This window comes from Cornus florida, unplaced genomic scaffold (assembly GCF_030987335.1).
Source record: "Cornus florida cultivar Cherokee Brave unplaced genomic scaffold, ASM3098733v1 CherokeeBrave_3.0.0_Hap2_Chr10, whole genome shotgun sequence".
NCBI lineage: Eukaryota > Viridiplantae > Streptophyta > Magnoliopsida > Cornales > Cornaceae > Cornus > Cornus florida.
Genome location: NW_026775580.1, coordinates 12,809,539 through 12,881,627, shown reverse-complemented (window position 1 = coordinate 12,881,627; position 72,089 = coordinate 12,809,539). Strand labels below are relative to the sequence as shown.

The window sequence follows — 72,089 nt, the reverse complement described above, 5'->3', positions numbered from 1 at the left end:
CTCTAGATTTTCAAACTCATCCAGATGCTCTCAAATTAAAGTATGTTAAAGAACATACCATGACTTAATTTAATAGCATATCACAAGTTAATTCCATGCAAGGTACGACCATGAGAATTAAACTTTCACAAAGGATATTATTAAATAAAAGTTACAATTCTTATTCAAATAATCCCAATTTAATATATGTTAACAAACATACCAAAGCCTAATTTACTAGCATGGCACAATTTAATTCTAAGTTGAATACCATCATGAGAATAAAATCCTAAACATAGAAAATAATTAAATTAAATTATAGAATTTGAACTAAAGCATGCATACAAGTTGTAAGTACTGATAGCATTAACATCATCCACACTTTTCAACAAGCCCTAGTGGCATGTATTTCTGCCAGTATGACTTAGTAAAGTGGAACAAGCAAAGAGGACAAATGCTCTCTTAAATTGATCACTTGCCTTTAAGTTTAAAACCATGTCAAACAACAACTCATCATAAATTCCGCCTGTGTCAAAATAACCAGCTACATCTATCTACTTTGCATCATAAATGTGATGGCCCAAGTTTTTCAACCCGGTGCGTCAGTGATGACCCGAAAGTTGAACCAGAAACGGGTCTTAAATGCGGAAGCGAAAGAAAAGAAAGCACTGAGCGCTCGTTCGGCACTTATCAAGGCTGAGCATTGGTTCGGCACTCATCAAGGCTAAGCACCGGTTTGGCACTCATCAAGGCCGAACACCTGTTCGGCACTCATTAAGGCCGAGCATCAGTTTGGCACCTATCAAGGTTGATCGTTCTGACCTACATGGTCAGGCGTTCAGACTTGCATGGTCAGGCGTTCTGATGGAAGGGTCAAGCGTTCTGACTTATGGCCAAGCGTTCGAACTTGCATGGTCAGGCACTCTGACCTACATGGTCAGGCGTTCTGACTGCCAAACGACGAAACAAAAGGCAAAACAAAAATAACCGAACGACAACACAGAATGCAAAAAATCAGCCGAATGACAAAACAGAATGCAAGTCTAAGGCAACCTTAATGCTATGTATGCATTCCCAATGATCCCAATAAGTTTAAAACATACTTGTGAACTTTAAAAATTAATGGCCCTTGGCCTCATGTTATATATACACATTTTACAAGATTGTCACATTAAAGTGAAACAATTCAAAAGGTTATGCCACCTAACGTCTATGTCAAATGTGAGACTTAGGGAGCATCCTAAGCTACCTTAGAACATTTCTAGCATAAAACAAATCATTCATGCTATTTCAACAATATAGGAGCATGCTATACAAGCAACAAGATATATATTCTCAGGGCCATCAACTTGAAATCTAAAATACGAAAATGACAAAAGTGGGTCATGCCACCTAACGTCTATATTCCAAATGAATCTATAGGATCATTCCTAAGCTACATTTGAACATTTAAAGCATAAATGTACTTAACAACATCAAGGTCTGCGATGATTCCTTTCAAATCATAATGCATAAATGTGCTTAACAACATTAAAAATATGCGATGATTCCTTATAAATCATAATGCATAAATGTACTTAACAATATAAAAAGCATGCGATGATTCCTTACAAATCATAATGCATAAATGTACTTAACAACATTAAAAACATGTGATGATTCCTTGTAAATCATCATGCATAAATATATTTAACAACATTAAATTGCCAATAACCAAAACCACAAGTCACAATTAAACATTTGTTGTCAACTTGGAATTGAATGCGAAAACAAATAGTGGAAGACTTGGACATGAAATCTCAGAGTAAACCAAGACCTAAACGGTTATTTCGAGTACTAACCCGCTGGGAATACCACCCCGTGTGTAATGACCAGGTCATTTCCTATCCTTTTCATTCTCTCAAATTTTCACGCATATTTTTTTCCCGTTGATCTTTTCCTTTCTGAGTTCGGTTTCTCATCACTTAGTGTCGTCTCGAGTGCTCTGGAATGGTTTTTGAGACTCTTTTCCTTGGATTGACAACTTCCTTTGAGAACCGCGTCAATTCCACGTTTTTATTTTTTCGACACTATTCACTTTTTGTCTTTTTCCCATGTATCATTTTTCCTTGCATAACCTCACTTTTTGTGCTCGGATTTCATTTCGGTTTTGCATGCATCCATAGTATTTGATTTCCATAACATTTGTATTTTTACTTTTATAGAAAATACCATCTAGTTGCTTACTTTTCTGTAAAGGGCATGGATGCACACTTTTTTGTAAATATCCTTAACTTGTGGGGTTTTAGTGTAATTACATAAAGTAATTATTTTTCGTCTTAGGGACCTTTTTACAATTTAATTCGTAAGATATTTTGAAAAAGGACCTTTTACAATTTTTGAAAAATATGACAAGTATCACATTCTCATGGTGCCACTTGTTGGCAATGGGGTGGAGTGACTTGGATGTATGATCTCTTGACATTTGGAGGGTGGAGATTTACCCACTTGTTGGCCTAGGATTGGTGCACTTGTTGGCTTAGATGGTTGACAAGTGTAGGCTTAGGATTAAGCCTAGGAAGGAGCCTTGGATATATGGCAAGTGTAGGATCACAATTAAGTCTTGCATTGAGTGTGTGAGAGAGGTAGTGTAAGAACACATAGTGAGTAGAGGATTTTTACACCTTCCACTCACCATTTTCACTTAGCCCCTTTCATTTTCACTTGTTCTCTAAGAACCCTAACCTAGCCACCATTGGAGAAAATCTTGGTTCATAGCTTTGACTTCATTTTTAGCCTCATTCCATTCACCCTAGACTTAAAACCTTGGAACAAAAAGTTTCCCATCGCTCTCCTCTTCATTAACCCTAAACTTGTTTTCCATTTTGAGCTTGGTTGCTTGGATTATAGAGATTCAATTCTCTATTGAGGTAGGGGTGGTAGTATGTTTATATTTTAAGTGTTTTAAAATCCTTTGGGGTTTAATATATATTGTATATATGCTTTTAGAATTGTAGTATTGCATACTATAGGAAATCCTTATGATTGACTTAGGATTTTATTGATTAAGCATGTATATTGTGTATGTATCTTGAGTAGGATTATTGATGTCATATAGAACTCTCATTGATTTGAATTACTATACTATTGTGATGTTAATCCTACATATTACTATTAGTAATTGTGATTATTTTAGAAGCTTATTGCAAAAATGTTAAGATTTAGTATATGAAGCTTGTTGTTGAGGCATGATTGAAGTTGATAAGTTAATGGTATTATTTTGCACATTATATCATGTTAAAGACTTGTCATTTATTATGCCATTCTTGACTTGGAACCCTAAGACATGGTTTGTGTGGTTTCAAAATGCTTGTGCATGGAAGGTGGTATATATGCCTTAATATTATGTATAAGTTTTGAACTTTATGTATTTTGGATTCTCTTGGGACATGGTTACAAGTGACATGGTTAGAGTTTGGCTCTAGTGAGGGAGGTATGAGTTCTCCCCAATTGAGATAATGCATACTAGGGTGGTCTTCCCAGCGGGTTAATGCCCGGAACAACCATTGAGGTCTTGGCGGAATTCCAAGCTTAGATGTCCAAGGATTCCACTTTTTGATTTCGCATTCAATTCCACATTCAATTCCAAGTTGACAATCAATGTTTAAGTTGTAACTTGTAATTTTAGTTTCATGCGAGTTGATGTTGTTAAGTACATCCATTTTGATATTGTGTTGCTAGATTTATTTAAGTTAGCTTAAGATGATCCCTTGGAACACCTTGAACATAGACGTTAAGTGTAATGAACCCTTGTATTCGTCTATATTGATCTTGCAATGATATTAAAACTTTAGGGTATACGCATATACTTCTTCCTACGAGTAACTTGATTACTCATCCTAATGGTTTGGGTTGTTTTCCAGGTAAAGAGACTATGTTCTTAGATGCTCATCATCCTTAGAGGCTTATGAGTCATTTAAAGTATTTTTATATATTGACATGCAAGTGTTTAGCATGCTTAACTTTGATGTCATATTTTGTATACCATGGGTGTATGGTATTTTAGAAGCTTATGTAGCTTTCTTGATGTGTAATGATACTTAAGTTTTTACTTTTAACATTATAAACATGTATGTAAAAAGGCCAAGGGCCAAGTATGTTTACTTTTGCATCTATACTCTTTTGGTATCAAACTTTTCTTCAAAAATGTATTTTAACCATCTTAGAGGTTTGCCACATGAAATTCTTGTAATTGACATGTTCATATGTTCAATATTACTTAAAATGAATCAATTTTTGATCTATGCATATGGGTAAAATGAATCCCATAGGTTCCATTGCAATTTCACATGTTTGGAGGAGCTTTCAGTAGCATTTTGAGGAGTTTCGGTCGACCGAAACACCATCTCGGTCGACCGATCCCTTTTTGAGACAAATGAACAGTAAAGCCATGTTTTTAGAAAGCATTCTATGAGTTCATTCGACTGAAAATCTAATTTGGTTGACCGAAATAGCCCCTGTGCACTAGCACTTCCAGATTTCAATTCAGCATTGATGGTCCAACTTCGAAAGGCCATAACTTCTTCATTCCTTATCCAAATGGGGTGATTCTTAAGCCTAAACTCAAGGATTTTGAGTCAGTTTTCCAATGATACCTATGCAATTCTCAGATTCCAAACATAGTCGAAGTTATTTATGTTTTAGTGAAGTAGTGTCAGTTTTCACTTCAACCAGGAAAGGGCAATTTGTGGGATTCTTGGCCAATGTTTTTAAAATCTCTTGGAATATCTTGAAATGATTAGATTAGGTTATATTCACCTTGTTTGACTTGTTTAGATTCAAGTTTCTCTCTTTAATTGTGAATTGACCATTTTGCCCCTTTGATAACAAATTTTGTCCTTTTTGACCTTTATTTCCGCTTTTGCTCTCTTTAAGTCCCGTGATCTCATGAAAGGTCAAATTAGTGTCTTAGGAGTGATTCCTATCTCTTAAGACCTTGGTTTATCATTTGCTTCCACATTTCAGATTCATTATCGGATTAACTTTCGGTTCATCATTGACACACCGGGTTGAAAAACTTGGGCCGTCACACCGTGCACACTAATGACTTAGAGGACTCTTATCCCCATACTAGAGCCAAACCCTAGCCATCTCAACGTAACAATGTCCCAAGTGACTCCAAAACAAATAATTTAACAACTTATACACGAATTTGAATAACGCATGAAACTTGTAATGGCCTGGTCATTTTCCTTCCTTTCATTTTTCTTAAATTTTACAGATAAATTTTTTTTTCATTTAATTTTCTTTTCTGTTTCTCATCGCTTAGTGTTGTCTCGAGTGCTCAGGATTGGTTTCCGAGACTCTTTCATTTGGATTGACAACTTCTTTTAAGGATCGAGTCATTTCCACATTTTCACTTTTCAGACACTATTCACTTTTTGTCCTTTTCCCTATTTTGTCTTTTCCCCGTTTGTCACTTTTTAGCACAACCTCACTTTTCATGCTCAGGGTTGGTTTTTGACTTCACGTATCTTCATTCTAAGTGGTTTCCATGAAATACGTATCTTTACTTTTGTAGTAAAATACTCTAGTTGCTCCCGGTGTCCATAGGGGTATGGATGCATAGCTTTTCAGAATCTTTTTCTTTTCTTGGGATGTTTTTCATAAACATCTTTTGAAGATATTTTATTTCAAGGGTTTTTAAGAAAATATTTTTGAAAGATATTTTCATTCTACCCAAATGTATAGTTTTCACTTTTTGGAGGGGCCATTGTGCAATTAAGAAAAGTTATTGTAAAATGTCTCATTTTGAGCATGGATCCTCATATGGGATTCATTTTCACTTTTCATTGAGTCATGTACTCTTAGAATTTCCTTCTGGTCATTTTTCTCCAGTTTCAAGATTTCTGGCCATAGTTGTCGCCGAACTTGTTCGGGGCATATCTCTCTGCTTGGGACTTATTTTTTGATGCCGTTTCTTCCGTTGTTCATATTTTCTCATCTTGGTTCTTTTTTTTTCATGAAGTTTTGCCGTTTGAGTGCGTTTGCTCAAATTCCACTTTTCCGGACCCGGGGGGGCCTTTCGAGGCACTTTTAGGGTTTTTCTATGAATAGGGCAACTTAAGAAGAAAAATCAGATTTTTCTCTTCTTCTTCCTCTCTTTAGCCTGCAGCCATGGGAGCTCCTTGGGCTGCCACCTTTTCTTCTTCTCCTCCACTTGATTTTATTGGTAGAAAGTCTTCGGCCTTAACATTTATCGTAGGCCTCGTGGTGCTTTACTTTTTCCCCTTATTAGAATCCGTTTTTGGCCAAATTTTGAGTTCGGGTTTGAAGTCAAGTTGTGATTTTGATGAGGCTTCCTTGGGATTCTTGTTTATCGTGTTATTCCCGACAAAACCTTGAAGTTTCGTCGAATTTGGAGCACTTTTCTTTCGGTGGGGATCTCAAATTGAGGTAGGGGGTATCTTAGGTTTATATTAATGTTGTATTGATGATTTTAGAAGTTTATACAACTTGTATGCATGCTTTGGTTTAAGTTCTAGAATTTAATTTAATTAATTTCTATGGTTAAGATTTAATTCTCATGATGATGTATAACTTAGAATTAAATTGTGGCATACTAGAAAATTAAGCATTGGTATGGTTGTTCACATATATTAAATTAGGATTATTTGAATGAGAATTACAACTTTTAATTAATATTTTTCTTTGGTTAAAGTTTAATTTACATAGATGTAACTTGCATGAAATAAGCTTGTAATGTGATATTACAATACGCCTTGGCATGTTCCCTAACATATGTTAATTTGAGAGCATTTAGATGAGTTTAAAAATCTTGAGATTTTAATTAAAAGAATTGATTAAAATCTATTTAATGGCTCCATTGGCCTAATTAAGTTTTTAACTTGATATTTGTCATGACTAGGACTTGTATAGTAGCATATATTAATTTGGGACCATTTGATGTTGTTTTAGAATTTAGGGAATTGACTATTAAGATTTAATTAAATTCCATTTTTTTTGTTCCAATGGCCTAATTCAGTTTTTGAATCGATATATGTAATAACCAAGTTATATTGTATAACATGTATTAATTAGGGACCATTTGGTTAAGAATTGAAACCTAGGGAAATTAATTAATTTATTTAATTAATTTCGGTTTCTAATGCATTAAGGATTTAATCATGTATTTGTCATTGGTTATATGTTTAAAATCATGATTTTGAATTTGTCTTAAATGCATGAGTTTATGTTTTCAATATTGAATGATATTGTCATAGCGTGTAACAAATCGCACACTAAAGATTTGACATTTGTCATGTCTTAGTAGTTATGGACTTAGAGCATGTATTGTATGTGTTTTCAAATTCGGTTATGCATGGTAGATAGTTGATTATCTTGTATATACATGTTGATATATACATTATTGCATGACTTGTTGATTTTGGAAACTTGGGGATGTCGTTGTTTGACTACAGCTAGGAAATGGTTCTAGTACGGGGGATTATCCCTCTACAGTCTAGTGCGCATATAGGGAGGTTTACCATGGGCTGTAACCCTAAAGTAACTATGGTGTCGGTCTAATCTAACGTGACGTCGAAGTATCTACTTTGGTTGATTTCGCATTTCATTTCAAGTTGATAACTAGATGATATCGTAACTTATTGTTTCTTAGTTGATTTCCCATTTTAAGTTTCAAGGTGTTAACCTTGAGAAATCATGCTTATGCATTGTATTGGAAGTTCTAATGTTGATTGAATTGCATCGATATCATAACTTGTGCTTTGATGTTCAAATGTAACTTAGGAACGATCCTATAAATCCATTAGAACATAGACGTTAGGTGGCATGACCCACTTTAGTTGTTTTCGTATCTTAAGTTGCAAGTTGATACTTTTGAGAATCTAAATCTTGATATTTTGTATAATAGGTTTCTATATTGTTTAAAATGCATGAATGATGTGATTTATACTAGAAATGATCTAAGGTAGCTTAGAATGATCCTTGAGTCTCACTTTGACATAGACGTTAGGTGGCATGAGCCCCTCTAACATATTTCACCTTAAGGTGATATAATTATAAAATGCTAGGTTGATGTATGCTCATCTCCTACGAGTAGCTTTATGTTATTCACCCACATAGTGGGGACATTTTTCAGGTACAGGGACCTTGATTTGGGATACACACTAAGCTACGGAAGTTACGTAGACTTGGAGTATCATTTTCATAAAAATGCCGGCATGAAATCCTATTTGTAGCTTTGTATGTCAAAACTTGTATCTTCGATTCCATATATGTAATGTGTACATTACACTCTTTTCAATGTATTTGACATGTATAAATTGAGGCTATAGGCCAATGGCATCAAGTTTGTATCATATGCACTTTTGTTTTCAAAGTTTATTATGAAAATAATCAAAAATGTTAAGTCTTTGTTTCACCATGTTTGCATCGGGTATGGGAATTTCATTCTTTTTCTTACATAGGGTCTCTATGATCATGTATGTGGTGTGGCTAAGGGCCAAACACCATTTCATTCTTGGTTTTGCATTTTGGTTTCATTTATAGCATCTTAAGACATTTTTGGCCGTTGAGAGGTCATATTTTGCATTGGGGTTATTTTGAAGCCGCGGACCATTGAGACGAGTCTTAAATGTCTTTTTACGTTTGCGTGCATGTCCACATTTCACAAAACTCTTAAGTTTAAACTTTGGAACTATTTTTGGGCAATTTTATGAATTTTTATGAAAATTCATGCATTGGGACACCATTTTAAGTTTCTTCTTGCTTTGGCATGTTTTTTATGCTTGCACGAGGCTAGGAAATGTTTTCAAATGTGTTCGGATCATGTAGAATGCATGTAGAGCCTTAGAAATGGACCAAACATCTCACACACACATTGCAACAGCTTTTCATAGTAGCAGCAGATGTGTTGGCCAGCTGATGGAGCTCCATCGGTCGACCGACGAGTCTTGAGACTCCATTCCAGTAGGCTTTTTGTTGAAAACATCATTTCAGCCGACTGATCATTGGGATTCGGTTAGCTAATGTTAGAGTTTTGACTGGCTAACCCTTGCCATCGGTCGACTGATCCCCCCTGTTGTTTCTCCACTCCAGTTTTCTTGGACTACTTGTTTGCTTCAACTTCAGAAGATCATATCTCATTCGTTTTAGATCCAAAGTGGGTCGTTCTTGATTCTAAACTCAAGAGCTTGAAGTTAGCTTTCCAATGGTACCAACCATTCATGAAAAATCCATCTGTAGTATGAGTTATTCTAGTTTTAGTGTGATAGGTACGAGGTATCTCCTAAACGAAGAATGCCTCCTTGTTTTAATTTCATATCTTTTTCGTCCAGACTCAGAATCAAGCGATTCTTGAGTCAACTTTGTTTATTTTTCGTTTTCTTCACAATGGTGTACACGGTGGCACCCATTTTAGCATGAAATGACCATTTTGCCCTTGATTAATTTCTTTTCAGGTTTGGCATTCTTGCTTCATTTGCTTGTCTCATTTGAGTTTTGTGGCTTCATGGGGAGTTATCTTGGTGCCTTAGGGGTGACGTACATCTCTTGAGGCTATTTTACTTCTTTTACTTCTGCATTTTGGATCCATTATCGGGTTATCTTTCGGTTCATCACAGGACACACTGGGTTGAAAAATCTAGTGTCGTTATAAGTGGTATCAAAGCTCCTAGGTTTGAATACCTCGGGACGAGGGGTTTTGGGTGCATATCATATTTTTGTTGCTTTGTTATACGTGTGTATATGCTATTTGTTAACATGTTTCGGTATTATAACATGTTTATGTGTTTCTTGATTACACGTTTGGTATTATGACATGTCTCTATACTTATATGCACATGTGTTTAAAAGCATCCTTGTTTGACTTGTACGCTTATTTACTTAAGTGCTTAACTGTTTAAAAAGGCTTTCTTTAATTACTTAAGCATTACCGTATGTTGTATACATTGACGTGCTATTTATTTAATACATTCATAGTGTGAGTTGCATTCGATCATAATAACTCGTGTTATTATTGATCTCATTTCCTTTCCACGCATATAGCATCACAATCTTGACTCACGGAGAGTCTTCTTGTTAGGGCTCAGGTGAGCATAAGGTTATAGTATCCGTCTGGCGAGATGAGACGTAGGCCACAGAGGCACCATTTCGTCTCATTTTATTTCGTCTTTTTGTGATGTGGTCATGGTGGCATTAGAGGTGTTGGTGTCATCTCTTAGGACTTCATAGTGGTCTTGACGTCATGATGTCATTGAGGTCTTTGTTTCTAGCGTTATGGGACGATGAGTCAAGACTGACTCGAATCCTTCCTTAGAGAGTTGGGAAGTTGCCTTGTGAGCCTCAGGGCGAGGTTCTCGTGTCTTGCCTTCTTAGGGCGATGGTTTTGGGATTTGGATAGGTGTGTTGACCTAGGATTTTTCTTGTGTTACCTTGGGCAGCTCTTGCAAATTACGGTTGGGATGTGAACGGTTTCATGTAATTAATTGCATTGGTGCAATTAATTACTCTCCATTGTCATTAGAGACTTCGGGGCGTTGTGTTAGGGTTTTGGTAGAATCCTGTAGAGTTCCTATCAAGCTCGTTGGCATCTTGGTTTGGGGGTTTTCTCGTTGATGTCTTGTAACGATTAGCCTTGGGGCTGTCCATTTCGTTGTTGCCTTGTTTTGTGTAGTGTTGGGATTCCATCAGGGTATAAGCTGGTCTTGGGAAAAACGTGCTGACTCTATGTTTAAGAGACCTTAGTAGTCATTAGGGGGAATGATTCCTTTTCTCGTAGTGAGAGATTGGACTCATCCAGGTTTTGTGTGACATTTTCTGAGAGGTTGTTCCTTTTGAGAGGCATTCCATTCATTTCTTTTGATTTTATGACCTTGCCATTTGTATGATCACTTTTACATGTTTATGAGCCCCATTGTTTACAGGCATACCTTAGAAACATGTATAGGATTTATGACTATGTGGTAGTTGTATGAGGATGTATATGATACGTTGCTTACACAATATCTGTTTACCATGTTTATGTCGTTGGTGTCACTATTTGTTTGACCCCTATGTGATAGGTGGTTTATTTGGTTTACCTTATGTGTACTGTGTGTTTAGTACTATGATATTATTTGATTTATATCATTTAATTTTTGCGAGTATGCACTATGTGAGTATTTGGTTTATACTGTTTCATTTTTTCTGCACTTCTGTTAGGGTTTTGTGACCTTAGTTGTCGGGATTGTCATGAGTGAGCTACGTAGTAGACTTGTGTTTTGAGATTTTTGTTGTCCACTATAGGGATTTTAACTCAACGTTTTGTCTTTTGTATGTAGCCTTACGGTAAGTCTACTTCAGATCGGTACTTAGGTTTTTAGTTTTGTGGGTCCAATCCATTGGCTTGAGGGCACAGACTCGTCAGGCTGTGGATTTGGGACTGGGGCTATTGTTATAGTGTTTTCAGATATGGGGGTCTTTAGTTACGCCAGCATTAGGGATTTAAGGCCTTAAGCGTAATGGTGCTAGTGACATTGTTGTTAGAGTTTTTAGATTAGCTACCCCAACTCTCGCGGATGCCTGGTTCCCGTAGTGCTTTTGGTAATGATCATTTTCGACATTGATGTCCTTTGTATCGAAAAGTTTCTTTCTGAGTTGATCTGTTGGGGGCATGTTATGAACTAAGTGTGGGCGGGTTCTGGCCATTGTTCATACTGCCATATCATTCTTAGCCATCTGTCATGATTTGACTTGTCGTTGTTGTAATGACCCGGTCTTTTTCCTCCTTTTCCATTTTCGGCGATTTTCTTTTTTCGTCTTTTTCCTATTTTGTCTTTTCCTTATTTCGTCTTTTAGTCGTTTTTCATTTTTCCTTGTATAACCTCACTTGTTGTGCTCAGATTTGATTCTGATTTTGCATGCATTCATGATATTTGATTTTCATGACATTGGTATTTTTACTTTTGTAGAAAAGCATGCTAGTTGCTTACTTTTCTTGTAAAAGGCATGAATGCATACTTTAGTATAATTATTCCTAATTTTGGGGTTTTAATGTAATTATGTAAAATAATTGTTTTTCATGTTAGGAACCTTTCTGTAATTTATTTTAGAAGATATTTTGAAAAAGGATCATTTTGCAATTTTTGGAAAGTGTAACAAGTGTCACACTCTCATGGAGCCACTTGTTGGCATTTGGGTGAAGAGACCTGGCACCATGAGTTTCTTGACAATTGAAAGGTGGAGAGTCAACCATATGTTGGCCTAAGATTGGTGCACATGTGGCCTTTGATTTGTGACAAGTGTGGGCTTAGGATTTAGTCTTAGAAGAGGCATTGGATTAGTGACAAGTATAGGATCAAGATTTAGTCTTGCATTGTGTGTGTGAGAGAGGTAGTGCAAGAGCACATAGTGAGTGGAGGATTTCTAGCCCTTCCACTCACCATTTTACACTTTACCTTTTTCATTTCATTGTCTCTCATGAACCCTAGCCAATCCACCATTGGAGGAAAGCATAGTTCATAGCTTATCCCTTCAATTTGGCTCACTTCCATTCACCTTAGAGTAAAAACCTTGGGAGAAAAAGGATTCCTCTCACTCTCCTCTTCGATAACCCTAAGCTTGTTTTCCATTTTGCGCTTGGTAGCTTGGATTATAAAGATTCAATTTTCTATTGAGGTAGGGGTGGTTGTATGTTTATCCTCTTTGGGTTTTATATATATCGGAGCTTGATATATATTGATTGCATGCTTTAAAATTCTTGTATTTGCATATAAATAGAGATTTTATATGCTTGACTTAGGATTTGTGGATTAAAGCATGTATATGACTATTAAATTGTATAGGTAGGTTAGTGTTAATTGATTTGCCTAATACTTGTGATTTCATTGAGGGTTTATGATGAATATCTTGAAATTACTCTTGTGTTGTTAAGTAATATAGATTTCATTGAAAGTCTTGTACGTATCACTTGAAATTACTTGTAGTTAAATTACTATATTGCATAATTAGTAATTGTGGCCTACATTAATATTAAATCCATGTGGCATAATGTGTAGTATCATTAGCTTGCCATTTTAGACATGAAACCTTAAGGCATGGTTTGTGTGGTTTTACCCTACTTGTAAGGATATGAAATGTTTGATGGCTAAAGTTTGGCTCTAGTATGAAGGATAGGAATTCTCCTAAGTCATAGTGCGCACTAGGTAGTACCTTGTGAGTCATAATTACCCAAAATAACTTGTATGGTCTCGTGGCCACATATCCTAGTCTTTCCATTACTTGATTTCGCATTACTTTCCAAATTGTAAATCATGGATTTCTTGTAGCTTGTGATTTGGTAAATCTTAGTTTTAATGTGGTTAGTGTACTTGCTTATGTATACTTAGATATTACCTGTTTACCGTTTCAACATTTGTATAGCTTGAGATGATCCCTTAGAGCACCATGGGAACATAGACGTTAGGTGGAATGGACCTTTGTGATGGTCTATGTTTGGTTCACGTTATACTTGAAACTATAGGGTATGCGCATGCACCACATCCTACGAGTAACTTGATTACTCACCCTAGTGGTTTGGGTTGTTTTTCAGGTACAGAAACTATATTCTTGGAGGCTCATCATCCTTAGAAGCTTTTAAGCTAAATGAAGCATTTTTGTATTTTGACATACAAGTGTTTAACATGCCTTTCTTTAGATATCATATTTTGAATGCCATGGGTGTATGGTGCTTTTGGAGCTTTAGTAGCTTTCTTGATATGTAATGACACTCAAACATTTGCTTTTGACATTATAAACATGTATATAAAAAGGCCAAAGGCCAAGCATGTCTACTTTTGTACTTGGACACTTTTGGTAACAAAGTTTTGCTTCAAATGTTTTTTAATCAAATTTTGAGGTTTGAGAAGTCAAAATCTTGTAAATGATGTGTATGAGGCCATGGGCCATTATTTTACATGCATTTACTCATATCAAACTTGTTGACATGTTTACATTCTCAAAACTCATGAAAAATCAGTTTTACACATCCATTTTGAATTAAAGTATCATGGGATTCAAAGTTGAGGTAGTACCTTAACACCTTAGGCTCATAGAAGGTTCAGCAACAGGTTTTTGAGGTGTTTCGGTTGACCGAAACTCCATTTCGGTCTACCGATGTCAAATAGTTTTGCATTTGAACAATAACATCACATTCCAGTAGCCAAGTCAACTATTCAAAGCTCATTTCGGTCAACCAAACCCTTATTTCGGTCTACTGAAATGAATTGCATCTTTTCTTCATGATTTCAGGTCTTAGCATGTCCATTTTGGTCATCCAAAACTTCATTCCAGTCGACCAAAATAGCTAGAACCCGAGCCTTGCTTCTGTTGAGTTTCAGCACTGAACTTCCAACTTCAAAAGGTCATAACTTCTTCGTTTCTAACCCAAATGGGGTGATTCTTGAGCCTAAACTCAAGGATTTTGAGTCATATTTCCAATGGTACCAATCCCATTCACATATTCCAAACACAGTGAAAATTATTCATGTTTTAGTGAGGTAGTGTCAGTTTTCACTTCAACCGGAACGGGGCATTTTGTGGGATTCTTAGCCAATGTTCACGAAACCTCTTGGAATGTTTCAAACTGATTAGATTAGGTTATATTCACCTTGTTTGTCATGTTTTGAGTCAAGTTTCTCTCCTTTATTGTGAATTGACCTTTTTACCCCTTGGATAGCAAATTTTATCCTTTTTGACCCTTACTACCGTTTTTGCTTTCTTTAAGTTCTATGATCTCATGGGGGATCACATTGGTGTCTTGGGAGTGACTCTTATCTCTTAAGACCTTAGTTTATCATTTGCTTCCGCATTTCAGATCTGTTATCGGATCAACTTTCGGTTCATCATTGACGCACCGAGTTGAAAAACTTGGGCCGTCACAGTTGTCTTGGGGATTCTTTCGGTGATTGACTTTGAGTTGATATGCCAATTCGTTCGGGAAGTGTCACCCAGTTCTGGGTTTTTGCGTTCTTTCGGATGACCTTTAGGCTTTTGGAGTTGTCTTTTAGCACCTTATGGTTTGTCCTTTGGTTTGATCTTGTTTGGTTCTCTTTTGTCTGTTCCTGATTTCGGGGACGAAATCCCTTTAAGGAGGGTAGGTTGTAATGACCCGGTCATTTTCCTTCCTTTCTTTTTTCTCAAATTTTACGGATAAATTTTTTTTCGTTTAATTGTCTTTTCCAAGTTCTGTTTCTCGTCGCTTAGTGTCATCTCGAGTGCTCGGGATTGGTTTCTGAGACTCTTTCCTTTGGATTGACAACTTCCTTTAAGGACCGAGTCATTTCCACATTTTCACTTTTTGGATAATATTCACTTTTCGTCATTTTCCCTATTTTGTCTTTTCCCCGTTTGTCACTTTTTAGCACAACCTTACTTTCCGTGCTCAAGGTTGGTTTTTGGCGTCACGTATCTTCATTCTAAGTGGTTTCCACGAAATACGTATTTTTACTTTTGCAGTAAAGTATTCTGGTTGCTCCCGGTATCCATACGAGTATGGATGCATAGTTTTTCAGAATCTTTTTCTTTTCTTGGGGTGTTTTTCATAAATATCTTTTGAAGATATTTTATTTCAGGGGTTTTTAAGACAATATTTTTGGAAGATATTTTCATTCTGGCCCAATTGTGCAGTTTTCACTTTTTGGAGGGGCCATTATGCAATTAAGGAAAGTTATTGCAAAATGTCTCGTTTTGAGCCTGGATCCTCGTATGGGATTCATTTTCACTTTTCATCGAGTCATGTACTCTTAAAATTTCCTTCTGGTCATTTTTCTCCAGTTTCAGGGTTTCTGACCCTAGCTATCGCCGAACTTGTTCGGGGCATATCTCTTTGTTCAGGAGTCGATTTTCGACGCTATTTCTTCTGTTGTTCATATTTTCTTATCTTAGTTCTTTTTAGTTCACGAAGTTTTGCCAATTGTGCGTGTTTGCTCAAAATTCACTTTTTCGGACCCGGCAGGGCCCTTTTGGGGCACTTTTAGGGTTTTTCTATAAATAGGGCAACTTAAGAAGAAAAATCAAAATTTTCTCTTCTTCTTCCTCTCTTTGGCTCGAAGCCATGGGAGCGCCTTGGGCTGCCACCTTTTCTTCTTCTCCTCCACTTGATTTCCTTGATCAAAAGTCTTCAGCCTTAACATTTATCGTAGGCCTCGTCGTGCTCTACCTTTTCCCCTTATTAGAACCCGTTTTTGGCTAAATTTTGAGTTCGGGTTTGAAGTCAAGTTGTGATTTTGATGGGGCTTCCTTGGGATTCTTGTTCATCGTGTTGTCCCCGACAAAACTCCAAAATTTCATCGAATTCAGAGCACTTTTCTTCCGGTGGGGATCTGAAATTAAGGTAGGGGGTATCTTAGGTTTATATTAATGTTGTATTGATGATTTTAGAAGTTTATACAACTTGTATACATGCTTTGGTTTAAGTTCTAGAATTTAATTTAATTAATTTATATGGTTAAGATTTAATTCTCGTGATGATGTATAACTTAGAATTAAATTGTGGCATGCTAGAAAATTAAGTTTTGGTATGGTTGTTCACATATATCAAATTAGGATTATTTGAATGAGAATTGCAACTTTTAATTAATATTTTTCTTTAGTTAAAGTTTAATTTACATAGATGTAACTCTCATGAAATAAGCTTGTAATGTGATATTACAATAGGCCTTGGCATGTTCCCTAACATATGTTAATTTGAGAGAATTTGGATAAGTTTAAACATCTAGAGATTTAATTAAAAGAATTAATTAAAATCTATTTACTGGCTCCATTGGCCTAATTAAGTTTTTAACTTGATATTTGTCATGACTAGGACTTGTATACTAGCATATATTAATTTGGGACCATTTGACGTTGTTTTAGAATTTAAGGAATTGATTATTAAGATTTAATTAAATTCCTTTTTTTTTGTTCCAATGGCCTAATTCAGTTTTTGAATTGATATATGTAATGACCAAGTTATATTGTATAACATGTATTAATTAGGGACCATTTGGTTGAGAATTGAAACCTAGGGAAATTAATTAGTTTATTAAATTAATTTCCATTTCTAATGCATTAAGGATTTAATCATTTATTTGTCTTTGGTTATATGTTTAAAATTATGATTTTGGATTTGTATTAAATGCATGAGTTTATGTTTTCAATATTGAATGATATTATCATAGTGTGTAACGAATTGCACAATGAATATTCGAGATTTGTCATGCCTTAGTAGCTGTGGACTTAGAGCATGTATTGTATGTGTTTCCAAATTCGGTTGTGCATAGTAGATATTTGATTATCTTGTATATACATGTTGATATATACGTTATTGCATGACTTGTTAATTTTGGAAACTTGGGGATGTCGTTGTTTGACTACGGCTAGGAAATGGTTCTAGTACGGGAGATTGTCCCTCTACAGTCTAGTGCGCACATAGGGAGGTTTACCATGGGCTAGTAACCCTAAAATAACTATGGTGTCGGTCTGATCCGACGTGATGTTGAAGTATCCACTTTGGTTGATTTCGCATTTCATTTCAAGTTGATAACTAGATGATATCGTAACTTGTTGTTTCTTAGTTGATTTCCCATTTTAAGTTTCAAGGTGTTAACCTTGAGAAATCATGCTTATGCGTTGTATTAGAAGTTCCAATGTTGGTTGAATTGCATCGATATCATGATTTGTGTTTTGATGTTCAAATGTAACTTAGGAACGATCCTATAAATCCATTAGAACATAGATGTTAGGTGGCATGACCCACTTTAGTTGTTTTCGTATCTTAAGTTGTAAGTTGATACTTTTGAGAATCTATATCTTGATATTTTGTATAATAGGTTTCTATGTTGTTTAAAATGCATGAATGATGTAATTTATGCTAGAAATAATCTAAGGTAACTTAGGATGATCCCTGAGTCTCACTTTGACATAGACGTTAGGTGGCATGAGCCCCTTTAACATGTTTCACCTTAAGGTGATATAATTGTAAAATGCTAGGTTGATGCATGCTCATCTCCTACGAGTAGCTTTATGTTACTCACCCATGTAGTGTGGATATTTTTCAGGTACAGGGACCTTGATTTGGGATGCACACTAAGCTATGGAAGTTGCGTAGACTTGGAGTATCATTTTCATGAAAATGCCGGCATGAAATCTTATTTGTAGCTTTGTATGTCAAAACTTATATCTTCGATTCCATATATGTAATGTGTACATAAGTACACTCTTTTCAATGTATTTGACATGTATAAATTGAGGCCATAGGCCAATGGCATCAAGTTTGTATCATATCTCTATGATCATGTATGAGGTGTGGCCAAGGGCCAAACACCATTTCATTCTAGGTTTTGCATTTTGGTTTCATTTATAGCATTTTAAGACATTTTTGGCCGGTAAGAGGTCATATTTTGCATTGGGGTTATTTTAAAGTCGTGGACCATTGGGATGCGTCTTAAATGTCTTTTTACGTTTGCGTGCATGTCCACATTTCACAAAACTCTTAAGTTTCAACTTTGGAACTATTTTTGGGCGATTTTATGAATTTTTACGAAAATTCATGCATTGGAACATCATTTTAAGTTTCCTCTTGCTTTGGCATGTTTTTTATGCTTGCACGAGGCTAGGAAATGTTTTCAAATGTGTTCGGATCATGTAGAATGAATGTAGAGCCTTAGAAACAGACCAAGCAGCTCACACACACATTGCAGTAGCTTTTCAAAGCAGCAGCAGATGTGTCAGCCGGCTGATGGAGCTCCATCGGTCGACCGACGAGTCTCGAGACTCCATTCTAGTAGGCTTTTTGTTGAAAACATCATTTTGGCCGGCTGATATTGGAGTTTTGGCCAGCTGACCCTTGCCGTCGGTCGATCGATCCTCCCTGTTGTTTCTCCATTCCAGTTTTCTTGGACTGTTTGTTTGCTTCGACTTCAGAAGATAATATCTCATTCGTTTTAGGTCCAAATTGGGTCGTTCTTGATTCTAAACTCAAGAGCTTGAAGTTAGCTTTCCAATGGTACCAACCATTCATCAAAACTCCATATACAGTGTGAGTTATTCTAGTTTTAGTGTGATAGGTATGAGGTATCTCCTAAACAGAGAATGCCTCCTTTTTTTAATTTCATATCTTTTCCATCCGGACTCAGAATCAAGCGATTCTTGAGTCCAACTTTGTTCATTTTTCATTTTCTTCACAATGGTGTGCACAGTGGCACCCATTTCAGCGTGAAATGACCATTTTGTCCTTGGTTCATTTCTTTTCAGGTTTGGCATTCTTACTTTATTTGTTTGGCTCATTTGAGTTTCGTGGTTTCATGGGGAGTCATCTTGGTGCCTTAGGGGTGACGTACATCTCTTAAGGCCATTTTGCTTCTTTTGCTTTCGCATTTTCGAATCCGTTATTGGGTCATTTTTCGGTTCATCACAGGACACACTGGGTTAAAAAATCCAGGGTCGTTACACAACTACCTTCCATGCACAAGTAGGTTGTAACCACACAACTCATGCTCTAAATCCATAACTACTATAGGATGACAAATGTCGAATCTTCAGAGTGCGATTCGTTACACGTTATAACAACATCACATGTTGAATCTTCAGTGTGCGATTCGTTATACACTATAACAATATAATTCAATATTGAAAACATAAACTCATGAATCCATTACAAGCTTAAAATCATGCTTTAAACATACTACCAATGTCAACACATGATTAAATCAGTAATGCAATAAAAACAAAAATTAATTAAATAACTAATTAATTTATCTAGGTTTTAAATCTCAATCAAATAGTTCCCAATTAATTTATGTTAAACAATTTAGCATGGTCATTACATATGTTCATTCAAAATCTTAATTAGGCCAATGGAACCATTAAATATTAACAAACATACCAAAGCCTAATTTACTAGCATGCCACAATTTAATTCTAAGTTGAATGCCATCATGAGAATTAAATTCTAAACATAGAAAATAATTAAATTAAATTCTAGAACTTGAACTAAAGCATGCATACAAGTTGTATAAGCTTCTAAAATAATCAATACAAAATTAATATAAACCTAAGATATCCCCTACCTCAATTTGAGATGAAAATCTCAAAAGCCACCAAAATGAAACCGCTCCGAATCCGACGATTCTTCGGGTTTTGTCGAGGACGACACGGTGAACAAAAAATCCCAAGGAAGTCTTACCAAAATCCCAACTTGGCTTCAAACCCGAACTCAAGAAATGGCCAAAACAGAATTCCAATTAGGGGGAAAGGAAGATCTCACTAAGGCATATAATAAACGCTAAGGCACTACAGTAAAATACCAAAGGGAAGTGGCCGGAAAAGAAGAGAGAAGGGTGGCAACCCAAGGTTGCCATGGATGGCTGGCCAAGAGAGGGAGAAAGAAGAAGAAAAGTCCACTTTTTCTTATTTCACCTCCTATTTATAGAAAAACCCTAAAAGTGTCCTGAACGGTTCCCGCAAGGTCCGAAAAAGTGAAATTTGAACAGACGGGCTCAAATGGCAAAACTCCGTGAATGAAAAAGAACTAAAATGAGAAAATATGAACAACAAAAGAAACGACATCAAAAACTGAGTCCCAAGTAGAAAGATATGCCCCGAACAAGTTCGGCTACAACTTAGGCCAGAAACCCTAAAACTGGGAAAAAACGACCAGAAGGGAATTCTAAGAGTACAAGGCTCGACGAAGAGTGAAAATGAATCCCGTACGAGGATCCAGGCTCAAAATGAGGCATTTTTGCAATAACTTTCATTAATTGCACAATGGCCCCTATAAAAAGTGATAACTGCATTAATGACCCAGAATGAAAATATCTTTCGAAAATATTTTCTTAGAAACCCCTGAAATAAAATATCTTCAAAAGCTATTTACGAAAAATACCCTAAGAAAAGAAAATGTTTCTGAAGAACTGTGCATCCATGCTCCTATGGACACCAGGAGCAACCAAAGTACTTTTTTGCAAAAGTAAAGATATATATTTCGTGTAAACCACCAAGAATGAAGGTATGTGAAGTCAAAAACCAACTCCAAACACAAAAAGTGAGGCTATGCCAACAAAGTGACAAACGGGGAAAAGATAAAATAGGGAAAAGGACGAAAAGTGAATAGTGTCCAAAAAGTGAAAATATGGAAATGACTCGGTCCTCAAAGGAAGTTGTCAATCCAAAGAAAAGAGTCTTTAATACCATCCCCAAGCACCCAAGATGACACTAAGTGATGAGAAACCAAACTCAGAAAGGAAAAGATCAACGGAAAAAAAATAAATAAATAAATATCCGTAAAAATCTGAGAAAAGGAAAGGAAGGAAAATGACCGGGTCATTACAATAAAAGTGACATGTGTGGATACATTGGGAACTCCAAATGATATGCCAAGGATGGAGTGCACATTAGCTGAATGTATGGACATATACCCTCCGTCCTCAACTCTTATGCGACAATTATCGGCCTCATAATTCTTTAGTAAATACATGCATAAGTCACGAGACATATATGTACATTTCAGCTTCAACAAATTTCCAAAACCAATGTCCTCCACAGCTTTTCTCTTTTCTTCATCAAGCTGTGCAACTGCTTGAACAAACTTTGAAACCGCGCATCTGTGCCACGCACCTAGTTGAGCAATTTTTTTTCCCTTTTTCTTCTACTTCAAAGCCATACCATTACAAAACAAATATGATGCATATAATCTTTTCCTTTCCCTTAGCCATAAAATTAGATCATTACAACTAAATATAATTACTTTCTCTTTTGTGGGAGCTCTTTTTTCTTAAGAGATATTGTCATACTCTTCCTTTAATCTTTTCCTTTCCCTTACCCATAATTCTTTCTCACTAGCCGACATAGCATTCCATGTCATTCTGCAACCATTATGCACTGAATTCATCAAAGCCTTAGACATCCTTCCCAGTTTTTGGTTTGCTTTCCGATACTTCGCTATATAGTCAGACCTTTAATTATAATAAAGAAATTATTATCAACTTTTTAGAGGACTCGATAGTTATTAAATGAATGTATATTACATCAACAAACTAACTTTCCTACCATGTCCAACAACACAAGATAATATGCAACACAAATTGTATACTAATTATGTTTTTTTTTTTTTTTCTTTTCAAAAACCTTTTCCCTTGGTAGCCCAAATAATTTGGGCAACATTTATAATCTCAAAACCTTCTGCCTAATACATATGAAAATTTCAAGACCATTTCCATTTGATAGCTTCATTTTTCATTTCATATTTTTATAAAAATAACAATCACAAATTCTTTCAACATCTGTGTATTATGAATTGCATAGTACATCAACAAACTTTTCTAATATGTGTATATGCATTATACTTCTTATTTCAATAAATAAGATACACTTTCTCTTTCAGTATGTATCTACGAACAACATATCCCTAACTAACTAACACAATGTCAATTTACAGTTCTACAACTAAAATTAAAAACACTAATTTAATCAACCAAAATTTATATAATCAATCAATTTTTGTAAAACCTAACTACTAAAATAAATGCAATTGTGGATATAAATTAATTTCAAAAGCTTAAGGAATATTTACCTATACATGACGAAGAGTGAGGGAGGCGGTTTCACCAATTTCTGCTTCTCACCACCTGCAATATCTCCTTTGTTCATTGTTTTAGATATCGATTTCTTTTCCAATTTCTTCTTTGCCAGAGTTTTTTCCTTACCATTATATTTTCCCAAATGTATAAAACCCTCACAAAATCACAGGATTACTTTACCACTTTTGACAGAATAAGATGCAACAACAGCAGCTGAACAACAACAACTGAACAACAACAACTGCTATTAAACAAACCAAAGGGAAGACGGACAAACGAAAATACGATACCGGCTTGGAGGGAAAACGAGACGAACTAGAGGAGGGAGGATGAAGGAAAAAGGAGGGAAGATAAGTTGAAGCAAGAAGAAGATAACAGAAGCTGAGGAAGTAAAGTAAAAACTGAATGAGCAAAGGGAAGTTACCGAAGGTGCACGGGTCAGACGGGAAACCAAAGGACGATGAAGGAAGAAGAACAATATAGAAGCTCGGAGAAGAAGAATACGAAGAGAAGGGAAGAAGTAAAAGTAAAAAGGTTATTTGGGTAAGTAAATATGTATTTGGGTCCCACATATAACTTTTGTATACCGTATTCATATATGGTAAGTATGAGTTTTGTCTGCAGTATTCGTAGATGGTAAAAGAAGTAAGTTTCAAAAGTCACTACTAAGTTGGTGTTTTGTCATTATTGACAAGGCAACGACATGGCAAGCTATGCTGACTTGGCTTCATCCCAGCCATTGAATCTACCATGGACATCCTCCAATGGGAGGCGCCATGGAGAGGATTCATGCCCATTGACATAAGTGGCACATTAGAGGTTTTGCTCCTCTACAAACACACATAAAGTCAACACTGCTATAATTGACACTTGTAAGAGTCCAAGGGCAAGCCACCATCAAAATTCAAGTAATATATATATTTTTTTATTTTTACTTAAGACTTTAAATAAATGGTATTGAAACGTATTAAACGAAGATTGTAACACTAGTATTTTGATTCATGAAATATATTTTTGTTTTTACTTTAAGACTCCAAATGGGGGCATTGTAGTGTTTAAACGAATTAAATGGGGATTGTAACACTATTATTTTGTTTCATGAAATAAAAATGTTGCATTTGAATTTAATATATTATAATATTAAATATTATATAATAAATAAGAATAATAATAATAAGAGAAGAGTCCTGAGCTGTTCATATTTAGCATTAGATTGAAAAAAAGTATCAGATAATTGATTTGATTATTCACATTCCTTAAACTTTTTCAATCCAATAGTTAAATAAAAAATATCAATGTCCCGTCAACATACCTTTTATAACACGTTGTTCTCAACCAAATCAATATCAAAGCATATTAGTTACACTTGTTGTTCCGCTTCTATCATTGAAACACAAAAAATTACAATTTGATCGGACACATTTTAACACCAAAATTTATCAATTAAAAAATTAATATCTCACAAACATCTCCATTTTTTTCTCTTTCTTCTTATATTTCTTCTCTCTCTATTCTTCTTCTTCTCTTTCTTTTTCTCTCTCTCTCTCTCTCTCACACACACACACACACACACATTGATTTGGCTTACATTTTGAAATGAGAAGAACAAAGCTCCACGTGATACGGTTGTCAAGAAAATATATTTACTATTAATATATTTACTATTGCACTCTCTTGACCGTATCCATCACGAAAAAATCGGGCGCAAATCATCTATTGTGCGATTCTCATATTGTTTCCAACAGTGAGCGATAAGTGGCCTTGGTTTGGTCACGTTTTACTCCACTTAATAGATACTAAGACAGTGTTTGGCAATTGCACCACTATTTATAAATAACATTTCATCACCATTTATAAGTAACATCACAAAAGTCTAAAAGTAATATCACATAGTCTAAAAAGTAACATTACCACCATTTATAAATATCTTCACCCTCAAAACGTAGTGATGTTACTTTTTAGACTATGTGATATTACTTTTAGATTTCTGTGATGTTACTTACAAATGATGGTGAAATGTAAAAATATATATACATCTAAATATGTAACACCCAATTCAGCAAATTCAAGTTTTGGCCTAAATTTTAGACACCCAATTGAAAAAATCGATCTAATTGTGCAATTTTAACACTGGACATTATTTTGAGCACTCAACTAAGAAAATTCAAATAAAATTAAGAAATCAACCAGGTTAAAATAATTTTTAACATTTCCACAAGTAAATTAATCAAATTAAGCATATATTCAACAAATAATGAAATTACTTGTAGTGCTTGCATTTTAAAAAAATACAATTTTTTTTTTAGAGGCATTAACTACAATAATTCAACAAAGGAACACTACTTGTTTTAACAGAAAGAATTAATGACAATATACAATTCCCAGATTCTGAAATTTATAAATGGTGGTGATGTTACTTTTTAAACTATTTTTACATTTCACCACCATTTATAAATAACATCACAGAAGTCTAAAAGTAATATCATATAGTCTAAAAAAATAATATCACCACGTTTTGAGGGTGAAGATACTTGATGATGTTACTTTTTAGACTATGTGATATTACTTTTAGACTTCTGTGATATTACTTATAAATAGTGATGAAATGTTAATTATAAATAGTGGTGCAATTGCCAAATATAGTCTTAGTGTCTAATAAGTGGAGTAAAACGTGACCAAACTAAAGCCACTTACCGCTCACTGTAGGAAACAACACGAGAATAGCACAACAGATGATTTGCGTCCGAAAAAATCATCCTTTTAAAATGTAAATACTTCTAGCTGAATCCGAAGTGTGCCCAGCCGTTTTCCCAGCGTGTCCGTATCCTTAGAGCGTCCAATATTGCCACATCACCTCTAACAGAATATCCATGCTTCCTAAATTTTGATCCTTTAATCACAAAGCTATTATTTTTCAAAGCTCAAACTGAAATGTCATAATTCAAAACTGCGAATTTGTTTCTGCATCAGTCTTGTAAGAAATAAATTTGCTGTCAAAAAAACTCCTTTCCAATATAACTGATTACTGTGACTAATCAAAACCAAAAAAAAATAAATACTTTATGTGATCATTATTTACTGTTAAATGATTTTTGAAATAAAAGAAACATGGAGCAATGAAATCTTGAACAAGGATGACCAATCTCTACCAAAATATATATATATATATATATCAAAATTTATACTTCAATATATTCTCAGAACTGTATCCACTGAACAACACTAGTTTATTTTCTGATTTCCCTAACATTTGTTATTAATTAAGCAAACACTGCATCTCTATCTTCCCAACCCACAAAGATTTAAAACAAAAGAAAAGAAAATTTGGTAAACATAGAACTCACTAGCATTAATTAAATTTCCGTTGAAATAAATAAATAACCCTAATATGGTATTCCATGGTCACACCAATACGGATTACAGTCTTACAGAACCCAAAATTCAAAAGAAAACAAACCTACAGATCATGGATACCAAAACCACAAACACAAACTCCAAAAAGTATCTATTATTATTATGGACAATACTAACTGTCATAACAACTGTTGCTATCATTTATATCTTATACATATTCCCAGAGATCAAATACTTTCATTTCACACAAAAACTTGGAACATATTTATTATGCCTTTCGGAACTTAAAAAACACAGTTGCAGATACAAATTCTGAAAAGCAGAATGATTAAAATTTAAAACACTAGAGTGAATCAGTCACGAGTATGCGTAAATATAAGTTCTAGGATCCATATGCTGTCTCAAGGATACTCTTCTAATAACATAAACCATCGTAGAAAATAATGATTCAATACTGTTATGCAAAAAAAGACATGGAAAGGAAAGAAACTGTAGATTTTACAATTTTTAGTTTGAATATAGGCAAAAGTGTATTTTATTTATTCATTTTTCAAAGAGGCAAGAACTGTATTGATCAAGAAGCATTACAATCAACATTTATAGAGTTGCAAACCATTCGATTACACAATTGAACCAAATATATCAGCAAAAGTAGAAAAGAAAATATCAAAATAAACAAATAAATTCATTTTACACCATCTATTGTAAACTATCGTATACTTCTGCGTGTCGGACCATTTTACCCTTTCCATTTTTTAGTTTTTGATGAGCAGAATCATTTCCCTAGTTGCTTTGTATCAAAAAATGAAGTTCATTGAAACTATATATACTACTGTAGTGAAAGTCTACATCTTGTGTACTTCTGGTCTTAATACTTGACCCTTAGATTCACAGGTGAAATGAAAATTAACCTGCATATATGTGGACAGAAAAATAGCCACAAGTCAAATACATACATAAATTTAATTTACTTAGACGTCAGTACAAACCTTAATACATACTTGAAGCTGCAATGAAAACGTTCTCTCAATTTGGAAAACTAATTTCTTACACTTCAAAATATCTCAACCACTTTTCCCTCTCTTTTCATTCTATTTATAGACTTTTACAAGTATTCTAGAAGCTTCCTTTTTCATCCTCCATGTTGGGCTGATTTTCTGGGCTTTTCTTTCAGTGCTGGTTCATTTCTTCGCTTTGAGATTGGGCTCAGAGATTGTCTTAATGGAGATTGGGCCTCTTGGGCTGTTATCCGATCGGGTCAATTGTTCTCTCCTGACCCAATCTTTAGTAGGATGGGTCACATCCGGCCCAAGCTATTTTTGGTATCTTCACCTGCCCCCTAATCTCTCCCTAATTGATTAGGGTGAGATTACCGATGAGGTGCAATTATGATATGACTGCTCGAGACGGTGACGTGTGGGAGTGAACGGTCGGTTCAGAAGTCGATGTTTTGAATTGTGAAATCTCTTTATTTCCCTGACGCTTCGGTCATTGGGACCATCTCTCCTTTAAAAACTCCTTGGCATGGACTTCCAGTCCTTTCTCTTGTCAATCAAATCACTACCCATTTTCTCCGGCAATATCAAGTCTTCTTCGGCGAGTCTTTACTAAGGGTTTCTATTTCCTAGCTCTTCCACAATATCTTTAACAAACCCCACAACTCTTAAGGTTAGTCCTGCTCTCCTTCTATTTCTCACAAAGTTAAATATATTCTTTAGAAAGTTTTGATCATTGCCGTTATGGCTATTGACTTAGAACTTCTTCGTTCAAAAAACGAAATCCCTAGTGATGTATTTATTAAGGTATGTCCCAGGAATGTGAATGTTAGGACCGGCAAAGGTTTTCTCCCTGGTGAGATCTTGTTTTCTCTCCTTCATCTGAACGTTATCAGTTCCTTTACATCCTTTCTTCTGTTATGTCTTCAACAGATTAAATATTTCCCCTCTTCAAGTAAACCCTAACTTTTTTAGGGTTTTGTCAATTCTTTTGATTCTGAACCATGACAAGGGCTTGGATCTTGACATTTTAGTTCTTCTTTGTTACAGAGTCAGTAAGATTAGACTGACTGATATGTATTATCATTTATTCCCCATTGAGAAACGGTCCATATGTAGTTATAAGCTTGATTCCGAGAAAGGATGGAAGAAAAACATAATCGGGGTCAGAGGGGCTTGGTATACTCCGGCTACTAGGGATTATCCCATCCCGACCGCCTTTGGGGAGTGTTCTGTCCCTTTGTATAAGAGATTTAAAACTGATAAGAGTGAATGTCCTTGTGAAATTTGTCTTCCACGATTCTGTTCTTTTCTTTTCGATTCTCTGGGTATTCCTCATAATGAATGGGTTATAGCATTTGCAGGGATAGACTCGATCATCTATAGGAGAAAGTTTTAAGCGACATTCCTTCTTGCTCGGAACTCCTCACACCCGAGAATCTTAGTGACATATCACTTTTGGGCGCTATTGTGGACCAGATCCAGATTCCTTCGTTCAATAGGAGAAGGAATCCTCCCAGGAATGCCGCTGCTCTGCCTCGGTTTCCGCATCTGCTTCAACTTCTGCTCCTACTACCACCTTTAGCGTTGTTCTGAGCGTTGTTCCCATCATCAACCCGAACGCAAATCCCCCTCGTGTTGCCCTAGTCAACACTCCTGGCGCTGATGACCCTCCCCTTGCCCGAGTGTCTGCTTCAGATAAGAGTCAAGGAAAAAGACCTCAACCGGAAGGTGGGTCTGACCTTGATGAAGTTCCTCTGTCACAAAGGGTCTGGACCTCAGGGGTGACTGCTCTTGTTCCATCGCAGGGAGTGCCCACTACTACCGTTGGAACAGGGGGAACTTCTTCCTCACCTTCCGAGGCGGTTCCATGGACTCCTCAATTCGTCCGAGTGGATGGATTGATTGTTACTTCCAATGACACCATGTTCAAAGATGGTCCGACCACCCTTGCCTACTATAAGCATCTGTGGTCTTCCATGGATGTTCAAATGCAAAATGAATTGACTCAGAAGGAAACGTTCAGCCATTTTCCTCTTGCTGCTATGGAGGTAATTTTCCATCCTTCTTTTGCTAATGTCAAATTTTTTTATATTCTAACTTCCTCGGAAGTACGTTCGGCATAATCAGTATTCATGCATCTGTCTGCAAACTTTATTCGGGATGATGACCATGCAGAAGCATGTCAAATTGTCCAATGCAAAGGCATGCAGACTTTCTGTTAGTATTGATACGGCTAATAAGGAGAACAAGCTAATCAGTACCAAAAACGCATAATTGATAGTTCGGCTGAATGCTGTGGAGAATGAAAGGGATGCTCTAAAAAAATAGAGAGATTCCCTTCTTGATGAGGAAGCAAACAGAGAGAAACGTTATGCAGACCGAAAGAGATACTCTAAGGGCTGATAGAGAAAATCTTCAACGTTCCTTGGATGACGAACGGGTGAACCGATTGGCTCTTGAAAAGAGATCTTCAGATGAACATGCAACTTTGCTAGGCATTATGAGTAAGGTTGACGGTGGTATGAAGGCTCTTCACGCTCGCTTCTCTCGGATTGGAGCCCTCAAATATGCCGAAGGATATTGAGATGGTTATGTAAACCGTTCTCCTCCTAAAGGTCAGACTAGCTCCTACGCTGGTCCGGATGATGTTGACGCATTCTTGAAGATCGATCCGCCAAACGTTTATACTGATCCGATCTCTGACCCTGCAAAACGTATCTTCGAGGAATGCAAAGGAGTTGTGTCTTCTGGGTTATTCCTACTATTCCAACTGATCATCCTTTGGACATCTTTCCTCTTTCGACCATAGTTCTACCTGCTATTGCTGCTGATGGTGGAATTCAGTCTGCTGAGGAAGTTATTCATATGGATTCTCCTCCTAGAGGTGATGGAATAGTTAATGATGGCGAGGAAAACGCTGGGCTTGCCAGGGGGAATGAGAGGGTTGATTAGAGTCTTGTGGATCTTCTATTTTTGCTTCATTTCATCATGACATTGCTTCTTTGTAAACCTAAACTTGTTTTGCATTGATGAATGAAATTAATATTTATATCTTTTTGCCAATTCTACTATTGTCGAACATTCTGAATGCTGTTTCAACTTCGTACACTGGATTGTTGTTTTCTTTCATGCAAGTGTTTGGCATTTGGCTCCTAGTGCCATTTGCCACTTACTTGGTTAAGTGCTTGACGCTCGACTAGAATGCCACTTGCCACTTAGCTTTTATCTGTGCGAGTGTTTGGCGTTCGGCTCGTAGTGCCATTTGCCACTTACTTGGTTAAGTGCTTGGCACTTGACTAAAATGTCACTTGCCACTTAACTTTTATCTGCGCAAGTTTTTGGTGTTCGGCTCATAGTGTCATTTGCCACTTACTTGGTTAAGTGCTTGGCACTTGGCTAGAATGTCACTTGCTACTTAGCTTTTATCTATGCAAGTTTTTGGCATTTGGCTCGTTATGCCATTTGCCACTTACTTGGTTAAGTGCTTGGCACTTGACTAAAATGTCATTTGCCACTTGGCTTTAAACTAAGCGCTTTCTGCTCAATAATTTTTGAAACAAGATGAACTCTTTTTATAAATCTTGCTTAATCAGTACATTTACATGAACACAATTCTAAATGAACATCGTTCAAACTAGAATTTAATCTTACGATCTTATTCTATTGGTAGTACCTTTTTAAAGACGTCGCATTCCATGGTTTATTGACCAGTCTTCCAGCCATGGTCTCTAGAGTGTATGCCCCCTTTCTTATGGCCTTCGCAACTCTATATGGCCCTTCCCAGGGTGGCATCATCGTTTTTACGATGCCCACCTTCCTTTTTAGAACTAAGTCACCAGGTGCAAAATCTTTATGCCTCACCTTTTTATTGTGACAATTCATGAGTGTTTACTGGTAAGAAGCGAGCCTTATTGCTGCTGCGTCTCTTTTTTCTTCTAGTAGATCAAGGTTCAATTTCAACATACTGCCATTCCGTTCTTGATCCCATGCCAAACTCTAAACAGTTGGAACTAAATGTTCAACCGGTATTAGTGCTTCAGTACCATATGCCATAGCGAACGGGCTCTCACTGGTCGGTCGTCTAGGGGTTGTTCGGTAAGCCCACAAGACGTTCGACAACTCGTTTAACCACTTTCCCTTCTTGTCCTCAAGCTTTTTCTTAATACAAGCAAAGATTGTCTTATTTGTGATTTCAACCTGACCGTTAGCTTGTGGATGGCTAACTGCTGCCAATTTTTTATTGATCCCATACTCCTCTAGTAGGTTCTTTACTTGCTTACTGTTTAGATTGATCCCATTGTCCATAACGATCGATCTCGGCACACCAAAACGACAAATGATGTTGCTCCAGATGAAGCGTCTTACTTGAGTTTGAGTCACACTAGGATACGATTCGGCTTCTACCCATTTGGTGAAATAGTCTGTCGCAAGCAGAACGTACTTGTTATGTGATCTCGCCTTCGGCAGAGGGCCAACCACATCCATCCCCCATTGCGCGAAAGGCCATGGTTTGGCCATTACGTGCAAGTCTTCAGGTGGTTGGTGGATCAGTGATCCATACCTTTGGCTTATCACACCTCCTGGAGAATTCTTCTGCATCCCGCGACATGTTCAGCCAGAAATATCCTTATGTCATCGCCTTGTGTGCCAAAGATCTTCCTCTCGAATGGTTGCCACATACCCCCTCACGAATAGCTCTTAGAATCTGCCCTGCCTCTGAGGGGGTAACACATTTCAAATATGGACCCGAGAAAGATCTCTTATACAATTGGTTATGAATAATGGCATATTTTGCAGCATTCAATCTGATTTTCCTTGCCTCGTCTTTTTACTCTGGCAACACACCATCTCTTATGAAAATCATGATTAGGTCAATCCAGCTTGGCTCATAAGGTATGACATTTACTTGCAGACGACCTGAGCCAAGTGGTTCCTCAAAAATGGAGGGTTGATATATCACATCAAGAGGGATCACTCTTGCCAACAACTCTCCAGAGTTTGATGAACAAAAAGCTAGCCGATCGACATCATCATTGTCTTCTCTTGGCAGCTGGATGAACTTGATTTGCTCAAAGCTTTTTGCTTCCTGCATAACAGCAGAACGATAGGCTTCCATTGTCTCATCTTTGGTACCATATTCTCCAGTCACCTGTCTAACGACTAGCTGCGAATCACTAAAAGCAGTTAAACTCTTGACCTTCAGTTCTTTAGCTAGTCTCAGACTTGCTAATAATGCTTCATACTCTGCCTCGTTATTAGTTGCTCTGAACTTGAGTCTGATCGCTTAACACAGTGTGGTGTCTTCTAGGGTCTGCAGTTTGATTTCCACTCCTGCCACCATTTGGTTAGAAGACCCATCAACAAATAGCTTCCAGGACTGATCCCCGAGGTCTTCTTCTACATCTTCTATATCACATTCAAGTAGGAAATCAGCTACTGCTTGGCCTTTTATGGCCGTTCAGGGTTCATATGTTATATCAAATGAGCTCAGTTCAATGGCCACTTTGTCATTCTTCCCGACAGATCTGGCTTATGCAGGATAATCCTTATAGGAAAGGTGGTAAGAACAACGATACGATGGGATTCAAAATAATGCCTGAGTTTCCTCTTTGCATTCACCAATTATAGGATCACCCGCTCGGCCTTTGAGTACCTTCTCTCCGGATCGGCCATTGTTTTGCTAACGTAGAACACTGGGAATTGCTTTCCTTCCTCATTCCGTACCAGAACAGCACTTGTCGCAATGCTCGATAACCCAAGATACATGAAAAGCTTTTCACCTGGTTTTGGGGCAGAAAGGATTATAGGGTTCTGCATATACTCTTTAAACCTGGTCAGTGCCTGTCGTTGTTCATCCCCCTAGGCTTGCCTTCTGTAGCCTCTTATTGTGTCAAAGAACGGTTTACAACGATCTGACAACTTAGAAATGAACCGGCTTAGCACCGATATCCGTCAGGCGAGTGCCTGAATCTCCTTAATGGTTCTTGGTTGTTCATTCTTTATCAAAGCCTCGGCTTGAGCTTGGCTGACTTCTATCCCCCTGCTGTTGCTAAGTGTCCCAAAAACTGTCCGGAGCCCACCCCGAACGAGCATTTAGTTGGGTTAAGTTTCATGCCGTATTTCCTCAACACCTCGAACACATCTCGTAAGTGCAGCAAATGCTGGTCCTTCTTTTTACTTTTGACTACCATACCATCAATATAGGCTTCTACAGCTTTACCTATCTAACTTTTAAAAATCTTGCTAACCTTTGGTAAGTGGCCCCAGCATTCTTCAATCTGAACGACATAACCTTGTAGCAATAGATCCCTCGTTCAGTTACAAAGGAAGTTTTTTCTTCATAGTTCGGGTCCATAGGAATCTTATTGTAACCTGAGTAAGCATCCAGAAAAGTTAGCCATTCATATCCAGTAGTCACATCTACTATTTGATCAATCTTTGGTAGAGGAAAACTGTCATTTGGACAAGCTTTGTTCAGGTTAGTTATGTCAATAAAAACTCTCCATTTCCCATTATTCTTCTAGACTACCACCACGTTCGAGAGCCAAGATGGGTACTGAACCTCCCTGATGAACCCTGCCTCCAACAATCTATTAATTTCATCGGCTATGATTTGATTGCGCTCTGGAGCGAACCTCCTCTGCTTCTGTCTTACAAGCTTGACGTTCGGATCAACATTGAGAGAATGATAGGACACAGAAGGATTGATTCCTGGCATGTCCGAGTGGCTCCAAACAAACACGTCCGCATTTTTAGATAAAAGATCAACGAGCTGCCGTTTTTCCTCTATTACAAGCCTTGATCCTATTCTTGTGGTTCTGTCTGGTCTCTAAGGATCAATCTGCACATCCACAAGGGGATCTTCAGTAAGGATCAAAGGCTCTTCCTCCTCCCCAACCTCTTTGGGTGGAGGCCCCTATAATTGCTATCTCGGGCTCGCAAGTCGAACGATCGTTTTTCCTTTCCCGCCGGCCTTCAGGGTTATAGAATAACATTCCTTTGCCGCCACCTAGTCTCTATGTATATCAATCACTTTGCTCCCATCTGGACTCATGCATCTCATTACTTGGTGCAAAGTTGAGGGGACACCTTAGATCCTGTGAATCCACCCTCTTCCCATCAAGAAATTGTAAGACGGGTGAATTTCGACAACCACAAAGCTTTCTACCAAATCTCGCTCGGCAACTAAAACTAGCAACTCAACCATACCGATGGGTTCCACCCACTTTCCTTCAAATCCTAACAGTGGATTTCCTGTAGGTTTGAGCTTTTCTAGTTCAATTCCAAGCCGCTAGAACGCTACTCTTGTCATGACGTTTGCGCTGCTCCGTGGATCAATCAAAACCTTTCGAACCAGGCATTCTGCTACCAGCAGGCTAATGACCAAGGGATCTTCATGAGGGATCTGGATTCGCAAAAGATCCGTTCTGTCAAACCTTATCTGGATTGAGCTGCTTTGTTGCTGTAGTACGTTTACACTGCCTATCCTTTTCTTCATTTGTACTTGGCGAAGCCGTGTTCGGAGTAACTCTTCTGACTCTTCGGATGTCTCGGGCCGACCATGAATTGCATTTATAATACGAACAGGTTGAGCGTTATGATAGTTCGGCTTTTGATTTCTCTTCACTTGCTCAACCGGTCGGTTTTACTCTACTGTTGGCCCTTGAATGTAACTACCGAACTCCCCCTTCGCTATCAACATCTCTACCTGTCTTCTTAAATTCCTGCATTCATTAGTCAGATGTCCAAAATCACTATGAAAAGCACAATGTTTGGATTGATCTCTTTGTTCAAGTGGTTGTCTGATTGGCTGGGGAGGGCGAAACTTATCTTTATTTTCTTGGAATAACCACGCCAAGCTGACCTTGAGTGGAGTGATCGACTCCTCCTCCCTAGGCCTCTTTTCTACTCTCCAAAAGGTCAGATGTGGTGGCGCAACCTGTTTTTAACCGATCTTTGCTTTGGTTTTTTCTCCTACTGCGACCATGGATGCCTTCCTTGCATTGGCTGCTTCTTCTTCTTCCAAGCGCACAAAACCATCAGCCCTCTCGTTCAACTCATCCATAGTCTTCGGCGTATTCACCACTAGATTTGTGTGGAACGGTGTTCCTCGGTTCATAGCTAGTTTGAATGCTTGAACCACTGTGGATGGATGGCACTCTATCACCATGCTCTTTTCCAGGTTAAATCTAGTGAGAAAAGCTTAGAGGAGTTCACCTTCCTGTTGTTTCATTGTAAACAGACTTGATATGTCTTTGGCTGACCGTTTATTTCCATCGTATTGGCTTATGAATTTGTCGCACATGCTCCTGAAGCTTTCCACCGACCCCCTTGCCAAATTCTTAAACCAATTAAGCATCGGTCCAGTAAGGCTTGTAGGGAACACTTTGCACATCAGAGCATCATTTTCTATATTCAGATCCATCTTTAGCTGAATGTGATAAACATGTTCGATCGGATCACTCGTTCCATCAAACAAAGTGAAGACTAACATGGAGAATTTTCTTGGATTTGGAGCATTCAAGATCTCATCTGTAAATGGTGAATCGGCAATCCGAGCCGCTTGCGGAGGGCTTCATTTTCCTTCGGGAGTATTTTTTCCTCAACAGATCTCTTGCCTAAACTCCTGTGGTCATACGTGGCTATTAACGGATGGTAGATTGGATCGAACAACCTTTCCTCAGTTAACTCCCTCTGTCATGACAGTGTAGCCTTATTGTGACCGAACTCTATGGCTTCCTCTCGCCCGATCCTTTCACGGTGTGGATCCAGATGGACAAATCCTTCCCGATCTTCCTGATGGTGGATATTCGGTGGGAAAATTTCTAGCCTAAACTCTTCACGGCGCGGATCCAAGTGAACATATCCTTCTTGTTCATCCTGGCGAACGACATTTGGCAACAGAGTTCTTTCTCCTGCTGGAGGCGGTGGTCGTGGAATTGCCAGAGCGTCTCGCCGATCCATTCCGGCTCTTAATTCCGCATTTTCTCGCCTTAACGTCTCGATCAAGCTCATTAGCTCATCAAGCTTTGCATGTTGCTCATTCTCCTGCGGATAAGAACTTTCACCTCCGATCATCATTCATGATCGGAGCAGAGTCATCAACTACTGAATCCTAGTCAAATCTGAACTTTCCTGCCATGAATTAATCAGATCTGGCCTTCGTTTGGCCAAATTCTGATCTCCGTTGGTTATATCTGAACTTTTCCTGCTGCGAATTCGTCAGATCTGGCCTTCGTTTGGCCAAATTCTGATCTCCATTGGTTAGATCTGAACTTTTCCTGCCGCGAATTCATCAGATCTTGCCTTCGTCCGCTAGAATTGAACCTTCATAAATCAGATCACGATCTCCACAAATCAGAGTTCAATCTCCAGACATCAGGCCTCAATCTTCATAGATCGAACCTCGACACTCGCAAATCGAACCTAATCCTCCGAGAGAAGATCAATCCATTTGTAACACATTCAAGGATCACTTGCATCTATTCTTTGTTTCCCACAAACGATGCCATTGAAGCTGCAATGAAAATGTTCTCTCAATTTGGAAAACTAACTTCTTACACTTCAAAATATCTCAACCACCTTTCCCTCTCATTCTATTTATAGACTTTTACAAGTATTCTAGAAGTTTCCTTTTTCATCCTCCATGTTAGGCTGATTTTCTGGGCTTTTCTTTCAGTGCTGGTTCATTTCTTCTCTTTGAGATTGGGCTCGGAGATTGTCTTAATGGAGATTGGGCCTCTTGGGCTATTATCCGATCGGGTCAATTGTTGTCTCCCGACCCAATCTTTAGTAGGATGGGTCATATCCGGCCCACGCTATTTTTGGTATCTTCAATACTCTTATATAGCAAATTAAAAACTATTTTCTTGATTATAAATGTGTTCCTATATATATATAATCCATTTTCATATATGAACTCCTTTTCAATATGTAAGAAAATAAGACCCTCCTTCATTCAAATCGGCACATCCAATAATCAGAGTCTGAATCTTATTTAATAAACACCTTTGACTAATACAAAGTTATTGTAAAATTTGAAGAAAGCACCAAGACAAACCAGCCATTACTCTACTCCAGCTACTTGAAAAAACATGTACATTTAAAGCAAATACATTCCAAACTAATTGCCACCATTAGACAAATGAACACAAGGCAACAGCACAGCCAAAGACTCAATTTCATGCCAAACTAATTGCAACAATATATATATATATATATATATATATATTAGAAATCCATCAAACATATAATGCAAAACCATACTCTTTTCTCCTTGAATAAACATCTACATTTAAAGCATTTGATATTTCTAATAACACAGCTTCAATTGAGCTCACCCAAAACAACACTGGCTAGCAGTACTGAAACTTTTAAACCACAACAACAACTACTAAAAGTTTATGTATATTTAATTCTAAACCACAAATGCAAACTACACCAATTAATAATCATGCCATTAGCAGCAAACAAAAAATTTTATCACTCTTTGTTCTCAGTTCATATATGCATATATAACAGCAAAGAAAACACACATCAAGTAACATCATACTCCTGAAATTTTTAACAGTACCAGCTAGAGTGTAAATTGAGTAAATTAAGATCTACCTAAAATATTGAATGCATCCTTCGCACGTCTCACATCCACGGTGGCAACGTGAGGGCCGGCGCACCCCAAAACTTGATCGACAGTGCAGCAAGAGTTGAGGCCATCTTCTTCAGGATCACCATTTTCAGAATACCCATCTTAATGGAGGCCTTGATTTCGGCGGTGTTATAAAAAACCCCAAGGAAGATCAATCATACCAGACCTTCTTTCTCTGCCTTCCCTTCGATGTGGATGACATTCTTTTTTACCTCAATGTCCAGACCTTCTTTCCCAATTCCATGTATGTCAACCTTAATTATTGCCTCTCGCTCGTATTCCATTGCATTGCACGTCGCATCCGGACCTTGAGTCAGAATCGGATGGTTCATCTGAGCTAGATATATTATCTGAAGAACTATATATATATACACACACACACATATAGAAATGAACCAAAACTCAGTAAAAAAAAAAATCACTATGTAGCTGTAATAGATTCAAAGAGATAAAATCAAATCACAATTAAAAAAATCAAAATAGAAACAGATTTTGAGAGAGTGACGATAAGTACGAGTCATTACCTCTTCCCTGGGAGGGCTGAGACCGAGTGTGGTAGTCTGGAGCGCCGGAGGAGCTGAAAGAGTGATGGTGACCAGAGAAAGGAGAGGTGGCCATCGTGGACGACCGATTAGATCGGACAAGCTTTGCAACGGTGAGATATCTGGAGGCCATTGATGCGAGCTGTGAAGGCTATTAATTACTATCTGTTTATTAAAGTTTCTTTTCTATTCTTGTTACATGTAAGTTATAATTTTCTTATAAGAGATTTGATATTCTTTTGTACCTAGCTGAGTTTATAACTTTTCTAAAAAAAATCCCTTCTCAACTGGTTTATTTTGGAGAAAGAAGATATTGATTAACATAATCTTAACATATTTTTAAAAGATAAACAATTCATAAAAATGAAAAAAAAAAAAAAAAAAACACTTCAAATTGCAATAATATTATGTTCAATAAGTTGATATGTTCATCTAATTTATACACCATCCCTTATATTTATCCAAGTAATTGAACTGTTTTTTTGAATTTTTCTTAGAAATTACTATTCAACGTACAAATTCAATAGTAAAATATTAAGAATTTTTACTTAATACCAAAACTTAATTAAAATACAAAAGTAATTTCACTTTGACTTATTAGTCACCATTATTTTGGGCAACCAATTTAACAAGATCACAAAATTCCAGTAACTTTGTCAAAATAGCAACCTTATAAGGAAGAGAAGTGATTTTATTTTTCTTTTCAAAATATTAGGCAAGTTAGCTTATGGATATAAACAATTTATCATGCTTTAAAACAACTAAATAGTGCTAAGAAAAAAAAAAAAAAAAAAAAAAAAAAACCAACTAAATAAAATAATAACATAAACAAAACTAGTTAGACATATGTATAAACATTTAAAACAAAAGATTGAATTATTTGAAACGAATTTATAAGAAAGAAGGATTTATGTGTCCATGTTTTAGTATATAGTAGAGTACTTCACTATAACTCAAAGTACTCACCCCTTAAATAGTTAACTGTGAAGATAAACAATAACATAATGTCTAAGATAAAGCAAAGTTAGCCACTTAACAACAATAACTTTCGAGTATATAACATTAACAGGTTTAATACTAATTATTTTTAATATTTTTGAAACACATTTTAGTATATAGTTTACTGACTCGACATTAACTAGAACAATGAACACCACAGAACCACCTAAAGAGCATATGAATAAACCCTAATCCAGCTACTGCTGTTCAACATAATCAATACCATAGAACCAGTCACTCTCCGGTTAGAGCTCATTCGTGAGCCAAACTCACTAAACACCAGCTGCACGTCAGCACGTGCTTGACACTGAACACTGAGACCATTAGAACACTAATCACCCATTACTTACTTTCCTATAACCACTTAATCTGTATCAGGGTTCATGTCATCTACAAGCCCAGTTTTCTAAACAAAATGGTGGCCGCCATAAACACACATGAACACAGTGGAACAGCACAGCCAATGGCCCCAATTCATTCCAAACTAATTGCCACAAATATTAGAAATACATCAAACATATAATGCAAAAGAATACTCTTTTCTCCTTGAAAAAATGTCTACATTTAAAGCAATTGATATTTCAATTATGACCACAACCAACTTGTATGAGCCAAGCTCGAGCTGTTCATCGAAACTTTGGTTCATTTACAGCCATACACCCAGCTGATATGAATGATGAGTTAAATGTTCAAAATAAGGGAGTACTAGCTACTAACAGCTTTTGTAGATTTTATTCTAAATGACAAATACAAACTTCACCAATTAACAATCAAGATTCATAAGAAAGAGAAGTCAATCACAACTAATTTTACTGATCAAAGCAAAATCAGAACAATAAGTTACTCCATTGAATATCTAAAACAAGTTTCTTTCATCTATTTTCCAGATACCATTGATCAACAACTTACCAAACATAAAAAAAACTCATACACAACACAAACCAATTCACACATCACTTCCTTTTCTTCTCCTTCTTACCCCCTGACATTCGGAACCATCAGCCTGAGAATTCCATTCTTCAACTCAACCTTTACCCCATAAGCCCTGTGCTCATCTAGACTGAACTCAAGACTGCCACCATACCTCCTCCCACAATCATGTTTCCCAAATTCCTTCTCTCCTTTGCCTTGGAAAAACAGTGTTGTTCTCCACCCAAACTTTAATTCCAATCTCACCAACACCAGGTAACAACATCCTCACAAGCATACACCTCCTTCACCTCATTGATCTCCACACCATTTTTGTCCGCCAAATTGGAATGAATTTTTCATCCTAACTTCCTGAAGTGAAACCATACTATATACCTATCTCAAACCCATAACTTAATGAGTTAAGTAGGTTTGAAGATGACAATATCATATCAGAATCTCTACCCCCCCCCCTCAAAAAAAAGAGCACTCTAGTTCTAAAAAAATTATAGAGAAGCAAACTGCATTAACAGCTTCTAAATTATAGAAACCAGAAACAACATTGTATTTTCATATAGCAGCAAACACATATCCTAGCATCCTCCATATAATACTTTTAAAATAAGAAAATTCATATATAAATATATAGCTTGAGTAAGCATCTACCTAATTCAGTCCTTCCAAAGTCTCTAACATCAATTCCAAGATAACAAGGGGCAACAAAACTGAATCAGCTGTGGAATCGGCGACATTGATCTGGTCAGTGTTGTAGAAATCAGGAAGAAGATCAACGTCGTTGGAATATATCCTCTCAAGCTTATCCTTGTATGGATAACAGTAGCAGTCACAACTCTGTTCGATCACGTGGGTCTCACTGTGAGAACCGCACAATTCTACAGTTGAGGAGCCACAATTGCGCAATCACAACCGTACCAAGCATTTCTCTCTTATATATGTTCCCAAATATCAATAACTTTTATGTCATACAAAGCTTGACCCTACTATTACATCACCAAAAAGTCCTCAATTGAGAGTTCACTGGCCATATAGGAACTTTTTTATCCAATACTCTTCATCCTAGAAAAAACATCTACATTTAAAGCAATTGATATTTCGAATATGGCAACTTGAATTGAGCTCATCCAAGTGGTATGAATGAGTTAAATGTTCAAAACAATACTAGCAAATGTTGAAACTCTTAAAGCACAACTCGCACTAACAGCTTGTGTATATTTAAATCTAAACAATAAATATGAATTACACCAGTTAAAAATCAAGACACATAAGAAAGAGCAGTAAATCACAACTAATTTTACTTTTACTTAAAAGAGAAAAATAAGAACTAAAAGTTTACTCCATTGTATATATCATATCGCATTCAAAAAAATATTCTTCTCAACTAAAAGACACATAAAAACCAGTTTCTTTCAACTATTTCCAAATACCAGTCACTGAACATCAACTCACCAAACACATCACTTCATTTTCTTCTCCTTCTTACCCTTGGTATTCTTCTCCTCCTTACCTTCCACATTCGGAACCATCAGCCTGAGAATTCCATTCTTCATCTCGAACTTTACCCCGTCAGCCCTTTGCTCATCGGGACTGAATTCAAGGCTGCCAACATACCTCCTCCCACAATCATCCTTCTCATATTCCTTCTCTCCATCGCCTTGGAAGAACACAGTGTGGTTCTCTGCCCAAACCTTAATTCCATTCTCGCCAACACCAGGCAATGCCATCCTCACAAGTACACCCTCCTTCACCTCATTGACCTCCACCGCATTTCCGGGTCCACCACATTGAAATGGATTTTCCATCTTAACTTCCTGAAGTGGAACTTTAACCATAACTGTAGCAAAACAAAAACCCCAAATTGAATTAGAATCTAGAGTTGGGCAGTACAATACCAAGGTTGATAGTTAAAATTGGCTGATTAAAAAATAGGTTTTGCTTAAAATATAGAAATCATAAGTAGAACCATGGAAAGGAAAATTATTACTAGAATAACTGTAACAAAAAGAATGAAGACCAAAATTAAGTTAGAAATCAAGAGTTGGGTAGTACAATAACAGGGACAATAGCTAAAAAAAGATGGGTCTTGCTTAAAATTATAAGTAGAATGAGAAAAAGATTGAAACTATGAGTAGAATTATGGCAAGTAAAATTATGAGTACAATACCAGTAACAAAAAAGACGAAACCAAAATTGAAATAGAATTAAGATTTGGGTATAATAGGGTAGATAACTAAATTTGAGAACTAAAAGAGATGAATTTTGCTTAAAATTATGTGTATAACAAGAAAAATATCACTAGTACTACCATTTAAATCCTTGGGTTTGACGTTGCCAGGAGAATGAGTCCTCAGTGGTGGTGGTGGAGGTGCAGGAACGGGCAGTGGCAAAGCGAGCTAGGATGGCGGATGGAGTTTTAGGGTTGAGGAATTGGATCGAAGAGGTGGCGGCTCTTCTCATAGCCATTGATGAAGCCACTTTGAGTCGGAGTCAGAATGTTCAATACTATGAGTTCGGTGTGATTAATTATCGGTAAGTGATGGTATGTATATGCTTGCCCTCCTTGGCAAACCAATTCCAGTCATCAGCGGGGTAATCCTTCTGTAGGGATTCAACTCAAGCGGGTTGGGGCTCAACTGGGCTTAACCAGAAGCATGAAATAGTCAATCATAACACAATCTAACCCAATTGTTATTTCAAATATCGTTCTAAATTAAAAAATAGTATGGATACAAATTATAGATTTTACAATTGTTAGTTCAAATATCGTTCAAAAGTTGGAAACATCCATTTTTAGACATAAAATGTCATTTTCAACACAGCAATTCCCATTTATCAGACTACAAATGTAATTAGTGTTTATAAATCACAAAGTTCTAATAAGTTTGTCAAAGTAGTTGGGAAATTATTAGAACCGTGTAAGGAATAGGGGGAGGGTCTGAACGGAATAGAGCTGAGAAAGTTCTAGCAACTTTGTCAATGTTTATTTTCTCTTCAAATTCAAAGGTAGAGTAATCAATTATTACAAGGGAGTAAAATAAGCTGGCTCATAGGACAATTTAATTGAATGGAGCATCTAGTGACCCTTTAACCTCTGCTTAATGATTATAAGGGGGGACAGCATTATTGGTTGCTCTAAGAGGCCGGACACCATCAGCGTTGTCAAAAAAAAAACAAAACTCTGCTTAATGGTGAATCAAATGTTGATCCATCCACTTGTAACGCAATTTTAACAGATTAAAATGGTGGTTTTACATTGAAGAAATTGAAAGTATAAACACTACAATAGAAATTGGAAGTTAAAGAGCAATTAAATTTGAATATTTAAATAATCAATGTACGAGCGAGAGGCAATAGTAAAGATTGACATGCCCGGAATCGGAATAGAATGTCTGGACATTGAGGTGAAAAGAATAAGTACTCATAATTATATACATGTGTGTGTGTGTGTGTGTGTGTGTGTGTGTGTGTGTGTACAGAACGATGGAGTAAATAAATACACACAGTAAACAAAATCACTAAGCTGTAAAAGATTCACAGAGACATAAAATCAAAACACAGCCAAGAAAATTAAAATAGAAACAGATTCACAGATAGAGAGACGATGAGTACGAGTCATTACCTCTTTCTCGGGAGGGCTGAGAGCGAGTGTGGTTGTCGGGTGCGCCGGAGGAGCTGAAAGAGTGATGGTGGCCGGCGAAAGTAGAAGCGGCCACCGTGAACGGCCGATTAGATCGGAAAAGCTTTGCAACGGGGATATATCTGGAGGCCATTGATGTGAGCCGTGAATGAAAATATTGTGTGCGCGCGTCTCTCTCTTCCTCTTCCGCTTCCTCTCTCTAGGGTTTTGAGTGGGTTTAAAAACCTTTGAAATTGCGCAGACGGCGAGTGCCGAGTGGGAAATGTTTTAGAGGGAAGAAGGAAAGGGTAGAGTAAGAGTGGTATGACGAGTTGGTTTACATATGGATTTATGATTCATTTTAACGCACGCAAACTAAAAAAATATTTTGAGTTTTATCTTAGAGAAATAAAATATTGCTTAAATTAATAAATATTAAAAACAAATAGAACATCTTTAAAATATTGCTTAAATTAATAAATATTAAAAACAAATAGAACATCTTTAAAAGATGACTGATTCTCATGTTCAAAATATTTATATATGTACATTTAATTTAAGACAATATACTTTCTATTTTTCCAAACAAACTTTTTCTTTCTTTTTTTTTTTCTTTTTTTTTTTATTTTTTTTTTTATTTATCCTGGCAATAAGAAAACCAGCCATACGGCATCTACAAACACAGCCATAAAAGCCGTACAAAGTCAAACAAATCATGAAGCAAAAGAGGAAAAATTAAAAAACGGGCTTCAAATTTGTTGAGAAACAAACCAAAACACACTAGCGGACCATCCAGGGAGAAAGCAACAACGGGAGTGACCCAAAGGTCAGGCATCATCAAGGCAATAGCTCCAAAGCTGCATCCACAAGGCGCCGCCGACTAGGGAAAAACTACCCAAACTCCGCACAAAAGGACGGGGACACCAAAACCCGACATAGATCAGAGATCTTACTAGAAACAAAACAACAAATCTACCCCGTAGAGTCAGAAACAAACCAAACAAGAGTATATCTAGTAAAAACACAGCAAAAACGACGTGAAACCCACCCACCGAACGAACATATTATTCCAAACAATTAATGGAACAAGTTTTTAAACTATATTATTCCACGTATAGATTGATTTAATTTATTTTCATGATTTTTTCTTAAAGTCCAAAGTTAATTAAAACGCTAAAGTATTTCAATCAGACTTGTCAGGATTCTATAAACTTTGTCAATATTTCTTCTTTTCAAATTCAAAGGTAGAATAGATAATCAATCAATGAACAAGGGAGTAAAGGGAATTAAATGATGCATTTACTAATTTAAACTCTGCTTAATCAAATTTTAATCACCACCCACTTCTAAACTCTAATGCAAATTTAATGGAAAAAAATGGTTTTGACGTTTCATTCTTAAAATAAGAATTTAGCAGAGAATGTACTAATTAATTTACTAAGAGCAACTCCAATGCACCTTTCATTTGGGCTGCTAAACTCAAAATTTGAGAGAGGTGTAAAAAGTGAGCTCTGCAATGGGCTTTCATTTAGGCTCTTAAATTTTGAGAATGCCAATTTTTTTCTCAAATATAGGAGCTGCCAATTTTTTTGGCAGGCCTTCTCTCTCTCTCTCTATACGACGCCATTTGGAACGGCTTTGTCTATGTGCATTTCCTGTCCCCTCTTCCGGTTGCGTCAAAACCTAACTTCAATCTCTCTCTCTATATATATAAGTGTATGTTTGTATATCTAACTCTCAATACAAAATCTGACTTCAATCTCTCTCTCTCTCTCAATTCAATGATTCCAATTTCTCCATGGTTGAAGATGGCATTTACAGATCCGGCTTAAGAGTTAGCAGTTGCAGAGAGAGAGAAGGGGGTAAGTTCAGAGTCTGAAATGATATATCGATATGGGTTTTGCGAACGGCGAACTCTGAAATGATATGTCAATATGGGTTTTGATATAGGTAATAGGTTTTGAACCTTTGATTCTTGTAAACAGATAGATATACTGAAATATAAACAATATATACACACATATACGTATGTGTGTTTGAGTGTGTATAAAAGAGATGATGAAGCTGAATAAGAAAAGAGAGAGAACACCAAAAACCATATGAATGGGTGGAGTAAGGAAGCAAACAATTACAACATATATGTATCCATAGATTTTCAGAAAACATCATCCCCATTTCAGATCTGCTCTCAGCCGCCTCACTTACCCTAATTTGACAGATAGATAAACTAAAATATATGAGTTTTGAACTTCTGATTCTTGTAGATTTTGTCGTTTGCAGTAGCAGAGAAAGAGAGAGAGAGAGAAGAGAGAGTACGCTAATATGGAGGGGAAAGAAAATTTATTCAAACCTAAACCCTAAGCTGTTCAATTTGCTGACGCCACCACCGCCTCTACACTTGTAAGACCCACCTTTGTAACCCCACTGCCGCCACCTCATCCCTCACCGCCCAGTTAAGCACCATTACCGGCGGCGGCGGCAACAAACTTCCCATCGGTGGATGCAAATTCTATGACGGAGCGAAAGTACTTCGGTGGTTATGAGTTCGAGACCGAACCAACGAGTTGTACTTGTCGACCGCCATTATCATGTTGGACTGCAGGTAAAGCCCAACTCATATCTGAAATAGGAATTCAGGATTGGAAGTCTACCAATTTTAACTCAAATTTGTAAAAATATAGTTAGGGCAAGTTCAGAGTCAAGAACGAGAACAAAGATTGAGGCGATTGGGGAGGCTGAAATGATTTGCCCTAAAAATATTATGTGGGACATAATGCAATAAATGGTTAAGATGGGAAGGTAATTTCGAAATCAATGGTCAGAGTTAAAATAGGATTGGAAAGCTAGAAGTGGGTTGGACTTGGTTCAATAGAGGGTGAGAATTGCTAAAATATGGCATTTTGGATGAAATGCACTATTGGAGCAAAATTGCTAAAATATAGTATTTTGACATTGTAGTTCCTCTCAAAATATAGATTTGGCAGCCCGAAATGGCATTTAGCATTAGAGATGCTCTAAGGCAGAGATGATTTCTCTTAATTAATTCATATTATATCTCCCAACACTGGAAAGTTCTCATACTTATACTTTACCAATTAAAAAAACTATAAATTAAGTTCATTACTATTAAATAATTTTTCAATTAACAACAGATAAAGTTAATACAATAAATTTAATTATTATGTAATGACCTGGTCATTTTCTTCCTTTTCCTTTTTCCTCAAATTTTGCGGTTAAATTTTTTCCGTTATCTTTTCTTTTCTGTGGACGGTTTTTCATCACTTAGTGTCATCTTGAGTGCTCGGAAATGGTTTCTAAGACTCTTTTCCGTGGATTAACAACTTCCTTTGAGGACCGAGTCATTTCCACAATTTTCGTTTTTCGACACTATTCATTTTTTTGTCTTTATTCCTATTTCGTCCTTTTCCCTATTTCGTCTTTTCCCTGTTTGTCACTTTGTTGGCAAAACCTCACTTCTTGTGCTCAGAGTTGGTTTTTGACTTCACGTATCTTTATCGTGAGTGGTTTCCACGAAATACGTATCTTTACTTTTGCAGGAAAGTACTCTGGTTGGTCCCGGTGTCCATAGGGGCATGGATGCATAATTCTTTGAAATTAATTTCTTTTCTTGAGGTATTTTTCGTAAATATCTTTTGAAGATATTTTATTTCAGGGATATCTAAGAAAATATCTTTTGGAAGATATTTTCATTCTGGGGAAGTTTTGCAGTTAACCCTTTTTGTGGGGGCCATTGTGCAATTAATGAAAGTTGTTGCAAATTATCTTGTTTTGAGCCTGGATCCTCGTACAAGATTCATTTTCACTTTTCGTCGAGTCGTAAACTCTTAAAAGTCCCTTCTGGTCGATGTTTTCGAGTTTCAGGGTTTCTGGTCCCGGTTTGCGCTAAACTTGTTTAGGGTATAACTTTCTGTTCGGGACTTGGTTTTTGACACCGTTTCTTCCGTTATTCTTATTTTCTCATTTTGAATCTTTTTTGTTCACAGAGTTTCATCATTTGAGCGCGTCTGCTCAAATTTCACTTTTTCTGGACCAGGCGAGGTCCGTTCGGGGCATTTTTTGGATTTTCCTATAAAAGGGGGATGAGATATTTTGATTTTCATCTTCCCCACTCATCTTGCACGACCAGAACTCCCATGGCAGCTCAAGGGAGGCTGCCATCTCCTTTCTCCTCTTTTGAACTTCATTTCTTTGTTAAAAAGTTGAAGTGCCTTTACGTTTTATGTTCATGTTGATTATGCGCTTCTTTCACCCTTATTAGAACCCATTTCTGGCCAAATTTTGGAGTTTGGGTTTGAGGTCAAGTTGTGTTTTTCATGGGTCCTCTTTGGAGTTTATCGTGCACGGCGTTGTCCCCAACAAAACCCCGAAGTATCGTCGGATTCGGAGCCGTTTCATTTTGATGGCTTTTGAGATTTTCATCTCAAATTGAGGTAGGGGGTATCTTAGGATTATATTTATGTTGTATTGATTGATATATAAGTATATACAACTTGTGAGCATGCCTTTGTTTAAGATATAGAATTTAATTTAATTAATTTCTATATTTGGGATTTAATTCATATGTTAGTGTATATAACTTGGAATAAAATTGTGGCTTACTGGTAAATTAGGCCTTGGTATGTTGAATAACATATATTAAATTTGGAGCATTTGATTAAGAATTGCAAAAATTATTTAATATTTGTCTTTGGTGAAAGTTTAATTCACATGGTCTTAGCAAGCATGAAATCAAATTATGATGTGATATTTGGATATGTCTTGGCATGCTCTCTAACATATATTAAATTGGGAACATTTGGAATTGATTGAAAATCTAGAGAAAAATTAATTAATGAGCCTAATTAATTTTATTTTAAGTGTATTGGCCACTTAAATTGTTGTTGGATGTAATAGGTTGATAATCCCATGAAATGTAGTCCATTTAATCACCTTGTGAGCATGTTACTAATTTGATGTAGAATTAGTACTTGAGACATCTTGAAATGGTAATTGGACTTAGCATGATATAGAATATCATTGACTTGCATAGCTTGTTTAGATATATCTTGTGTAGGTGTATAGCTTGTTAGAATATTACAATTGTTTACCTTGGAAGCTAGTTACTAAATTGGGACTTATTTAGTACTTGTGGCTTAGTGTGGTAATGTGGTTCAATTGTTGTAAAATATTCTTGTTTTGGTTATAAATTGCATATTGGAGGCTTGACATATCATATGCTATCTAGACTTGAATTCTAGGACATTGTTTGTGTAGATTTAACCTTATTTGTGCATGGAAGATGGTTTTATGCATTAGTGGATTTGGTTTATAAATTGCATAGTGGAAAGCTTATAAGGACATATTTCACGTGATGGCTAGGGTTTGGCTCTAGTACGGAGACAAAAGTCTTCTAAGTCATAAGTGCGCACTAGGTAGTACCTTGTGGGTCGTAATTGCCCGGAATAACTTATGCATGTGCGCACTAGGTAGTGCCTTGTGGGTCGTAATTGCCCGGAATAACTTATGCATGTGCGCACTAGGTAGTGCCTTGTGAGTCGTAATTACCCGGAAACACTTGCTTGGTCTAGTGACCACATGTCCTAGTCTTTCTACTTTGATTTGGCATTCAATTTCAAGTTGTTAATCATGGATTACTTGTAACTTGAGAATTGGTGCTTGCCTATGTATTTTGATCTCATTTAGTATACTTGAAACTGTATACTTGAACTTGTATCCTTGTTGGTGTATCTAAACTCTATCTAGTGTATTTATGCTTAGTATGCTTGTTTTGTGTGTGCGGATTTCATTTTTGTATACTTGTGCCATGTATACTTATCTTATGTGTATTTTCCTTTACTTAGTATACTTGTGCTTGTATGCTTGATTTGTGAGTACTCTATTAGCATATCGAATACTTGTGTAGGTATGTTGGATATTGCTCTTCTTGTCTAACATGATTAGTGTACTTGAGCATATATACTTGTATATCATTGTTCATTTCAGTTGCATGAGTAGCTTAGGATGATCCCTGAGTCTTACTTTGACATAGATGCTAGGTGGCATGAGCCCCTTTAACATGTTTCAGCATAAGGTGATAATTTGTAAAATACTAGGTCGATGCATGCTCACTTCCTACGAGTAGCTTTATGTTACTCACCCACGTAGTGGGGACATTTTTCAGGTATAAAGACTTGGTTCGTGATGCTTATTGATCCTTGGATGGCTTGTAGTTTCTAAGTTTCCATTTTATGCAAGTGTTAGCATAAAATGCCTTTTTGTAGCCATATGTTAACCTTGTAATATTTGATCCCATTTATGTAAAGTGTACATGAGTACACTCTTTTCAATGTATTTAACATGTATGAGATGAGGCCGGAAGCCAATGACATGTATCTTGCTTTCTATGCACTTTCGTTTTCAAGGTTTAATATGAAAATGTTGAAAAATGCTTAGACATTGTGTCACAACTTTTGCATCAAGTGTGGGAATTTCATTTTTATTCTTTCGTAGGGTCTCATTAATCATGTATAAAGTGTGGCCAAGGGCCAAACAGTAATTTGAAATCATTTGTTAATTTTGGTTTTCAAATTTCTCAATTCTTGTGCATTTTCGCCTTTTTGGCCGTTGGGGGGTCGGATTTTGCATCGGGTCTTCTCGAGAGCCGCAAACCATTCTCGTGTGCTTAAAAACACTAAATACACTTGCGTGCACATTCGTTTCAACCTAGAAATGCATTTAGGGCCAAATGTATACTTGGTGCAAAGTTGCATTTTTTTTTTAGTTTTGACCCCTTACTGAGCTAGGGACATTTTGGGCATTTTACAGTGAGTTTTTTTTGAATTCCCTCGTGAGTCATGTAGAAAACTCAATTTTGAGGGGGGTTTATTCTTTATGTTTTTCCAGAAAAATTCATCTACTAGCCCGTTTTTACTCTCTGTTCTGGCTGTTTCTGGGAAAAAAAATGCTTGTAGCAGCTTTTTGGGTCCCTCTTGACCTACTCTGTTCTAGGGGCATTTTAGGGATTTTACAGCGTGTTTTTTTTTTTTTTTCGTTTCTTCCACATAACCGGGTAGGAAACATGATTTTAAGGGGGGTTTCTTCTTCGTGTTTTTGCAGAAAAATTCGTTTAAGGGTCCGTTTCTAGCCTTTGTTTTGGAAAAAAAATTGAAAAGTTGCTTCCTGTCAAAACACTATTCCTGCCCAGATTTTCGTACCCGAAAAAGTTAGTTTTTTTGAAACTTTGAGGCTTCATATCTCTTTCGTCCCGACTCCAAATCAAGTGATTTTTTAGTATAAGTTTATTAAATTTTGCTTGTTTATCCAACGGTATGAATGGTTGCATCCAATTCTATCTGAAAAGACCATTTTACCCCTTGCAAAGTACCCTTGCCACATTGATTTGAACCCAAAAGTCTATTTTTTTGAAACTTTGAGGCTTCATATCTTCTTTGCCCGGACTCTGAATCAAGTGATTCTTAAGTCTAGATTTATTAACTTTTCCTTGTCTATCTATTGGTATGCTCAATTGCATCTAGTTTTGTCTTAAAAGACCATTTTACCCCTTGTAAAGTACCCTTGCCGCATTGATTTTAACTCAAAAGTTTAATTTTATGAAACTTTGGAGTTTCATATCTTCTTCATCCGGACCCCGAATCAAGTGATTCTTGGGTCAAACTTGGTTAATTTTTCGCTGTCTTTAGCACCCGATTCTATATTTTTAGAAATGACTATTTTGCCCCTGGGGGCTTAATCGTTATTTTTCCGATCTCTTGCTTCCGCACTTTATTTCATTGAGTTCCACGACCTCATGGAAGGTCATCAAAGTGTCTTAGAGGTGTGTTGTGCCTTGGGAGATCGTTGTCTTGTTTCTTGCTTCCGCATTTTGGATCCGTTACAGGATCATCCTTTCGGTTCATCCCTGACGCACTCGCCTAAAAACCAGGGTCGTCACATATTATAATGGAGGTGTAATTTAAAAGTGAAAAGGAGAATTAAATCTTGAACGGTTAAATATAAGTCCTACAAAATGAAAACATGTCCACTAAACAACACTTTTAGATTTATTTTTTATTTTGGGTAAAGTACAGCAACACCCCCCCTGAGGTTTGCCAAAAATACACATAGATGAAAGTTAATCTATTTTGGGACAAAGACAAGCCCTCAAATTTGATAAAGTTACCAAAGACACCCCAATAGTAATGAATTGACATTTTTGCCCTTTGACTTTTATATTGACTAATTTGAATGTTAAAATGACATTTCTAACCTCCAGTACCCATTTATTTCCTTCTCTCCTCTCCTCTCCTCTATCTCTTCCTCCTTTTGCCGCCCCCAACACCAACACACACACACACACACACATATATATATCCACACGTATATATATATACACACACATATATATGTATATACATATATACATAATACATATATATGTATATACATATATATATATATATATATGCACACACACAAGGCAGCTGCGACGACGATGAGCTGTTATGACGACCCTGGTTTTTAGGCCAGTGCGTTAGTGATGAACCGAAAGGATGATCCGATAACGGATCTGAATGCGGAAGCGAAGACAGAAAACAAGACTCTAAGAAGTCAAAGTGACCTTTCACGAGGTCGTGGAACTCAACAAGAACTGATGCAGAAGCAAAAGATCGAAAATATGACAAATAAGCCCCCAGGGGCAAAATAGTTATTTCTAAAAATTGTAGATTCAGGTGCTACCGAGCACACCACTAGAAGGACAACGAAAAATTAATCAAGATGGACTTAAGAATCGTATGATTCGGAGTCCGGACGAATGAGAAACGGCATGACGAAGAAAAACGAGCACTTAAGGCAAAAGGAGTAAATTGGTAATTATCCTGGAAGAACCGGTGCAACCGAGCACATCGTTGGAAAGACAGCGAAAAATTAAAAAAGTACAAAAAAAAGTTCACTCGATTTGGAGTCCGGACGAGGGAGAAACGAGTGTTTGAAGTTGTGACGTCGTGGCGGCCCGACAAAGGCCATGGCATGCCCCATGCGCGCCCGGCGCCCATGCAGGTGCCCCATTCGGCATCCAGTGGCATGCACCAAGACATGCTAGGAAAGAGAAAAATTCAGCCAGAACATAGAGCAGAAACGAGGTACACCACCCGATTTGAAAATGAACCCTCAAAGGCTCGGTTTCTACTATTTTAGCCCAAAGATGCAATATGTGAACTAAGATGCAAAAATGAAAACTAAATGGTGTTTGGCCCTTGGCCACACCTCACATATAGAAAATGAATGCTAAAGGATGAATAACATACACAATGCACACGCCGGTGCGAAAATGACGTATTGAAACCCAAGTTTTCATGTTTTTCTCATTAAAGGCAAAATTATACATTTTTCAATATACATGGATTACAAATGAAGTTTGGCCCTTGGCCACATATCATATACATAGAAGGAATACCAAAAAGTGTGCTTAAGCACATAATACAAGTTTGGAAACAAATATACACATTTGACAAAATAGCTACAAATGGCATTTCAAGCCAACCTTCATGAGAGTGGAAATCTTCAAGTCCACAAATCATCCAAGCATAATGAGAATCTCAACATTGATTCCTGTACCTGAAAAATGTCCCCACTACGTGGGTGATTAACATAAAGCTACTCGTAGGAGATGAGCATGCGTCGACCTAGCATTTTACAATTTTATCACCTTATGGTGAAATATGTTAAAAGGGTTCATGCCACCTAACGTCTATATCAAAATGAGACTCAGGAAGCATCCTAAGCTACCTTAGAGTATTTCTAGCATAAATTACATCATTTATGCATTTCAACAACATAAAAACATGTTATACAAAGCAACAAGATATAGATTCTCAAAGTCATCAACTTGAAACCTAAAATACGAAAACAACAAGAGTGGGTCATGCCACCTGACGTCTATGTTCAAAATGAATATATAGGATCATTCCTAAATTACATTTGAACATCAAAACACAAATCAAGATATCGATACAATTTAACCAACATTGGAACTTCCAACACAACGCATAAAGCATGATTGCGCAAAGTTAACATCTTGCAACTTAAAATGGTAAATCAAACAAAGAACAACAAGTTACGATATCATCTAGTTATTAACTTGAAAAGAAATGTGAAATCAACCAAAGCGGATACTTGGACCTCATGCCGGATCAAACTGACACCATAGTTACTTTAGGATTACTAGCCTATGGGTAACCTCCCTATGTGCGCACTAGACTATATAGAGGGACAATCCCCCGCACTAAAACCAAGTCCTAGCAGTAGCCAAACAACGACATCCCCAAGTTTCCAAAATCAACAAGTTGCGCAACAACGTATATATCAACATGTATATACAAGATATTAACTATCTACCAAGCACAACCAAATTTGGAAACACATACAATACATGTAATAAGTCCACAACTACTATGGCATGACAAATGTCGAATCTTCAGTGTGCGATTCGTTACACGGTATAACAATATCTTTCAACATTGAAAACATAAGCTCATGAATTTCAATATAACAACAATGTTATCAAATGCTCAAATGTAACCAAGTGAATACACAACAAGTCCAAGTTCATGATTTAAGCATAGAAACAACTTCCAAGACGCAATTAAATTCATGGAGCAATTAGATAGAATTTAATTACATAAACACAATTAAATTCTCTAGATTCCAATTCAATTCCAAATAACCTCAAATTAATACATATTAAAGGACATTACATGGTCATCACCTATATCCATTCTAAAACTCAATTAGGTTGTTAGAGCAATAAAGTGTAATTTTAATTAAATCATGGTAATTTAAATCCCAAGGTTCTAAAGCAACTTCAAATGGTCCCAAATTACTATATGCTAGTAAACAAGTCATGGTCATTACATATATCAAGTTAAAAACTTAATTAAGCCAAGGGAACCATTAAATAGATTTTAATTAATCCTTTTAATTAAAGTCTCTAGATTTTCAAACTCATCTAAATGTTCTCAAATTAACATGTGTTAGGGAACATGCCAAGGCTTATTGTAATATCACATTACAAGCTTATTTCATGCAAGTTACATCTATGTAAATTTAACTTTCACCAAAGATAAATATTAAATACAAGTTGCAATTCTCATTCAAATGATTCCAATTTAATATATGTTAACAAGTATACCAAGGCCTAAATTACTAGCATGCCACATTTTAATTCCAAGTTGTATATCATCATGAGGATTAAATCTCAAACAAAGAAATTAATTAAATGAAGGGTTTCAAAACCTAATCAAATATTCTAGATTTAATATATGTGAAAGTATATGGCATGCACATCAAGAATATCAAGTCAGAATTTCAAAGAAATGAATAGTGCACTTGGAGCAAATTAATTAATCAATTTAATTAATAATTACTAGATTTCAAAATATCTCCGATTACTTTCAATTTCACATATGTTGAAGAGTGTATTAAAGCCTAATATAATATGCTAACATATATTGATTTCAAGCTAGATAAGGTCACATGAATTAAATATTTACTCAAGAAAATTATTAAATAAAATCTTGATTATTTGTCCAAAAATTCTCAATTTAATATATGTCAATGACTATATCAAGGGGTAATATAATTCCATGCCACATGTTTAAACAAAGCTATAATCAATCGGGAAAATCAAATCCTTCACAAAAAAAATAAATAATAAAATCTCTAGATTTGTTACCAAAGCATGTAAATAAGTTGCATAAACATCACTAGCATGAAATATAACAAGAATAATAACCTATAACACCCCTTACCTCAATTTGAGATGGAAATCTCAAATCCCCACCAAAAGAAAAGTGCTCTGAATCCGACGATATCGAAGGGTTTTGTCGGGGATAACACGATGAACAAGAATACCCAAAAAACCCCATGAAAATCACAACTTGACTTCAAACGCGAACTCAAAATTTGGCCAAAAACGGGTTTTAATAAGGGGGAAAGGTGCGTGGCATCAAGGTGAACAATAAACGTTAAGGCCGAAGGGTTTTCACTAAGGAAATCAAGTGGAGGAGAAGAAAGAGTGAAGGCAGCCCCTTGGGCTCCCATGGCTGCCGGCCAAGAAGAGGAAGAAGGTCTAAAAATCTGATTTTAAAAATTAGGGCAACCTATTTATAGATATCTTAAAAGTGCCCCGAAAGGGCCCCGCCCTGTCCAGAAAAGTGGAATTTGAGCAAACGCACTCAAACAGCAAAACTCCATGAATAAAAAAGATTCAAAATGAGAAAAGATGAACAAAGGAAGAAACGGCGTCGAAAACTGAGTCCCGAGCAGATAGATATGCCTCGAACAAGTTCGGCGGCAACTAGGTCTAGAAATTCTGAAACTGGAGAAAAATGACCAGAATGGAATTCTAAGAGTAGACGACTTGACAAAATATGAAAATGAATCCCTCACGAGGATCCAGGCTTTAGACGAGGTATTTTGCAATAACTTTCATTAATTGCACAATGGCCCCTCCAAAAAGGGTTAACTGCGAAACTGGCCCAGAATGAAAATATCTTCCAAAAGATATTTTCTTAGATGCCCCTAAAATAAAATATCTTCAAAAGATATTTACGAAAAACTCCCCAAGAAAAGAAAAAGATTCTGAAGAATTGTGCATCCATGCCCCTATGAACACCAGGAGCAACCAGAGTACTTTTTTGCAAAAGTAAAGATACGTATTTCGAGGAAACCACTCAAGATGAAGGCACATGAAGTCAAAAACTAACTCTGAGCACGAAAAGTGAGGTTGTGCCAAAAACTAACAAACGGAGATAAGACATAATAAGGAAAAGGACGAAATAGGGAAAATGACAAAAAGTGAATAGTGTCCGAAAAGTGAAAATGTGGAAATGACTCGGTCCTCAATCCATACAAAAGAGTCTCTGAAACTAATTCCAAGCACTCGAGATGACACTAAGCGACGAGAAATTAAACTCAGAAAGGAATATTAAACGGAAAAAATTTATCCATAAAATTTTAGAGAAAAGGGAAAGGAAGGAAAATGACCGGGTCGTTACAACCTCCCTCCTTAAAGGAATTTCGTCCCCGAAATTCAGAACATACCGGAAAAGAACAGAGCAGGGACCGAACAAAAGGTCAAACCAATGACAGCTCATAAAGTAGTGAAGGACAACTCTAGAAGTCTTAAGATCAACTGAAGGAACACGAAACCATGCACTGAGACAACCCCTATACGAATCGGCACGTTAACTCAACGTCAACCACCGAGAGAATCCCAAGACAACGAAACGTTGAAATATGATAGAATAAGAGAGTGACAAGGCAGGATGACAGTGACCAAAACCCGCCCACACTTACTCGTCAGCTAGGTAGCATGACAGTATAAGGCACTAGCCCATAACATGCCCCAACCAGGTCAACTCTGGAAAACCTATCAATACGAAGACATCAATGTCAAAAATGATCATAACCAAAAGCACCACGGGAACCAGGCATCTGCGAGAATTGGGGTAGCTAATCCCAAAACTCTGACAATAATGACACTAGCACCATTACGCTTAAGGCCTTAAATCTAGAAGCCACGAAGGAAAAGGAAATGAAATGGTGCCTCCCTGGCCCACGTCTTACTCCACCAGACAAGGAAAAGGAAATGAATCGCAGTCCTTTATGCTTACATGAGCCTTACTCGCATCAATCATCAGACTAAGGTCTCGAAACACCCAACCAAGAAAATAGATAAGAAGGTTCTCGACATGGGTCCTTATAGAATGAATTTCTCCTATCCAAGGAAGAACTCGTGAAACAAGAACGCATCCAAGGGAAACGACAGATCCTAAGTGACAACGCCAAAACCAGACAGTCAAGATAAGCTTCTAAACAAGTTGCCACATAAGCAAACAGACATGTTATCAAATCAAAACATGTTATCAAGAAGCACGTAAGTACATGGTACGATAACACACGTGAATGAAAAACGTAAGGTATGCCGACATACGTCGCATACAGTCATGCTGACACAAGCACGCAGACATAATAGAAACCCAGATCATGTTATCAAGAGCATATATACACATAAAGTATGCTTAACAAATAATAGATGTCTCAAAATACCTAAGCATGTGAACATGTTATCATACAAGACATGTTATCAAGATACAAATGACATATCAAAGTAAAACATTGTGAGCATGATATGCACCCAAAACCCGTCGTCCAAGGTATTCGAACCCGGACGCTCTGATACAACCTATGACGGCCCTGGTTTTTAGGCCAGTGCATCAGTGATGAACCGATAACAGATCCGAATGTGGAAGTGAAAACAGAAAACAAGACTCTAAGAAGTCAAAGTGACCTTCCATGAGGTCGTGGAACTCAAAAAGAAATGATGCAGAAGCAAAAGATTAAAAATATGACAAATAAGCCCCCAGGGGCAAAATAGTCATTTTTAAAAACTATAGATTCGGGTGCCACCGAGCACACCGCAGGAAGGACAATGAAAAACTAATGAAGATGGACTCAAGAATCGCATGATTCGGAGTTCGGACGAAGGAGAAATGGCATAACGAAGAAAAACGAGCACTTAAGGCAAAAAGAGTAAACTGGTAATTATCCAGGAAGAACCGGGTGTAACCGAGCACACCGTTGGAAAGACAGCAAAAAATTAGTCAAGTACAAAAAAAAGTTCACTCGATTTGGAGTCCGGACAAGGGAGAAATGAGTGTTTCAAGTTGTGACGTCTCGGCGGCCCGACAAAGGCCATGGCATGCCCCATGCGCGCCCGGCGCCCAAGCCGGCGCCCCATTCGGCGTCCAATGGCATGCACCATGACATGCTAGGAAAGAGAAAAATTCAGCCAGAACTGAGAGCCAAAACGAGGTCCGAAACGGATTTTTCTGGAAAAACATGAAGAAGAAACCCCCCTTAAAATCGAGTTTTCTACCCAATCAGGCGGAAGGAAATGAAAAAAACTCACTGTAAAATCTCCAAAATGCCCCTAGATCAGAACTGGACATGAGGGCAAAAAACTACTACAAGATCTGAGATTCAAAACGGGCTACTAAACGAATTTTTCTGGAAAAACACAAAGAAGAAACTCTTCCCGAAATCAAATTTTCTACCCAGCATAGGGAGAGAAAATGAAAAAAACTCATTGCAAAATGGCCAAAATGCCCTCCCAAGAAATCTGGTCAAGAGAGCTAAAAAACTGCTAAAATGAAAACTGGAAGCTGAAACTTCACGATGGATTTCCGGTACCAAGACGACATTTTCTGAAAAAACACAAAGAAAAAACATCCCCTAAAATCACGTTTTCTGAGTGACCATGTGAAGACCGGAAAATATTTCCCGAAGGAAAACCCCAGAATACCCTAAAATCAGATAATGCAAGAAAATTGAAAAATGATTCCATAGGAGGCTTAAATCACAAAGAAAAGGGTTTTTCTTGAAAACGATCATGCACACAAACGTAACTTACCTATTAGGACGCGCTACAATGATCCATGGCTTAAAAATACCACCGATGCAAAATTCGACCCCCCAATGGCCAAAAAGGCAAAAATGGACTTGAAATGAAAAATATGGAAACCAAAATTAGGAAATGGTTTCAAATGACCGTTTGGTCCTTGGCCACACTTCATACAAGATAAATGAGACCTAGTAGAGGTGCCGGAATGCACTTTACACCACCCGATTTGAAAATGAACCCTTAAAGGCTCGGTTTATACTATTTTAGCCCAAAGATGCAATATGTGAACTAAGATGCAAAAATGAAAACTAAATGGTGTTTGGCCCTTGGCCACACCTCACATATAGAAAATGAATGCTGAAGGATGAATTACATACAAAATGCACACACCGGTGCGAAAATGACGTATTGAAACCCAAGTTTTCATGCTTTTCTCATTAAAGGCAAAATTCTACATTTTTCAATATATATGGATTACAAATGAAGTTTGGCCCTTGGCCACATATCATATACATAGAATGAATACCAAAAAGTATGCTTAAGCACATAATACAAGTTTGGAATCAAATATACACATTTGACAAAATGGCTACAAATGGCATTTCAAGCCAACCTTCACGAGAATGGAAATCTTCAAGTCCACAAATCATCCAAGTATAATGAGAATCTCAACATTGATTCCTGTACCTAAAAAATGTCCCCACTACGTGGGTGATTAACATAAAGCTACTCGTAGGAGATAAGCATCCATCGACCTAGCATTTTACAATTTTATCACCTTATGGTGAAACATGTTAAAAGGGTTCATGCCACCTAACGTCTATATCAAAATGAGACTCAGGAAGCATCCTAAGCTACCTTAGAGTGTTTCTAGCATAAATCACATCATTCATGCATTTCAACAACATAGAAACATGTTATAAAAAGCAACAAGATATAGATTCTCAAAGTCATCAACTTGAAACCTAAAATACGAAAACAACAAGAGTGGGTCATACCACCTAACGTCTATGTTCAAAATGAATATATAGGATCATTCCTAAATTACATTTGAACATCAAAACACAAATGATGATATCGATACAATTTAACCAACATTGAAACTTCCAATATAACACATAAAGCATGATTTCTCAAAGTTAACATCTTACAACTTAAAATGGTAAATCAAACAAAGAACAACAAGTTACGATATCATCTAGTTATCAACTTGAAAAGAAATGCGAAATCAACCAAAGCGGATACTTGGACGTCACGCCGGATCAAACCGACACCATAGTTACTTTAGGGTTACTAGCCTATGGGTAACCCTCCTATGTGCGCACTAGACTATATAGAGGGACAATCCCCCGTACTAGAACCAAGTCCTAGCCGTAACCAAATAACGACATCCCCAAGTTTTCAAAATCAACAAGTTGTGCAACAACGTATATATCAACATGTATATGCAAGATATCAACTATCAGCACAACCAAATTTGCAAATAAATACAATACATGTACTAAGTCCACAACTACTATGGCATGACAAATGTCGAATCTTCAGTGTGCAATTCGTTACACGCTATAACAATATCTTTCAACATTGAAAACATAAGCTCATGAATTTAAATATAACAACAAATATTATTAAATGCTCAAATGTAACCAAGTGAATACACAACAAGTCCAACTCCATGATTTAAGCATAGAAACAACTTCCATGACGCAATTAAATCCATGGAGCAATTAGATAGAATTTAATTAAATAAACACATTTAAATTCTCTAGATTCCAATTCAATTCCAAATAACCTCAAATTAATACATATTAAAGGACATAGCATGGTCATCACCTATATCCATTCTAAAACTCAATTAGGTTATTGGAGCAATAAAGTGGAATTTTAATTAAATCATGGTAATTTAAATCCCAAGGTTTTAAAGCAACTTCAAATAGTCCCAAATTACTATATGCTAGTAAACAAGTCATGGTCATTACAAATATCAAGTTAAAAACTTAATTAAGCCAAGGAAACCATTAAATAGATTTTAATTAATCCTTTTAATTAAAATCTCTAGATTTTCACACTCATCTAAATGTTCTCAAATTAACATATGTTAGGGAACATGCCAAGGCCTATTGTAATATCACATTACAAGCTTATTTCATGCAAGTTACATCTATGTAAATTTAACTTTCACCAAAGATAAATATTAAATACAAGTTGCAATTCTCATTCAAATGATTCTAATTTAATATATGTTAACAAGTATACCAAGGCCTAAATTATTAGCATGCCACATTTTAATTCCAAGTTGTATATCATCATGAGGATTAAATCTCAAACAAAGAAATTAATTAAATGAAAGGTTTCAAAACCTAATCAAATATTCTAGATTTAATATATGTGAAAGTATATGGCATGCACATCAAGAATATCAAGTCGGAATTTCAAAGAAATGAATAGTGCACTTGGAGCAAATTAATTAATCAATTTAATTAATAATTACTAGATTTCAAAACATCTCCGATTACTTTTAATTTCACATATGTTGAAGAGTGTATTAAAGCCTAATATAATATGCTAACATATATTGATTTCAAGCTAGATAAGGCTACATGAATTAAATATTTACTCAAGAAAATTATTAAATAAAATCTTGATTATTTGTCCAAAAATTCTCAATTTAATATATGTCAATGACCATATTAAGGGGTAATATAATTCCATGCCATATGTTTAAACAAAGCTATAATCAACCGGGAAAATCAAATCCTCCACAAGAAAAATAAATAATAAAATCTCTAGATTTGTTACCAAAGCATGTAAATAAGTTGCATAAACATCACTATCATGAAATATAACAAGAATAATAACCTATAACACCCCCTACCTCAATTTGAGATGGAAATCTCAAATCCCCACTGAAAGAAAAGTGCTCCGAATTCGACGATATCGAAGGGTTTTGTCGGGGACAACACGAGGAACAAGAATACCCAAGAAGCCCCATGAGAATCACAACTTGACTTTAAACCCGAGCTCAAAATTTGGCCAAAAATGGGTTCTAATAAGGGGGAAAGGTGCGTGGCGTCAAGGCGAACAAAAAACGTTAAGGCTGAAGGGTTTTCACTAAGGAAATCAAGTGGAGGAGAAGAAAGAGTGAAGGCAGCCCCTTAGGCTCCCATGGCTGCCGGCCAAAAAGAGGAAGAAGGTCTGAAAATCTGATTTTAAAAATTAGGGCAACTTATTTATAGAAATATCAAAAAGTGCCCCGAAATGGCCTCGTCGGGTTCAGAAAAGTGGAATTTGAGCAAACGCGCTCAAACAACAAAACTCTGTGAACAAAAAAGATTCAAAATGAGAAAAGATGAACAAAGGAAGAAACGACATCAAAAACTGAGTCTTGAGCAGATAGATATGCCCCGAACAAGTTCAGCGGCAACCGGGTCTAGAAACTCTGAAACTGGAGAAAAACGGCCAGAATGGAATTCTAAGAGTACACGACTTGATGGAATGTGAAAATGAATCCCGTACGAGGATCCAGGCTCCAGACGAGGTATTTCGCAATAACTTTCGTTAATTGCACAATGGCCCCTCCAAAAAGGGTTAACTGCGAAACTACCACAGAATGAAAATATCTTCCAAAAGATATTTTCTTAGATGCCCCTGAAATAAAATATCTTCAAAAGATATTTACGAAAAACACCCCATGAAAAGAAAAAGATTCTGAAGAATTGTGCATCCATGCCCCTATGGACACCGGGAGCAACCAGAGTACTTTCTTACAAAAGTAAAGATACGTATTTCAAGGAAACCACTCAAGATGAAGGCACGTGAAGTCAAAAACTAACTTTGAGCACGAAAAGTGAGGTTATGCCAAAAACTAACAAACGTAGATAAGACAGAATAGGGAAAATGACGAAATAGGGAAAATGACAAAAAGTGAATAGTGTCCAAAAAGTGAAAATGTGGAAATGACTCAGTCCTCAATCCATACAAAAGAGTCTCGGAAACTAATTCCAAACACTCGAGATGACACTAAGGGACGAGAAACCGAACTCAGAAAGGAAAATTAAACGGAAAAAATTTATCCGTAAAATTTCAGAAAAAAGGGAAAGGAAGAAAAATGACCAGGTCGTTACAGCTGTCATCAAGGAGAATCGCACCGTTGAATTAGATGATGTTGATGTCAACGGCGGCAGAGGCGGCGGCGGTAGTTGCAAGAGAGGCAGCGACAGTTTTCAGATCTGCAAATCGCGTGAACTTCACGCACCCAAAATCGTCTTCTTCCTTCAATACCCATTGCAGCTGCTACCGCCACAACACCCACCACCACAACCACCGCCACACAATCATCTTTTTCCTTGTAAACTGGCCATTGTCCTTCTCGTAGTTGGTAGTTGTTGCATTATTTGATGTGTCACGGAATACAGGATCAACTGTCCTATCCTATAGCAGCAAGTCTCCCAAGCAAGTCCGATTCCATATCAATTGAACATAAAAAAATATCATTGGTTGTGGAGGGACCAAGATTGCAGGGTCTACCATTTGCTTGCCTAATTACACACCGTAGGACTTGAATTGTAGACAATCAAATGAAAGGGTTTTTATGTTCCTTCTCTCCTTTGCTTAGTTTCTTATCAAATTCTACTCTACCGCACCCACACCCCTATATACACCACCACCACCACCATCATTATCACTGGACCACCACCACCGACCACCACTCATTTCAACACCATCTCACCTGAAAATTAACACCGAAAAGCCATACCCAATTTTCTTTCTCTGTGTTCGTATATACACACACACACACACACACACACACACACACACCACTCTTTTCATATATATATATATATATACTGAAGAAATTTGTTCTATTGTTCTTTCTTAGTCTGTTTTTTTTTTTTTTTGTGTTGGTTTTCTTTCTTTGTGTTTGTGACGACCCTAGATTTTTCAACCCAGTGTGTTATGTGATGACCCGAAGTGGATCCAAAATGCGGAAACAAAACAAAAACAAATCCTTAGAGATGTATGTCATCCCTAAGACACAAGAATGGTCCTTCGAGAAGTTTCGAGGCTCAACAGAAGCAAAACGAAGACAAGGGTATCAAAACCCTACCAAAAGAAGAAGGGTAAAATGATCATTTTACCCTAAGAGGAAGGAATTTGACTTCCAACAAGTCAATGAGATCAAAAACATCCAAAAACATCATTTGGTAACTTCACATGAAGTCCTAAGGCTAAAGGAAGTGAAATCCCAAATGAACCATATCCTGGTTCGAACCAAAACTGACACCTTCTCACTAAAACAAGGATATATTGAGGTAAAAGTAGAATCTGAAGCTCTAATTAGTACCATTTGAAATCTTATTTCAACGCGGTTAATTTAGACTCAAGAACAGACCAAATCGGAGTTAAAACGAAGGAGATACAACAACTTAAAGTTGGAGGTGCAGTACTGAACCAAGACACACACACACACACACATGAACAGTATAGACAAGTGCTCGTCCAAGGGTGACTAGCACTCATAGATAAGCATGCCCAAGGCAAAAACCCACTGCCCTATTTATGAGCGCTCATCCTGCAGACAAGCTTAGTAGCTTTTTGAGTTTGAAATGTGATTCACCCCCCCCCCCCCCAAAATCATGTTTTCTACCCAACTACGTGAACAGAAACAAAAAAAACTCACTGTAAAATTCCTAGAATGCCCCTAGATCAGATTAGGCTCAAAACGGAGAAAATGCAACTTTGCACCAAGTGTGCATTTGACCCCAAATGCATTTCTAGGCTTAAACGAATATGCATGCAAATGTTATAAGTGATTTTGAGTATGCGAGAATGGTCCTTGGCTCCCAAAAATGGCCGATACAAAATACGACCAACCAACGGCCAAAAATGACTAAAATAAACTAGAAATGGAAAATTTGAAAACCAAAATTTACAAATGGTGTCAAATTACAGTTTGGCCCTTGGCCACACTTCATACATGATTAATGAGACCCTATGAAAGAATCAAAATGAAATTCCCACACCTAATGCAAATATGGTGAAGTAATGACTTGACATTTTTCAATATTTTCATAATATTTCACGAAGTCAAGAATTACATAGGATACAAAATACATATCATTGGCCTCTGGCCTTATCTCATACATGTCAAATATATAGTAATGAGTGTACTTATGTACATTGTAATGACCCGGTCTTTTTCCTCCTTTTCCATTTTCAGTGATTTTCTTTTTCCATTTTTTTTTTCTTTCTTATTTCGTCCTTTACTCGTTTATCGTTTTTCCTCGCTTAACCTCACTTCGGGTGTTCGGATTTGATTTTGGTTTTGCATGCATTCATGATACTTGATTTTCATGACATTGGTATTTTCACTTTTGTTGAAAAGCATGCTAGTTGCTTTTATTTTTCATAAAAGGGCATGAATGCTTACTTTAGTGTAATTATTCATAACTTTTGGGATTTTAGTGTAATTATGCAAAATTATTATTTTTCATTTGGGGGACCTTTTTGCAATTTATTTTAGAAGATATTTTGAAAAAGGACCATTTTGCAATTTTTGGAAAGTGTGACAAGTGTCACACTCTCATGGAGCCATTTGTTGGCATTTAGGTGAAGAGACTTGGCACCATGATCTTTTGACATTTGGTGGGTGGAGATTCATCCATGTGTTGGCCTTAGATTGGTGCACATGTAACCATTGGATTGTTGATAAGTGTAAGCTTAGGATTAAGTCATGGAAGAGGCATTGGATTGTTGACAAGTGTAAGCTTAGGATTAAGTCTTGGAAGAGGCATTGGATTAGTGACAAGTGTAAGGCCATGATGTAGTCTTGCATTGTGTGTGTGTGAGAGGTAGTGTAAGAGCACATAGTGAGTGGAGGATCTCTAGCCCTTCCACTCACCATTTTTACACTTTACTTCTTCATTTCATTATCTCACATGAACCCTAACAAATCCACCATTGGAGGAAAGCTTAGTTCATAGCTTACCCCTTCAATTTGGCTCACTTCCATACACCTTAAGACTAAAAACCTTGGGAGAGAAAAGTTTCCTCTCATTCTCCTCTTCAAGAACCCTAAACTTGTTTTCCATTTTGTGTTTGGTAGCTTGGATTATAGAGATACAATTCTCTATTGAGGTAGGGGTGGTAGTATGTTTATTTTCTAAGTGTTTTGAAATCCTTTGGGGTTTAATATATATTGTATACATGCTTTTAGAATTGCAGTATTGCATACTATAGGAAATCCTTATGATTGACTTAGGATTTCATTGATCAAGCATGTATGTTGTGTATATATCTTGAGTAGGATTGTTGAAGTTGTATAGAATTCTTAATGATTTGAATTACTATGCTATTGTGATGGAAATCCTACATTCTAGTGTATTACTATTGATAATCATGGTTGTTTTAGAAGCTATTTGCTAAAATGCAAACATTTAGTATATATGGCTTATTGTTGAGGCATGCTTAAATTGATAAGTTAATGATATTATTTTGTGCATACTATCATGTTAAGAACTTGTCATCTATCATGTCATTCTAGACTTGGAACCCTAAGACATGGTTTGTATGGTTTCAAAGTACTTGTGCATGGAAGGTGGTTTATATGCCTTGTTATCTATATATAAGTTTTGAACTTGATATATACTTTGGATTCTCTTGGGACATGGTTACTAGTAACATGGCTAGAGTTTGGCTCTAGTGTGGGAGGTATGAGTTCTCCCCAATTGAGATAGTGCGCATTTAGGGTGGTCTTCCCTGCGGGTTAATGCCCGGAATAACCGTTAAGGTCTCGGTAGAATTCCGAGCTTAGGTGTCCAAGGATTCTACTTTTTTTTGATTTCGCATTCATTTCCAAGTTGACAATCAATGCTATTTGTAACTTGTAAATTTTGTTATATGCGGTTTGATGTTGCTAAGTACATCCATTTTGATATTGTGTTGCTAAGAAACATTTAAGTTAGCTTAAGATGATCCCTTAGAACACCTTGAACATAGACGTTAAGTGGAATGCTCCCTTGTATTTGTCTATATTAATCTTGCAATGATATTGAAACTTTGGGGTATACGCATATGCTTCTCCTACGAGTAACTTGATTACTCACCCTAGTGGTTTGGGTTGTTTTTCGGGTAAGGAGACCATGTTCTTGGATGCTCATCATCCTTAGAAGATTTTGAGTTATTTGAAGCATTTTTGTATATTGACAAGCACTTGTTTAGCATGCCTTCCTTTTTGGATGTTAATTTTGTATACCATGGATGTATGGTATTGTAGAAGCTAAGATGGCTTCCTTGATGTGTAATGTATATCTAAGAACACTTGAAGATGTCTATTTTGTAAGAATAACATGAGGCCAAGTGCCATGTACATTTATATCACATGTATGCTAGTTTAATCCCATAGTTGTCTTATGAAATGAGGAGAATTCGAGGTTTGAAAGGTTGTATTTTGTATATGACATGTTATGTGACCATGAGCTATTGGAACATGTGTATTTACTCATTTTACATATGTGTGCATGTTCACTTTGGCACACAACACCATTCTTGAATAAATGAACACTTAGAGTAGCATTCATTTACATATTTTTGCTAAATGAGACCTCAAGGGCATTTTTGGTATTTCACTTGAAAAACAAATGTTGGTCTTGACATGGTTGATCAGAAAACATAATTTTAAGGGGGGTTACTTCACAACTTTTTTCCAAAAAGGTCCCAGAAAGTCCTCAAAATGGCATTTTAAGGTTGCATTTCAGGTGCAGCTACAGGAGTTCGAGCGCTCTAAATGGGAGTTCGAGCACTCGAAGTTTGGGCAGAAAGTTTTGGCCTCGGGCAGGTACTGTTCGAGCGCTCGAAGTACTGTTTACAGAGTGTTTTTGTGTCTTGGTTCAGCACTGCACCTCCAACTTCAAATTGTCATGTCTTCCTCGTTTTAACTCCAAATTGGTCCGTTCTTGAGTCTAAATTGACCACATCGAAATAAGCTTTCCAATAGTACCAATTAGAGTTTCAGATTCCTTTGGTAGCTCAAGTTATTCAAGTTTTAATGGAGGGGTGTCAGTTTTTGGCTCGAACCGGGATAGGGTTTTTCTTCCGTCGACTTCAAAACTTGATATCTTTGCCGTCCGGACTCCGAATCAAGTGATTCTTGAGTCTAAATTCATTAATTTTTCGTTGTCTTTCCAATGGTGTGCTTGGTAGTACTCACTTTTAGGATAGAAATGACCATTTTACCCTTGGGTTTCTTTTGTCCATTTTTGAGATCTTGTTTCCTCATTTGTTTTCTTTGGGTTCCATGATCTCATTAAGGGTCTCTTTGGTGTCCTAGAAACATGTTGTGTCCCTAGGGATGTCATTACATCTTTTGCTTCCGCAATTCGGATCCGTTATCGGGTCATCTTCTGGTTCATCACTGACGCACAGGGTTGAAAAACCTTGGGCCGTCACATACACAATACATGTTTAGAATTAAATATATACATTTTGACATAAAAGGGCTACAAGTGGCATTTCAAGTATGACGGCCCTAGTTTTTAGGCTAACGCGTCCTATGATGAACCAAACGTAGATCCGATAACGAATCCAGAATGCGGAAGCAAGAAACAAAACAATGGTCTCCCAAGGTACAACACACCTCTAATACACTTTGATGACCTTCCATGAGGTCATGGAATTTAATGAGAACTGACGCATAAGTAAAAGATCAGAAATATGACAAATAAGCCCCTAGGGGCAAAATAGTCATTTTGCATGGAAATGTAATAAGCCCAAAGGATTCTCACTCATAGCCCAACTTGATATTGGAATCCTAATAGATTTGAGACATGTGAATTAGAGATTGAGAAGGATTTATTGTTTCCTTTTCCTCATCTTTATGTTGCCTATATATATAGATAGTCTATGTATATTTTAGGGGTGATTTTTGGAAGAAGGAAAAATGAATCTATTTTCTCTCTCTAGAAAATTAGGGTTAATGTTCTCATTTAATGGAGACTTCCATAAGCCTAGATATCCAAGGTCATTCATGGAGGTTTATGAGTGATTCCTAAAGGCCAGACCATTACCAAAAAGATGGAGATCCAAGGAGAAGGCATCAAGCAAAGGGATCTACAATAAGTGAGAACATTCACTTTAGAGGAGAGATCTCAGGTTTACTCAAACCTTTGATGTAAGTATTCAATCTATTAATTGAATGATATATCATATTTTATTTTTGCATAAAACTTGTCTCTATGTGATGAATCAAAATCTATGAATCAAAATCCCTCGAAAAGTTTTTAAAACTTGCACATTTCCCAACAGTATAATATGCATGGTCCTATGGAGATGAGCTTCATATGGATTCATATGTACTTTGATAATGAATTCTAAATGCTCACCAACCTATCTACCCCTTTCTTCATGCTTTATTTATGATTGTATAGGCTTTTAGGTAGACTTGCTTTCTTACTTGTTTTAGTTTAAGCTATCTTTGAATGGACTTTGTATTTGGTTCCTTACAACTTCATGTTCCTTTGCATTCCATAGATGTGATCTTGAGTAATGGAATTGTTGGAATGGTATTTATGATCTTCATTGAGGTTCTTCTTTGAATGTAAATCATCTATAATAGTCAATGTAAACATTAGTCCTTAAACATCATTAATGGTTTGTTATCATCAAAACAAATTGATTGTCCTTGGATGAACCCTTATAGTCAACAATCTCCCATTTTTTGATGATGAAAAAATATTGATGTGTTCATAAGCAAGTGGAGTAGCATTTGAGAAATGCTTCCCCTATCAAAGTACATATAATGAACATAATGTCATAAAATGGCATGCTTGATATATCATAAATCATTTTAGACATAAAAATGCATTTAAGATTATTTAACACATCACATTTCTCTCCCCCTTTGGCATCTCAAAAAGGTGGGAGGTCAAGACATCTTCTTTTAGCATTTGATCATTTAGCATAGTGAATTGACATAGTGAAGTCAAGAATTGGCATTAGAAGAATTTATGACTATAATATGCTTTGGAATGAAACACCTAACCAATTATATCATAAGAAGCCAATTTCATGAAAGGCATGAGTTCAATGTATCATTAAGATTCATGTTATATACAAAAGTATACACAATAAGACATAAACCACACATGAAGTATAAACTAGAATAAGCCAAAACGGCAAATAACCCTTCAAAGGCAAATCTAGGAACTCAAGAGACCTTAAGTTCTAATTTTATTTTCCCATTTGATATTTTCAAGAAGGAGGGAAATAATATCAAGCACATGAAAGCTCATATGAATATAATGACCAACAAGTCATTTTTGTAGCATGTTTGACAATTTCCAACATGAGTCAATAAAGCTTAGCAAATTATGCAATAATCATTCACAAGAGATTACCAATAATCTCCAATTATATATCATTCAATGATTATGCAATCAATGGAACAATGAAGCAAAGATAGGTAAAGTATGCTTAAGATATATCATGAAGCAAGTCATACTTACTTAATTCATTAAAGGAAATGATAAGATGCATCATTTGAAGTTCATGGGTTTCCCAAAAGTATTGGTGTGCTCTGTCGTGGGGTGTACCAAAGATCAAAGTGCGATGAAATGTGGCCAAGCTTGAATTTGTAAAATGCCACTACCACTACTAACTACTACTAACACAGCAAGAGTCAGTAGGGATCGTCCCAAAGGAAAGATAAAGAATTTCGGAATCAATGTTGGATTATTAGGTCGAATGATCAAAAGAGGAGTTTGTTGGTTGCATTATACTACAATTTAAGCTAAAATAATGCAATGTAAAATAACTAAACAAATGAGGTGTAGAGAATGAGAGAGAATTCTTGGGACATAGAGTTCACCACTAAGCCTTGCCTTCCTAGAAAAATATACTACTTGTGTTCATAAGTATGGAACATCAAACAACAAGAAAGGATTGTCTACCTATCTAGGAAACTAAAGCAATTATACTACAACTATGCTAATGACATAAAAATTAAACTAAGGAGGTGACACAATCCATCAATAAATAAGTATGAACCATCAAATAAACCACAAGAGTAATCAATTAAGCACCATGCCTTGAACATCACTAGATTCATAATATTAACACACATAGACATGCATCAATGTCATAAAATCTATAGAAAAACACATGAACATTCATTCTAGTATACATAGACATATGGATATAATTAAATGATCAATTGGAAGTATTAAACTACACGAATCATGTAGAAACAAGATTTATATAAATATGAGGTCAAAACAAGAATTACAATACTAATCTCCATTAATTACAAAACATCAAAGTCTATGAGGCATGCTTAGGGCTATCTCTAGCCCCAAGAGAATAGTTTAGCCACTCATTGATGTTATCATCCAACCCTCAAGGGTTCTCTTCATGGTTGAATTCATCCTCCTCCCTTAGTGTTCTTGGTAGAAACTCTAGAAAAGTGAAAGAACTTTTCCAAAATGTATGTTTCTCTCTCAAATCTTTAGCCAATTCTCTCTTTAACTAACTAACCTCTTACTAAAAATGGCCAAATTCCTTATATAGGTACCTCAAATGTCACACCCAATGGTTAGACCTCGTGCACTAGGACCTCCAAATGATGCACCACGAGCACATTTTTAATTCGGCTTGAAATATATTTTTCATGCAATTTGAGGCAGTTCAATTGATCACACTGTCACTCTGATCGATCAAAGTATGGCGGCGCAATTATTTGGATAAGGACAAAGACTGAGAGATTTTTGGGAAAAGGACAAAAGTGGTTGGTGAGGATAAGATCAAAAGGTTGAATCGATCGAATAAAAGGTTGGATCGATCGAATAGGAAATTCTCCTAAGGATAAGGACAAAGGGTTCGATCCATCATGGTAAGGTTGGAACGATCACAGTGTGATCAATTATAGCTTGGTTTGATCGATTGAAGAGAAAATTTTCACCACTTTGCTTCCACTTTGCTCCTTTCTTCCACTAGACTTC

The 72,089-nt window shown here is 36.6% G+C and overlaps 2 protein-coding genes across 2 annotated transcripts; both read right to left on the bottom strand.

The window, feature by feature from the left end:
- Positions 1 to 37,349: 37,349 nt before the first annotated feature.
- On the bottom strand, positions 37,350 to 38,872 carry LOC132279198 (uncharacterized). Its single transcript, XM_059781129.1, has 2 exons — positions 38,075 to 38,872; positions 37,350 to 37,908 (listed from the first exon to the last, which is right to left on the bottom strand). The coding sequence occupies exons 1-2, from the start codon at positions 38,223 to 38,225 to the stop codon at positions 37,706 to 37,708; spliced, it is 354 nt and encodes a 117-aa protein (XP_059637112.1). The 5' UTR covers positions 38,226 to 38,872; the 3' UTR covers positions 37,350 to 37,705.
- Positions 38,873 to 41,290: 2,418 nt separating this feature from the next.
- Positions 41,291 to 43,988, bottom strand: LOC132279197 (small heat shock protein, chloroplastic-like). The gene is made up of 2 exons (XM_059781128.1): positions 43,638 to 43,988; positions 41,291 to 41,852 (listed from the first exon to the last, which is right to left on the bottom strand). Exons 1-2 carry the CDS (start codon positions 43,786 to 43,788, stop codon positions 41,476 to 41,478), a joined length of 528 nt encoding a protein of 175 aa, XP_059637111.1. The 5' UTR covers positions 43,789 to 43,988; the 3' UTR covers positions 41,291 to 41,475.
- Positions 43,989 to 72,089: the final 28,101 nt, after the last annotated feature.

Coding starts and splice junctions, on each gene's coding strand:
- LOC132279198 (XM_059781129.1), bottom strand. CDS start 38,225: ATGGCCTCCAGATATCTCACCGTTGCAAAGCTTGTCCGATCTAATCGG. Junction 37,909..38,074: donor TCAGCCCTCCCAGGGAAGAG/GTAATGACTCGT, acceptor ATATATATATAG/TTCTTCAGATAATATATCTA.
- LOC132279197 (XM_059781128.1), bottom strand. CDS start 43,788: ATGGCCTCCAGATATATCCCCGTTGCAAAGCTTTTCCGATCTAATCGG. Junction 41,853..43,637: donor TCAGCCCTCCCGAGAAAGAG/GTAATGACTCGT, acceptor GTTTTGCTACAG/TTATGGTTAAAGTTCCACTT.